This window comes from Hordeum vulgare, chromosome 5H (genome assembly GCF_904849725.1).
Source record: "Hordeum vulgare subsp. vulgare chromosome 5H, MorexV3_pseudomolecules_assembly, whole genome shotgun sequence".
Classification (NCBI taxonomy): Eukaryota; Viridiplantae; Streptophyta; class Magnoliopsida; order Poales; family Poaceae; genus Hordeum; species Hordeum vulgare.
The window spans coordinates 324712855-324784943 of record NC_058522.1 but is presented as its reverse complement, the minus strand read 5'-3'; the positions used below and the strand labels follow the sequence as shown (position 1 = coordinate 324784943).

At 44.6% G+C, this 72089-nt stretch overlaps 2 protein-coding genes and 1 non-coding gene across 3 annotated transcripts; all 3 read left to right on the top strand.

Moving 5' to 3' along the window:
- Positions 1 to 30586: 30586 nt before the first annotated feature.
- On the top strand, positions 30587 to 32899 carry LOC123395462 (peroxidase 4-like). Its single transcript, XM_045090466.1, has 3 exons — positions 30587 to 31102; positions 31184 to 31349; positions 32309 to 32899. The coding sequence occupies exons 1-3, from the start codon at positions 30698 to 30700 to the stop codon at positions 32698 to 32700; spliced, it is 963 nt and encodes a 320-aa protein (XP_044946401.1). The 5' UTR covers positions 30587 to 30697; the 3' UTR covers positions 32701 to 32899.
- Positions 32900 to 36265: 3366 nt separating this feature from the next.
- On the top strand, positions 36266 to 36347 carry TRNAS-UGA. The gene has a single exon. It is a non-coding gene; the product is annotated as a tRNA-Ser (tRNA).
- Positions 36348 to 40611: 4264 nt separating this feature from the next.
- On the top strand, positions 40612 to 43594 carry LOC123396456 (prosaposin-like). The gene is made up of 6 exons (XM_045091389.1): positions 40612 to 40795; positions 41114 to 41231; positions 42383 to 42603; positions 42713 to 42910; positions 42996 to 43055; positions 43220 to 43594. Exons 2-6 carry the CDS (start codon positions 41129 to 41131, stop codon positions 43376 to 43378), a joined length of 741 nt encoding a protein of 246 aa, XP_044947324.1. The 5' UTR covers positions 40612 to 40795; positions 41114 to 41128; the 3' UTR covers positions 43379 to 43594.
- Positions 43595 to 72089: the final 28495 nt, after the last annotated feature.

Sequence of the window (72089 nt, the reverse complement as noted above, 5' to 3'; positions counted from 1 at the left end):
AGCAGGTTTATCAGTCGACTCGGCGAGAAAGCATTTCCTCTGTACCGACTCATGAAGAAATCAGATACTTTCGAGTGGATAGATGAAGCCCAAGTTGCATTCGACGACCTCAAAGTCCTACTTTCCACCCAGCCGGTTCTTACTGCTCCGCTCAGTAAAGAGCCCCTTCTTCTGTACATCACGGCTACAAATCAAGTCGTCAGCACTGTTCTCACAGTCGAACGAGAAGAAGAAGGCAAAGCATACAAAGTTCAGCGGCCAGTGTATTACGTCTCCGAAGTCCTGACTCCTTCCAAGCAGAGGTATCCCCACTATCAAAAACTTATCTACGGGGTTTACATGACTGCGAAGAAGGTGGCTCACTATTTCCAAGACCACTCGGTGTCCATCGTTTCTGATGCTCCGTTGTCGGAAATCCTCCACAATCGGGACGCATCAGGCCGAGTGGCGAAGTGGGCAATGGAGATGTTGTACTGCGACATCAAGTTCGAGGCCCAGAAAGCTATAAAGTCTCAAGCTATGACTTACTTCATAGCAGAATGGGTAGAACAACAGCAACCGACCCACATCTACTCGGCTCATTTGACAATGTTCTTCGATGGGTCCAAGATGTTGAACGGCTCCGGCGCTGGCGTTGTGATCATATCACCAAAGGGCGACAAACTCAAGTATGTGCTGCAGATACACTTTGATTCCTCCAACAATGAGGCAAAGTATGAAGCTCTCCTTTATGGATTGCGCATGGCCATCGCACTCGGCGTCCGTCGCCTGATGGTCTATGGCGATTCGGATTTGGTGGTTAATCAAGTGATGAAAGAGTGGGACGTCAGGAACCCCACCATGACCACATACTGCAATGCAGTGAGGAAGCTCAAGAAGAAGTTTGAAGGTCTAGAACTCCACCATGTTCCGCGACTGAAGAACCAAGCGGCTGATGAGTTGGCAAAACTCGGGTCCACTCGGAGACCAGTCCCGAGTGACGTCTGCCTCGAGCACCTCCACCTCCCCTCAGTTAAAGAAGATCCTTTCACAGAGGAACCAGTACAACCAAAGAGCTTGACAGATCCGACTGAAGTCGACGTACCTGTTGTGGTTGATTTGATCATGGAGATTCTTGTTGTCATCCCCGATAGGACTGTGCCGATCATTGCATACATCCTGAGGCAGGAATTACCACAAGACGAAGTCCAAGCCAGGTAGATCGTCCGCAGGTCAAAGTCGTTCACTGTCATTGATGGCCAGTTGTACAGGGAAAGCGTTTCAGGCGTTCTTCAACGATGCATCTCCCCTGAGGAAGGACAGTTAATCCTAGAAGAAATTCACTCGGCAACCTGCGGTCATCACGCCTCTTCAAGAGCAATCGTCGTCAAAGCATTCAGAGTTGGCTTCTTATGGCTGCAGGCGAACGAAATGGCTAAATATATGGTCGACCGATGTGAAGGCTGTCAGTTCTATTCCAACAAGTCCCACAAGACAACATCTGCGTTGAAGACAATCCCTCTTGTTTGGCCGTTTGTAGTATGGGGATTAGATACAGTCGGTCTATTCAGGACAGGCCAAGGGGGATACACACATCTGTTGGTGGCAGTCGACAAGTTCACAAAATGGATTGAAGCCAAGCCCATCAAGAAGCTCGACGCCCTAACGGCCATCAAGTTTGTCAGGGACATCATCTCCAGATTCGGAGTACCTCACAGCATAATCACGGACAACGGGACAAACTTTGACTTGGACAGATTCAAAAGTTTCTGTGCAAGCCAAGGTATCCGAGTGGATTTTGCATCTGTGGCGCATCCTCAAACAAACGGACAAGCAGAGCGGGCGAATGGACTTATTCTGCAAGGTTTGAAGCCCCGGCTCCTGCGAGAGGTGGGACATGCCGCTGGCGCATGGGTCACCGAGCTACCTTCAGTGCTTTGGGGTCTCCGCACAACCCCGAATAGATCTACGGGGCGATCCCCGTTCTTCCTCGTTTACGGAGCAGAAGCGGTCCTTCCGAGTGACTTGCTTCACAATGCTCCACGAGTCGAACTCTTCTCCGAAGCTGAAGCAGAAAAAGCAAGGCAAGACGGAGTGGACCTTCTAGAGGAGGAGCGCGAGATGGCACTGACTCGCTCAACCATTTATCAGCAAGATTTGCGGCGCTTTCACGCGCGACACATCAAGAGTCGTGCATTCCAAGCAGGCGACCTGGTGCTCCGAGTGGATCAGCAAAGACCTCACAAGTTGGCTCCCGCCTGGGAAGGACCCTTCATCATCTCCAAGGTGTTGAACAACGGAGCATACAGACTCTACAACATCGACAGGGAACAGACGAGCCGCGAGCATGGAACATAGATCTCCTGAAGCGCTTCTACACGTGACCGTCGACTGAAGCAATGTAAAGAACAAGTATTGGTGAAATAATACAAAGCAGATCGAGTTTTTGCAGATTCAAAATTCTTCCGCGGTCGCAGACTCCGGTCTCAAAAAAAAAACTTAGCTGCGATCAAGAATCGCCTAAGTACTACCTTTCTCCGAGTGTGCACTAAATGTCGCACTCGGGGACTTAGCTGCGATCAAGAATCGCCTAAGTATTGACTTTCTCCGAGTGTGCACTAAACGTCGCACTCGGGGACTTAGCTGCGATCAAGAATCGCCTAAGTATTGACTTTCTCCGAGTGTGCACTAAACGTCGCACTCGCGGACTTAGCTGCGATCAAGAATCGCCTAAGTACTAAATATCTCCGAGTGTGCACTTCACGTCGCACTCAGGGACTTAGCTGCGATCAAGAATTGCCTAAGTATTAATTTTCTCCGAGTGTGCACTAAACGTCGCACTCGGGGACTTAGCTGCGATCAAGAATCGCCTAAGTACTAAATATCTCCGAGTGTGCACTTCACGTCGCACTCAGGGACTTAGCCGCGATCAAGAATCGCCTAAGTATTAACTTTCTCCAAGTGTGCACTTCACGTCGCACTCGGAGACTTAGCTGCGATCAAGAATCGCCTAAGTATTAACTTCCTCCGAGTGTGCACTTCACGTAGCACTCGGGGACTTAGTTGTGATCAAGAATCGCCTAAGTATTAACTTTCCCCGAGTGTGCACTTCACGTCGCACTCGGGGAGTTAGCTGCGATCAAGAATCGCCTAAGTATTAACTTTCTCCAAGTGTGCACTAAACGTCGCACTCGGGGACTTAGCTGCGATCAAGAATCGCCTAAGTACTAAATATCTCCGAGTGTGCACTTCACGTCGCACTCAGGGACTTAGCTGCGATCAAGAATCGCCTAAGTATTAACTTTCTCCGAGTGTGCACTTCACGTCCCACTCGGGGACTTAGCTGCGATCAAGAATCGCCTAAGTATTAACTTCCTCCGAGTGTGCACTTCACATCGCACTCGGGGACTTAGCTGCGATCAAGAATCGGCTAAGTATTAACTTCCTCCGAGTGTGCACTTCACGTCGCACTCGGGGACTTAGCTGCGATCAAGAATCGCCTAAGTATTAACTTTCTCTGAGTATGCACTTCACGTCGCACTCGGGGACTTAGCTGCGATCAAGAATCGCCTAAGTATTAACTTTCTCCGAGCGTGCACTTCACGTCGCACTCGGAGACTTAGCTGCGATCAAGAATCGCCTAAGTACAAATTTTCTCCACGCATGCACTAACCATCGCACTCGAAGACTTAACTGCGATTAAGAATCGCTTAAAAAGAAAGCTTCCTTCGAGTGTATCTCACAGATCCACTCGGAGGCTTAGCACACCCTCATTGAGGCTCATGTGGATGTCAAGACCACTGACAATTACATGAGTAGCAGACCCTCATTGAGGCTCATGTAGATGTCAAGACCACTGACAATTACATGAGTAGCAGACCCATAGTGAGGCTCATGCAGATGTCAAGACAACTGACAATTACATGAGTAGCAGAACCTCATTGAGGCTCATGTAGATGTCAAGACCTCTGACAATTACATGAGTAACAACTCGCTCCGAGTACGACCTCACAGTCGCACTCGAAGACTTAGCCGCGATCCCGAATCGCCTAAGTACTCTATTACCTTCGAGTGTATCCTACAGATCCACTCGGACACTCAGCAGACCCTCAGTGAGGCTCATGCAGATGTCAAGACAACTAAAAATTACATGCTCCGCATGTTTGCCATTGGCTTCACCAAGAAACGCCAAACAAACACCACGAGCCAAAATCGTATCAACAACTCTTTGGCAAAAGAAGAGAAAAAGATTCGATTCAAATTCAATGTTCACCTAAGGATAGTTGGCTCGGTGTAGATCAAGCTTATCCACACCGAACCAAGAATGTGGCGGCCAACAGCAGTGGCCAAAGTTTCTTACAACCAACACTCGGCATACCGAGGTAAAAGTTTTCTCAAACGTCGTCAGGACTGGCGCTGGGACTGGCAGGCTCTACGAACGTGTCGAGGTCGATCCCGTCGGCGATGCGGGTGGCGCTCTCAAGGAAGGTCTCCATGAAGTCTTAGAATCGAAGCTTTTTCATGTTGGCGACCTGCAACGCCTTCAGCTTCTCTTCGCGCGCCTCCTTGCAATGCACTCGGACCAAAGACAGAGCGACGTCCGCACCACAGCGAGCCGCAGACTTTTTCCACGCCTGCACTCGGTTTGGGACCTCCTCCAGCCGAGTCATCAAGCCTTCCATCTCGTGCCGAGACTCGTGTTCGGGCCAAAGCTCCTTGTCAATTCGGCCGACGACTTCTCTCGGTCGACCGATGAAAGGTCCAACTTTGCCCAGGCGAATGTGCGCTCGGAGCAGATCTCGATTGGCGTCCTCGCCGAGTGGAATGTTCTCAAGCATCGACCGCTCAACGCCAGCCGCTTCAACCTCCGCGTCCATGCAAAAATTTGCAAAGACAGGATGAGCAAACAGTCAGCGCAGAATGAAATGCACAGTCCACAAGCACTCGGAAAAACAGAACTTACCACCGAGAAGCGCTATCATCTTCCGGGCCCAGTCACTGATGTAATTTTCTTGTGCTATGCACCGCCTGTTCAACATTTTCATCTGCCCCATCAGTTCCGTCCTTTGTTTCCCCATTTTCTCCACTTCAGCAGTCAATGCCATGTTTGCCTCACGGGCCTGCTCCAAGGACTTTTCTCATTCCACCAGAACATCCTTCATACCAGCCATTGCAACCATTGCTGCATCCAGTTCACCAGCAAACTGAACCTTTTCAGCCCTCAGAGTCTCGTACGATGTCCCCATCTCGCAAGTTTTCTGCAAGTCAGCGCCAAGAGACGGTCGGACAAATTCAACAAGGACAACAATAAAAATTCTAAGTTCTTCAGACCCCTGCCGACGCAAGCAGTCGACAGTGGTCTCGGGGACTACACCCAGTGGGTCCACTAAGAGTGACCCCACTGGCATGAAACTCAAACAGGTCCGCCCTATTGAGCTACATGACAACAAATAAGCCTATGAGGCTACTACTACCCGACCTGCGTAAAATTACTCTCGGGGACTCATCCAGTAGGTGCATTCCGACTGCCCTAACTGTTAACATTTGAACAGATTAATTTTTGATCTGATCAAGTTAAAGAACATGCATAAAGACAACTGCCGGTGCAAGCACTCGACAGAAGTCTCGGGGACTACACCCACTGGGTTCACTACGAGTGAACCCATTGCAAAAAATCATACGCTATCCGAGCACACCCAGTGGGTTACAAGCGGAAAGTAAATACTTACTAGCCCACTTACTCGGATATCGTCCCGCAGTTCCAAGCTTCGCTTGTACAAGGACGCGATGGAGTCGTACGCCTTCTTGGCCTCTCCAGCCATCAGCTCCGCCTGCACCACGGCCCCCTTGGCAGCTCCCACCTGATCTTCTGGGAGGCGCTAGACGTTGTACCCGACAGTCGACGGGCTCGGCATCGTAGGAGGCTCCTTGGGCATCCCAAGGCCTGCTCTAGTCAGTTCAGCAGCAACCAGCGTCGTTTCAGTCACCGGCATCGCCTCAGCCGGCGGTGCGTCCATGGCGAGAGCAGCAACCGGCAGAACAGCCTCAAGGATAGGCACCGCAACTTGCTCAGACCTCCCCTGGTCACCCTCCTCCACATAAATCACCCCTGAGGGAAACCCGACCGAACGGCGTGAGATCACAGGAAAAAAGGCAATAATGTAAACTCTCGGAATCGCTACGACGCACCTGGCTGGGATGTGACAACGTTGTCCATGTCCATGGGATCGTCCCCCTGGCGTGCCGGAGAGGTGGCAGAGGTGGCAACTCTGTCGAGTGAAATTCATTCGACCAATAAGAAGGAGTTCAATCAAATACCGGAAGAAGATAGAAGAACCATGCACTTACGTTGAGGTGACGGGAACTGTGACCCTCATCCGCGGCAGAGCCTTCCGAGGCTTAGATCCACTCGGTTTAGCCACCTTAGAGGGCTGACCCGCAGGTTCAGCAGCAGAGTCCCTGGTCCTCTTTGTGCTCCGAACGTTCGGAGCCACGGGAACGGCTGGCGAAGCACTCGGTACCACAGGAGCAGCTGGTGGAGCTGGCGGCGCACTCGAGGATGCTAGAGGAGCTGGAGGAACCACAGGTTCATGACGGCGCTTAGTCCGAGGCTCTAGCGGTGGAGGTGGCGAGTTCTGCTCCTCATCTGCCTCTTCTTCTTCTGCGGACTCCTCTTTCGTCTCCCCACTGTCGGAGACGTACTCGCCGCTCTCCACGCTGCCCTCCTGGCTGCCTTCCTCCTCCTCGGCCGGATTCCCGTTCGAGATGAGAGAAAACCAGTTAGTCCACTCCTGCACAAGATACAGTCGACGACATCAGACGTCAGACAGTGATTCAAGGAAGCAATAAATCTAAGACAGTTGTGTACGCTCGACAAGTTGTACTCACTGCGTTTGGAGGAGGGTTGTCCGCCCGGAAGGCCTTCACTTGCCGAGCTCCTCTAGGGTTTTCGCAGGCGCCGGTGATGTTGAGGACCCACGACGCCACCATCTCTCCGTTCACGCACTCGACGTTAGTCCGAGTGGAGTCCTCAGGCCCTGTGTAATGCCACATGGCGTGGTCTCGAGCTTGCAGAGGCTGGATACGCCGACCCAGGAAAACCTCCAGCAAATCTATGCCAGTGACTCCCCTTCGGACGACCTCTACAAGCGCATCGACCAGAGGCTGGATCTGGGTTTTCTCCGCCTTCGTGAGCGCGAGCTGCCTAGGAGGAGCCGGTCGGTCTAAGCTAAAAGGAGGGAGTCCGATGGTAGCATTCGGGCAAGCAACGTCCTGGCAGTAGAACCATGTCGACTGCCAGTTCCTAACAGATTCACTCAACTGCAGAGCAGGATAGCTACTTTTACTTTTCTTTTGGAAGCCTAAGCCCCCGCAGAGCTGGAGAAGGTGGGTTTTGTCATCCGACTGGCTAAGCCGTTTGATGGTCTGGGATCTAGCAGAGAAGATATGTTTGAAAAGCCCCCAATGGGGAGGACAGCCGATTAAACACTCGCACAGCACAACGAAGGCACAGAGATGAGCTATGGCATTGGGAGGAAAATGGTGGAGCTGCGCCCCGAAGTGGTTCATGATACCTTTGAAGAAGGGGTGAGGAGGCAGAGAGAAACCTCTATACCCATGGCTCAGCAGCAAGACGCGCTCCCCCTCCCGGGGCGCCGGCTCGGTCTCGCCTTCCGCCGGCAACCTCCACGACTTGTGCGCAATCATCCCATGCTCCACCAACTCCAGCAGGTTCTCCTCCGTCACCGTGGAGGGGAGGAAATCCCCCTGGATCCACCCCGCCGGTAGTGTGCGCTCCCGCCGCTGGGCAGGAGCCGCCGTCTTCCCCTTCTTCTTCTTCGCCCCTAGCTTGCTAGTCTGCCCCTTTGTCATGGCGAAGGCTGCAAATCCGCGAGGGAGAAGAAGAAGGAAGGAGCTTGGAATGCGCAGGAGGTGGCGAGAGAAGCGGGGCAGGCAAAGGCAAGTTATCCGGCGAGTGTAACGAAAAAACCCTCGCCGTTGAGGTTTAAATAAGGTTCCGACTGGGTCACTGGCAAGTGGCCCCGAAATCTTATCCCCCGACCGGTTGCGGCGATATCAGTGGAGAAGATGAAGGCGCGGGAATCGAGGCATCAGGTACTACTCGAGCGCGATGTTGTCATCCCCGCTGAGCGCGCGGCAACCTGAATTTGAGGATCCCAGAAAATCCGCCGTTGTCAGTTGACTGGTCACGTCAGAAGATACCACGGAAGCACTCGGTTCCCGACGGTTCGCTTCACAAATACTTCCACTCGGATCGTTGGACAAATAAGACAAAATGGATCAAGGCAAGCAACGCCAAAGTCGCATCCGTACCAGTCGGATCCATACTTCAAACATCGCTTCGTCGTTCCAACCCCAATCCATTCGGGGACTAATGATGGGGTTATAGTCCTAGGGTAGGGTCATAGGCCTGCCCTATAAGTCCTACCCAAGGACTACCCTTCATAAGGGATAAGACCCTTAGTCAGTTCCGACTGTCTTATGGACTTCCCATCATCCAGTCGGTAACAAATCCTCCACCATCCAGTCGGAGATGAGCATTCGGAGTGTAACAAACTAACAGACTGGATTCCACTCTGTGCATCGTAACCCCCCTCGAGGGAAACGGTCGTACGTTTCCATGTGCCTTTATTAGCATTTAAGACATACGTTACCTGTAACGTAGGCATTTATTCTCCACTACTCCACCCCTGTGCACCGAACCGTTGTGGAGGGTAGCGTACTCTATATAAGCCGCCCTCCCCCACTGGTGCAGGGGTTAGCAATTCACTGTAATCCATATTCCACTCGACAACAAGCTCCCAGAGCACTGAGACGTACGGCTATTACATCCACCGTAGAGGGGCCTGAACTCATACAACCTCGCCGTAGCTAAGGCTCTGCCCGTCCTTTTGTACCCTACACATCTACTGTCAGACTTATACCCACGACATATAGAGAACTCTAGTTCGAGCTTCTCTTCAAGAGATTTCATCATAGCATCTACGATATGCAGGATAAAGGATTTACTTTGGCTATAAGCATGTGGAGAGTTTGCAATGGATTGCATCAAAGAAATGCATTCAAACAAGGAGCAATTATCATAATTGAATTCCTTGAAATCCAAAGTGGGAGTTTCATTACTACCCAAAATTTTGACTTCTTCTACTCCACTCTCCACACCTTTATCATCAAGATAGGTGGACTTCGAATCATTCGGGCGTTTTTCAACCAAAGTGGATTCATATCCAGCCCCTCCATAAGTAGGTTTGACATGCGAAATCAAAGATTCAAGAGGAGACACACAAAGCACTTTAAGATCTTCGTGATTTGCATCACTAGAACGCACCCTTTTAAACCATTCATGTCTAGCGCGAATTTCTGCGGTTCTTTCTTTGCTCTCATTCATGGAGATACGCATAGCTTTCAAAGTTTCATCCAAGTTGACCTTGGGAGGAGCGCATCTAACTTTCAAAGCATCAGTATCACAAGACATCCTATCAACGCTTTTAGCCAAATCGTCTATTTTGAGTAGTTTTTCCTCTATGGACGCATTGAAAATCTTTTGAGAGTTGATGAACTCTTTGATATTACTCTCTAGATTAGAGGGTAATTTCATGGTGATTTCCACAAGTGTTGCCATAGGAATTTCCATAATTGTTAGAGGAGTTACTAGGAAAAGGCCTAGGAACATAGTTTCCTCAAAAAGCATTGTTGTTGCCAAAATTGTTCCTACCAACAAAATTCATGTCCAAACTAGCGTTGCTACTCTCAATCAAAGAAGATAGTGGCATGTCATTAGGATCTACGGTAGCGTTTCTACTAGCAACCAAATTCATCAACTCGTCCATCTTACCACTAAGCGAGTTAATTTCTTCTATAGCATGCACTTTTTTGCTAGCAGGCGACCTTTCAGTGTGCCACTGAGAGTAGTTGGTCATGATATTGTCTAGGAGTTTTGTAGCGTCTCCTAACGTGATTTCCATGAACGTTCCACCTGAGGCGGAGTCCAAGATATTGCGAGAAGCGAAATCCAAGCCGGCGTAAAAGATTTGTATAATCATCCACAAACTCAAGCCATGAGCGGGACAATTTCTAATCATAAGCTTCATCCTCTCCCAAGAATGTGCAACGTGTTCATGATCAAGTTGCTTGAAATTCATGATATTGTTACGTAAGGAGATGATCTTAGCCGGCGGAAAATACTTGGATATGTAAGCATCTTTGCACTTATCCCAAGAATCGATACTATTTTTAGGCAAAGAAGAAAACCAAGTTTTTGCGCGATCTCGCAACGAGAAAGGAAAAAGTTTCAACTTAATCACGTCATTATCCACATCTCTTTTCTTTTGCATATCACAAAGCTCAATGAAGGTATTGAGATGGGATGCGGCATCTTCACTAGGAAGGCCAGAGAATTTCTCTTTCATAACAAGATTCAGCAAAGCTGCGTTGATTTCATACGATTCCGCACTAGTGGCGGGAGCAATCGGAGTACTAATAAAATCATTATTATTAGTGCTCGAGAAGTCGCAAAGTTGGGTGTTTTCAGCCATCATGACTTCAACAAACAAACAAGCACACAAGCAAGCAAGAGAACCGGCAAAGGGAAACGGCAAAGGCAAAAGGAAACGGCGAAGGAGAAAAGCAAATGAAAATGGCAAATGTGAAGTGGGGGAGAGGAAAACGAGAGGCAACTGGCAACAAAAGTAAATGCAAGAGAAGAGTTTGTGAGACCTACTTGGATAGATCTTGATTTCTCCTCCCCGACAACGGCGCCAGAAATGCTTTTGATGTTAGCTATGCTACTGCACAAAAGACCTTCCAATGGCGCCAGAAACAGATGTGTCGAGGGCACCAGGAATCCTTCAGTTGCGGCTACGCCTTAAGGGACTTCCTAGGCAAGTATGCAAAGGATTTCCCCCATGGCCTTGGAGCCTTGCGTTGGTGTTACCTTGAAGCGGAAAGGGTGATGTAGCACAGCGACGGTAAGTATTTCCCTTAGTTTGAAAACCAAGGTATCAATCCGGTGGAGGAGTATCTCAAGATCCTGCACAAACACAAAAGCTTGCTCCCAACACTATGAAGGGGTTGTCAGTCCCTTATAGATTGTTTGCCAAGTGAGAACTGAAAGCAACAAAGTAACAAAGCAAAGTAAAAGCGGAGGTGTAAACGATGGATGTGAATAGACCCCGGGTCGTAGTGTTTACTAGTGGCTTCTCTCATGAAAACAAGTAGACGGTGGGTGAACTAATTACTGTCGAGCAATTTATAGAACCGCGCAAAGTCATGACGATATCTATGCAATGATTATATCTATAGGCATCACGTCCAAAACAAGTAGACCGATACTTTCTGCATATACTACTATTACTCCACACGTCGACCGCAATCCAGCATGCATCTTGTCTATTAAGTCCATAAGAACAGAGTAACGCCTTAAGCACGATGACATGATGTAGAGGGATAATCTCAAACAAATGATAAAAACCCCATCTTTTTACCCCTGATGGAAACTACTTGATGTGTGCCTTGCTGCCCCTACTATCACTGGGAAAGGTCACCACATGGTAGAACCCAAAACCAAGCACTTCTCCCATTGCAAGAATCATAGATCTAGTTGGCCAAACAAAACCCAAGACTCGGAGAGACTTACAAGGATATCAAATCATGCATATAAGAAATCAGCAAAGACTCAAATATATATCCTAGATAATCTGATCACAAATCCACAATTCATCGGATCTCGACAAACACACCGCCAAAGAAGATTACATCGGATAGATCTCCATGAAGATCATGGAGCACTTTGTATTGAAGATGCAAGAGAGAGAAGAAGCCATCTAGTTACTAACTACGGACCCCTAGGTCTGAAGTGAACTACTCACGAGTCATTGGAGGGGCGATGATGATGATGAAGAAGCCCTCCAACTCCAAAGTCCCCTCCGGCAGGGCGTCGGGAAGGGTCTCCAGATGAGATCTCGCGGAAACAGAAGTGTGCGGCGGTGGAAAAGTATTTTCGAGGCTCCCCTGATTTTTTGCGGAATATTTGGGAATATATAGGCCAAGGATCTACGTCTCGGGACAGCCAGGGAGGCCACAAGCCCTCACACCGCCGCCTCCCCCCAGGTGGCGGGGTGGGAGCTTGTGGGCTCCCTGGGGCCCACCTGGCTTGGCGCAGAGGCCCCCTGATCTTCTTCCGTTCGGGAAAAAATCATTTCGGGGTTTTTATTCCGTTTGGACTCCGTTCCAAAATCAGATCTGAAAAGAGTCAAAAACACAGAAAAAACAGGAACTGGCACTTGGCACTGAATTAATAAGTTAGTCCCAAAAAAGATATAAAAGGTACATAAAACATCCAAAAAAGACAAGATAACAACGTGAAACCATCAAAAATTATAGATACGTTTGAGACGTATCACCGCCTCACCAGTCTCTAGTGCAACCGTCGTCTTCGCTGCCTCACCAGTCTCCAGCACAACCGTCTCCACCGCCGCATCAGCCGTCTCCACCGCCCCGTCAACCATCTCCGTCCACTGAGGATTAGAGCAAAAAGCGGAAACGTACCACCGCTAATAGTGGCGGCAGAAAGGGGTTCCGGTCACCGAAACGTAAGTTGTCGCCCCTCCCAAAAGTACCTCATAAGGATATGGAGAAGAGACCTTGGGACTATATTGGAGAGGAGAATATTAAGAGAGAATACGCCCGGCATCAACAGTGGAAGATTGACACGGCTAACAAGAAGAAGCCGAAAGATCCAGAGTTCCCGGTCACCCGAGAAGATCACGCCGTGTGCGTGAAAATGCTGAAAACCCTTGCAGATCCCCCGTCACCGTTGCCAGCAGACTATGAACGCTCTATTCTCAAGTCGGCTCAGGCAAAAAAGCAGCGGCTGGAGAGTAGTACGTCCAGTGGGAAATCAGTTGCCCAGCTCAGATAACAGAAAAACCAATCGTGCCCCCCGCTCAAAGTGTATTCCGATACAAAGGTGTGCTCGAGTGGAGCTGCGGTCGAGCAAAGGAATGATGAAATAGCTGGTATCGATTCGGAGTTTGTTGCAATATACGGAGAAGTAGCCAAGGCTCACGGAATGTCTATTGATGAGTACTTAAACCATATGCAGGAATTCGCTGACATAACATACGTGTACCGGTACGGGGCTCCTCTCATCAAACCTGAGTTAGTCAACGAGCTACCAACAAAAATACGAAGTTTGCATGACTGGTACATGCGAGCATGTGCTGAACAGCAAAACTGGATCTACTGTGCATACAGAAACAAGCATTTTGGGCATGGAGATAGCGTGCTAGTGACTGAATTCGACGAAGTATTTCAGTTATACAAACAAGACGCCCTCAACAAATCTATCATGAGTGCCTATTGTTTGTAAGTATTATTAATTTATGTCATTAAATCTTACTCAGCTCGTTCTTGCATGTATAATCTTACACATCACTATATTAATTTTGCAGAATGAAGATTTTCGAAATCCAAAAGAGGACAAATCTATGACATTGGGTTCATTTAACCATTTTTTATTCATCACCAAAGTCTCGCAACAAATCCCCGTGAGACAGAGAATAACTTGGTACAAGGGTTCAGGTTTTCCAGTACCAAAAGGGAAACACTATTGCCTTACAACTTCAAGTGAGTGTTACTACACACATTATATTTTCGCTTACTCGATGTTATTATAAGTGTATAATTGACTCGTTATGCGTAAGCAGGTTCCACTTTATTTTTGTTAATCATTGTACCTGACAGGGGCGAGGAGAAAGTCATGGACCCGGAATGCACACCTCTCGCTGAATGGGCAAACATGCAGAAATGCCTCCAGAGGTAATTTCAATCATTATGGCACTAGTGCTGGGGAACGTTGCATGGGAAACAAAAAAATTCCTACGTACACGAAGACCTATCATGGTGATGTCCATCTACAAGAGGAGATTAGATCTACGTACCCTTGTAGATTGCTCAGCGGGAAGCGTTAAGAAACGCAGTTGATGTAGTGGTACAGCTTCATGATTCAAATCACCGTCGTCCCACGATCCGTCCCACGAACGGTTCCAATCTAGCGCTGAACGGACGGCACCTCCGCGTTCAGCACACGTACAGCTCGATGACGATCTCGGCCTTCTTGATCCAGCAAGCAAGACGAAGAAGTAGATGAGTTCTCCGGCAGCGTGACGGCGCTCCGGTGGTGGTGATGATCTACTCCTGCAAGGCTCCGCCCGAGCTCCGCAGAAATTCGATCTAGAGGTAAAACTATGTGGAATAGGCTAGAGTTGCACGTGGCAAAGTTATGTCTCAAAATGCCCTAAACCACCAATATATATAGGAGGAGGGGAGGGCTAACCTTGGAGCATAAGAGCCCTAAGGGTGCGCCGGCCGCCAGGGAGGAGGAGGACTCCTCCTCCAATTCGGTTTGGGAAGGAGGAGTCCTCCTCTTCCTTCCCACCTCCCTCTTTCCTTTTTTTTCTTCTTTTCCTTTGGTATTTTTACATGTGGCGCCATAGCCCTCTTGGGATGACTCCACCAGCCCACTAAGGATTTGGTGCGCCACCCTAGGGCCTTGGGATCACTCCCGGGTGGGGTTGGCCCTTCCCGGTAAACACCTGAAACCCATTCGTCACTCCCGGTACACTGCCAGAATTGCCCGAAACTTTCCGATGACCAAATGAAATCATCCTATATATCAATCTTCGTTTCCAGACCATTCCGGAAACCCTCGTGACTCTGAACAATATTCGGTAACCACACATATAACTCAACTATACTAAAACAATATCGAACCATAAGTGTGCAGACCCTGTGGGTTCGAGAACTATGTAGACATGACCCGAGACACTCCTCGGTCAATATCCAATAGCGAGACCTGGATGCCCATATTGGATCCTACATATTCTCCGAAGATCTTATCGGTTGAACCTCAGTGCCAAGGATTCATATAATCCCGTATGTCATTCCCTTTGTCCTTCGGTATGTTACTTGCCCGAGATTCGATCGTCGGTATCCGCATACCTATTTCAATCTTGTTACCGGGAATTCTTTTTACTATTTAATACAAGATCTCGTGACTTACACTTAGTCACATTGCTTGCAAGGCTTGTGTGTGATGTTGTATTACCGAGTGGGCCCCGAGATACCTCTCCGTCACACGGAGTGACAAATCCCAGTCTTGATCCATACTAACTCAACGGACACCTTCGGATATACCTGTAGAGCACCTTTATAGTCACCCAGTTACGTTGCGACGTTTGATACACACAAGGTATTCCTTCGGTGTGCGTGAGTTATATGATCTCATGGTCATAGGAATAAATACTTGACACGCAGAAAACAATAGCAAGAAAATGACACGATCAATATGCTACGTTCATAGTTTGGGTCTAGTCCATCACATGATTATCCTAATGATGTGATCCAGTTATCAAGTGACAACACTTGCAAATAGCCAGAAAACCTTGACTATCCTTGATCAACTAGCTAGCCAACTAGAGGCTTGCTAGGGACATTGTTTTGTCTATGTATCCACACATGTATCTATGTTTTCAATCAATACAATTATAGCATGGATAATAAACGATTATCTTGTAGCAGGAAATATAATAATAACTATTTATCATTTCCTCTAGGGCATATTTCCAACAACTATATCGGCAACTTTTCGTTCATTTCCTGATAGCAAGGAATTAATATAGAACTCCTTTATTCATTTCCTTTTCTTGGCAGGGCTTGGAAACGGTTCACCGCCAAGGCTCGTGATGTTTGGAAGCCAGAGTTTACATTTAGACAATTGGATGTAAGTAACTACTAGCTAGATCCGCGCATCTCTTTATTCTAGTTTCAATATCATTATCATTCTTGATTATGTTTTTGATTGAATTATGTTCTCGTAGAGTGCTTGAGGCAGGAACATGGGAACAATTTACGTGGATACTATGTTTGCGAGTTCATTCGCCAAACGACCCACGAGACGGGCAAAAACCGAGACATAAAAAAATTGAAGTACGATAAACAATACTCACAACTTTGTTTTATTACTGTCAATTGTGTTCGGTTTCATTGATATATATTGGCCACTTCTTTACATTAGATCGAACGGTTGCGGGACAGTCTTCTACCATAGGAACGTGTACGAGCAATTCAAGAGGAAATTGCCGGATTCTTAGATGCAGAGGTCCTAGATGTGAAGGGAGAATATTATTGCCCGTCGATGCAGTTTAGATGAAATGTTAAAGTGTAAAAGAGATGCATATGTGCATGTGTAACTCATGTCTACATTTTTTAATATGTTCGGTAAAGCACAACGGATAAGATGCTGTAATATATTCGTGACGATGCTTGTCACACCCAAGATGCGACCCTATCCTCAATTTGGCACGAGGGCCTCGTCGGGGATAGAAGCGCATCTCGTCGTGTCGCAAGAATGCAGATTGTTACAAGTACATGTACTGAAAAGAAGATATATATATATATATACATACATATATATATATATATAATTGGCTTACACTTGCCACAAGCTACATCAGAGTCACAGCAGTACAATACATATTCATCATGAAGAAGAGCAGGGTCCGACTACGGACGAAAACAAACGAGAAAAGAAGAACGACGTCCATCCTTGCTATCCCAGGCTGCCGGCCTGGAACCCATCCTAGATCGATGAAGAACAAGAATAAGAAGAGGCAACTCCAAATGAACAGTCAACGCGCTTGCGTCAAGTAACCTTTACCTGTACCTGCAATTGGTGTTGTAGTAATCTGTGAGCCACAGGGGACTCATCAATCTCATTTCCAAAGGTATCACGACTAGCAAAGCTTAATGAGTGAGATATGGTTTAAGTGGTGAGGTTGCAGGAGCGGCTAAGCATATAGTTGGTGGCTAAACTTACGAGTACAAGAAATAAGAGGGGGGAAGATCTACGCATAGCGGACGTGACTACTGATGATCAAATGAATGATCCTGAACACCTACCAACGTCAGACATAACCCCGTCGTGTCCTCAATCGGAGAAGGAACTCACAAAGAGACAGTCACGGTTACGCACACGTTTGGCATATTTTAATTAAGTTACTTCAAGTTATCTAGAACCAGTGTTAAACAAAGTTTCCACGTTGCCACATAACCGCGGGCACGGCTTTCCGAAAAGATTTAACCCTGCAAGGGTGCTCCAACTAGTCCATCACAAATTACCACAAGCCGCATAGAAATCCTCGATCACGAAGCTCGCGATCTCGTCGGACTCCTTAGTGGAAAACCTCAACTCTGAGATTACCCAAAGCATCACCGGAATCCCGATGCACAAGATATCTCGTCAAAGGTAAAACTAATCCAGCAAGGCCACTCGACGTGTCGACGATCCCGATAGGAGCCGCGTATCTCGTTCTCAGGACACGACGGATAAGCACAGCATACCGTGGCCTCATAGAAATCTCCCAAGTTGCCCTGGGTTGGCCCCGCAAACAGCTCTGGTTTTGAACCAGCACCATCAGCACTGCCCCCTGTATTATGTGGAATTACTCCTAGGATAGCGCTAACTCCCTATGCATTTCAGTTTGACAGAATTATTATGTTGGGCAAATGTAGTACCAATGTGGGGCCTTGAGAGACCAGCTTTAATCTAAAACGAATTATCACGGGGGTCCCCATAACAACCCCGATCGTGTTAGGAGCGCTCAATTATGGAACATAACACCGGTAGCCGAAACTAAGGGGGCAAAGGTGGAACAAAACACCACGCTAGAAAGGCCGAGCCTTCCACCTTTTACCAAGTATATAGGTGCATTAAATTAAATAACATTAATATGGTGATATAACAAGGAACCCATGTTATCACATGGAAGCAACTGCACCTGCAACTAGCAACGCTAACAACATGGTTAAGCAAGTGGTAACATAGCCAATCAGAGGTTTGTTAGGTTGTGAACAGGTTGAAGGTTTACATGGCATTGTAGAGAGGCTGATATTTAACATGTGGTAGGCAACGAGACATAATCGTTAGCATCGAAATAACTAGCATGGCAATGATAGTAATGGTATCCGGGGAAATTGTCATCTTACCTGAGATCCCGCTTGGAAGAAGAATGACTCCGTGAAGCAGACGAACCGACGTAGTCGAACGGGTCCTCACAATCCAACACGCTTGCAGAACTCTATCGAGACGAAGAAAACCGGAAACAAGAATCAACACACGATATTCACCACACGATGCACAACACATATGATGCATGAGCAGCTGAACACATGCAAGACATGGCATGGCAATTCACAACACTCAAACACTACCCATTAAGTGAAGTTCAATATGCAACGAGACATATTGACGAAACTCCACGTTTATTTATTTAGTTCTATCCCGATTAGGTACTCGGCAATATTAAATGTTATTAAACATGGCAAGAGGTGAAGTGCAATTTATCTACCTATCTAGGCATTTTAAATGTGGTCGGAAATGACATATAGCATCTCCGAAACAACCTCACATGTTAATTTACAATTCTGTCTAGATCTGAACTAACACATTTAGTTAGTTTTTAAACAGCAAAACAAATAGGTTCACGTGATTCTACGCGTTGTTACAAGCAATTTACGCATAGAGAACATCTCCAACGGAGCTACGGATCAAAAGATACGGACACCACAAGATATGATGGCATGAATGCAATATGTGTGCAACGACAGTCACGAGCACTTCAAAACATACAACCAGAAAGATGTTATGAAACTACACGAGATTCTAAGCAAGTTTCATATAGGTCACGATCAAAATGGAGCTACGGAACAACAACTACGAGCAAATCAAGATATCACTACAATCTGCGAAAAACAGCCACATAGCATTTACTACACCCCCACAACTACGAGCTACATAAATCCAATATGCTCAACTAAGGCATGACATGATAGAGGGCAAGAAGCGCTACAACATACAACCAACAACACCTAGCATGGCATCAAGGATCACTAGGAAAAGAAGTCACAAAATGGCTTCTCACACACAGTTTCAGACTTAGTGAAATTAACAGTTTATGAAACTGCAGTTTTCAATCTGAAGGCATATTGACAGCAGGAAAACCATAATCTACAGGACTCCAAATGGCATGAAAATTCACAGCATGCTAGAGAATCCCAAAGTCTACAACTAACTCCATTGCACCAACCTCAAAATAGCTGCAGAACACAAGATAGAAGCAAGACAAGACAGCAATAAAATATAACAGATTTCAGACTTAGAAATATTTCAGCATCTCTAAAACATCACTATTTCCTAGCAAGTAAAGAACAAGCAAACCACACCTAAACATGGATTTCTATTGCAAACAAAAATACCAGGGGGTAGACTAAACATCCAAGGGCAAAACTCTAATTGACAACACCTTCAAACGAAGCACGGAATAAATCCTACGAAATAGACAAGACGGCAACATCGCAAAATATCGCGCGAACTAACTTGCTCAAAAGCTAAAACTAAATACCCCGAAAATATATAAAACATGTGGGGTTGCAACACAAAAATATTGTCACACGTAAATGCAAGATATTATCCTAAACACGGAAAATAAACTAGCGGCAATCCCTACACGCAAAAATACCAATGACTACTCTAAAATACATGGCAAAGGGGTTCCTAAAACATGAACATTTTATCTACGGCATTCGAGCAAACCGGACATGCACGAGAAAATAAATACGGGACGAATCCTATTGGGACAGCACGTAAAACTATGCATTTGGCACGTCAAACAAATATGCAAGTTATAAATTTGTAATCTACGCGCAAAACTACACAAAAACCATATACAACTTGTCTCGAACCGACTTACGGTTAAAAAGATACGGGCATATTAATATCGTCTATTTTTCTGGAATTTATATAATTCCGAAAAAAAAAAACTAACTAATCTATCGGGCCAACAGGGGGCGCAAAATACCTAAGGCGCGCTGGGGGAGAGGATTAGCTCACCTCACGGGAAGCCACTTGGGCCGGTTGGAGGTTGCTGGTGGAGGCAATGGGCCGAAGGGTGTTGGAGGAGGCCAGTTGGGCCACTGCGGGGGCGCCCTGGACTGGGCCGGCGGCGGGGCGCTCTAGGCCGCAGCGACTGGTGGTGCTGGCGCCACGCGCAGCCAGGCGGTGGTCAACGCGGCGCTGGCGAGCGGGAGGCTAGCGAGCGCTGCGTCATGTTGTGCGTCGACGTGAGGTTCCAGGGACCAGGCGCGGCGACGAACAGAGGTCTCCTTCGCGGGAACTGGCCAGGAGTCCATTGGGGGTGAGAGAGTGGGGGATTAGGGTTAGGGGGTAGGTGCGTAGATCCCGAGGCAGAGGGGGTTGGCTGTCCAAAAATACACACGGGACTATTTATAGACAAATGGGGGGCTAGGTTTAGCGAAATTTCGCCCCAGTTTCAACCGCATGGTCGGATACGAATAACTCCGAACGCGGGATGGACTAAATGGCAGTGTAGTGTAGATATCCGGAGACGACAGGGAAAACGGACGGCGCGGCAATGATTTTTAAAACACCAAAGACGTCCGACGGTAGACCGAATACGGTGCCTCTACGGTCGACTGTTCGGGTACCTAACGGACTCCGATCGCGACGAAACTTGACAGGCGGCCTAGCTATAATATATGAAGACTGCATGCCAAGTTCCAACCCAATCAGAGAAAGTTTTCAACACACTTTTAAAAACAAGATTCGAACGATGCCGCGGGCGCGTGCGTGTGTGATCGGGCTCAGAATAGACAACGACGAGAACCGGCAACTACTAACGGATGCAAGTTTGAAAACTGGCGGCAACGGAGATGCCGATGCAATGCAGATGATGCGCAAGATGCGATGATGATGCAACGAATAAAAATAACCACACGACAAAAATGGAATAAAGGGGGGAATCTTCTGGAACGTCGGTCTCGGGCTGTCACAACTCTCCTACACTACAAGAGGATCTTACCCCGAGATCCAAGAATAAAAGGGGAAGAGGGTGAGAAAAGCAAAAGGTAAAACTTAATCGCTTCTTTGACAAACGAGTGAAACCAATGACCCTTGAAGGTTGCAAAGCGATGAGGAATGAAATGAGAAAGAAGCAAGAATTCACGGAAAATTTCAGCAGCACTTCGGTAGGAAAAGGGGACAAATTTTTTTTGATAAGATGGGAGAATTCGACAAGATTCATATCAAACAACTAAATAGAATAAGGGAACGCCATGATCTTGATAGAACAACATGATAGACCCAAAAGAGAAACATCACAATGCCTCCGGACAAGAAGAATTGACGTAGTTGTTGGAAAAACAACAACAAAAGAACAAGCTTGTAGTGAACTTGAAAATCATCTCAATATATATGAAGTGACAAGCAACCACTAAAAGAAACAAGGATAGTTGAAAGCAAAGATATCAAAACTTCTTACACTAAAAGGGCGCATCGAGAACTTGGGTTAAAGACAAGCACCATAATTGCGACAATCCTTAGGAAAGGCTTTAGGTGAAAACTAAACCAAGATACTCAACCCAGAAATCATGAGTTGAAACATATCTCATGATCATAGAATTGGTGGATTTAATTATCTCATTCTTGAAAGGAAAACTCTTCGAGGCTCCTACACTAACAAGAATGCTATAATACCACCTCAAAGGATAAAAGAAGAACAAATGCACTTGGAAATGCAAGAGAAGAAAACTTGAGGTTCTCCAATAAGAATCTTGAAGAACACTTTGAGAATGAATTGGCATCATGAGTCGCTCTGGAAGAAGAATTCAGATTACTATGAACAAGAATAATAATTATGTTATGCCTATCCTTCATCAAGTTTAATTGATGACAAGCCACGGGTTTAGCATACCACTTAATCTTCTTGAAATGATTGAGGAGAGATATGAGCACAAACTAGAAGAAATCTTGAAAGATACACCGGTGAGAATTGAAATGAATGAGGCAACCATGAATGACTGGAGATACATGAGAAAGAAGAGATCATGAGCCACCTGAGAGAAAATTAGAACAAGGCACCGGATAATTGAGAGACGAATGAAGAGACAACAATTGAGAAGAATTGAGGATGAAAGCCGAAAGCTGAGAACGAAGAATCTTCTGAAATGATAGCCTTCGGAGGATCGGGAAATGAACACAACACCGAAATGCACCGGATCGCAAGAAAGGGATTACTCATGATTGGAACAATTAAGATGATGGCACCAAGCTGAAATGATGAATCTCCAAGAGAATGAACCAAGATTGAGAGAAACACTCCTTCGGTCTTCCAAACTGAAAATGATGAGGAGAACACCACCATGAGTAACTGAGACACTCCGGAATAAGGACAAGGAAAAGTTGATCCAATGACGAAAATAAATTTGCAACGATCTCGAAGAAGGAATATGACTGATGAAAATCATACTTACGTCATAGTTGAAACGAATTAGAGATCTCCGGGAAAAGGTTACAAGAACCAAAAAAGATCCTGGGAAAAACCTGTGGGTTATGGGCCCACTCAAAGAACCATCGTTGAAACAATTGCTAACAAAGAAAGATATTGCACCGGTACCATGAAAACTTGATGAGGTTGAGCACCTCGAAATAATTGAAAGGATTGAAAACAAGAAATTCTGAGATATCTATAACACTCCGGATAGGAAGAGAGAGGAATTAATAAACAAGATAGGCTGATAAGAATTTCCAACATCGGAAAGAATTTAACGGACGAAAAAGGATATGATGACACGGATAACTGAATTGAATTCACCGCAAAAAACCATAAGAATGAATAAAGATGAACATGAAGCTCCTGAGAATCTTCACAACGAATCACCGGATAGGACACGGAATAAAAGATAGTGGAAGCAACAATGAAAAGGAAGTCACTAAGATAACAAACTAATCACTCAAGAAAAGGGTGGGAGGGCGGGGAAAAACAAAGACAACTTGGGACAGATGATATGAACTTCGGAATAAATGAGAGAACGAACTTGCAAAATTCGTAAAGGATATGATTGACTGAAGAGAAGCACACTGGTTGAAAAAGAATTGATATGAAAATTGATTGAGCAAAAGAATTAGCGCTCACATAAAAATATGAGAACACGGATTAGGAAAGATCTGAAATCACCACTTGACATCGAAGCAACTTGAATTACCATATTCCAACAAAAACAAAAGGTGCGGCTTATGAAACACGCCAGAACAAACTCATGAGAGAGATTTCCGTTCGATATTTTCGTGGACAGGATCGCACGAGCTCGAACCTTACAGTAGCCATCAAGTGCAAGGCAGTGCACCAGACATACGAAGCGTCCCCGAGTCGTAGCAAGCTACAAGGACTCTTTAAGACACAACGAGAACCGCTGTAAGTCGACCGTCAACAAAAGAATCCACTAGATGTCGAACCCCAACCTAACACCATGCGTTTGTTGGAAGATTGTCCTATAAGTAACTACTTGAATTCCCACCTAAGAATTCCCAAAATATCTGGTCATGCAATCTGTAAAAATGGATACAAGGAGTAATATATCACACAACTCCTATACTAACCCGTCCAGTGTATCACATCTGTCAACACATAATCAGAATCTCGGACCTTCATCTACTACAGACCCTCGTGATCACAACGATACAAAGTATGGCAGTACACCCGAACAATCTGCACCAGTACTGGGGACATCGGGGTTATCTCGCCACTACTAGTATTGAAGCAACTAGGAACATCCTTCGTCCTGAGATACTAAGAAATCTGAATGATAACGATGTGCTCTTGGAGCTCAACTCCCTGAAAGAAATCAAGTCCGACAGGAGGCACCAAGACAGAACTCCGTCACATCAGCATCATATAGATTCCAAAAATATCCGCGTGATCCTAAAACAAAAAAAATTGAGTGTGAAGAGGAGTAGAATAAATTATTACGTCAAGATTCCTCACCAGAGCATAGAAGAGGAGAAAAAAGAATCCTACTCTCCGATATATAACTAGATTCAAAGCAGTTTTTCACTAGACTCGACTCGGCCAAGTTCGATCAATCAAGGGGGCTCCTAGGTCGGTATTGCTCTGATACCAACTTGTCACACCCAAGATGCGACCCTATCCTCAATTTGGCACGAGGGCCTCGTCAGGGATAGAAGCGCATCTCATCGTGTCGCAAGAATGGATATTGTTACAAGTACATGTACTAAAAAGAAGATATATATATATATATAGAATTGGCTTACACTCGCCACAAGCTACATCAGAGTCACAGCAGTACAATACACATTCATCATGAAGAAGAGCAGGGTCCAACTACGGACGAAAACAAACGAGAAAAGAAGAACGACGTCCATACTTGCTATCCCAGGCTGCCGGCCTGGAACCCATCCTAGATCCATGAAGAAGAAGAAGAAGAGGCAACTCCAAATGAACAATCAACGCGCTCGCGTCAAGTAACCTTTACCTGTGCATGAACCTCGTGTTGTAGTAATCTGTGAGCCACACGGTACTCAGCAATCTCATTTCCAAAGGTATCACGACTAGCAAAGCTTAATGGGTGAGATATGGTTTAAGTGGTGAGGTTGCAGCAGCGACTAAGCATATAGTCGGTGGCTAAACTTACGAGTACAAGAAATAAGAGGGGGAAGATCTACGCATAGAGGACGTGACTACTGATGATCAAATGAATGATACTAAACACCTACCTACGTCAGACATAACCCCACCGTGTCCTCGATCGGAGAAGGAACTCACAAAGAGACAGTGACGGTTACGCACACGGTTGGCATATTTTAATTAAGTTACTTCAAGTTATCTAGAACCAGTGTTAAAACAAAGTTTCCACAGTGCCACATAACTGCGGGCATGGCTTTCCGAAAATATTTAACCCTACAGGGGTGCTCTAACTAGTCCATCACAAATTACCACAAGCCGCATAGAAATCCTCGATCACGAAGCTCGCGATCTCGTCAGACTCCTTAGTGGAAAACCTCAACTCTGAGATTACCCAAAGCATCACCGGAATCCCGATGCACAAGATATCTCGTCAAAGGTAAAACTAATCCAGCAAGGCCACCCAACATGTCGACGATCCCGTTAGGAGCCACGTATCTCGTTCTCAGGACACGACGGATAAGCACATCGTACGGTGGCCTGATAGAAATCTCCCAAGTTGCCCTGGGTTGGCCCCGCAAACGGCTCTAGTTTTGGACCAGCACCATCAGCACTGGCCCCCCTGTATTATGTAGAATTACTCCTCGGGTAGCGCTAACTCCCTACGCATTTCAGTTTAACAGAATTATTATGTTGGGCAAATGTAGTACCAATGTTGGGCCTTGCTAGACCAGCTTTAATCTAAAACGAATTATCAAGGGGGTCCCCATAACAACCCTGATCGTGTTAGGAGCGCTCAATTATGGAACATAACACCGGTAGCCGAAACTAAGGGGGCAAAGGTGGAACAAAACACCAGGCTAGAAAGGCCGAGCCTTCCACCTTTTACCAAGTATATAGGTGCATTAAATTAAATAGCATTAATATGGTGATATAACAAGGAACCCATGTTATCACATGGAAGCAACTGCACCTGCAACTAGCAACGCAAACAACATGGTTAAGCAAGCGGTAACATAGCCAATCAATGGTTTGCTAGGTTGTGAACAGGTCGAAGGTTTACATGGCATTGTTGAGGGGCTGATATTTAACATGTGGTAGGCAACGAGACATAATCGTTAGCATCGAAATAACTAGCATGGCAATGATAGTAATGGTATCTAGGGAAATGGTCATCTTGCCTGAGATCGCGCTTGGAAGAAGAATGACTCCGTGAAGCAGACGAACCGACGTAGTCGAATGGGTCCTCACAATCCGACACGCTTGCGGAACTCTATCGAGACGAAGCAAACCGGAAACAAGAATCAACACACGATATTCACCACACGATGCACAACACATATGATGCATGAGCAGCTGAACACATGCAAGACATGGCATGGCAATTCACAACACTCAAACACTACACATTAAGTGAAGTTCAATATGCAACGAGACATATTGACGAAACTTCACGTTTATTTATTTAGTTCTATCCCGATTAGGTACTCGGCAATATTAAAAGTTATTAAACATGGCAAGAGGTGAAGCGCAATTTATCTACCTATCTAGGCATTTTAAATGACGTCGGAAATGACATATAGCATCACCGAAACGACCTCACATGTTAATTTACAATTCTATCCAGATCTAAACTAACACATTTAATTAGTTGTTAAACAGCAAAACAAATAGGTTCACGTGATTCTACGCGTCGTTACAAGCAATTTACACATAGAGAACATCTCCAACGGAGCTACAGATCAAAAGATACGGACACCGCAAGATATGATGGCATGAATGCAATATGTGTGCAACGACAGTCACAAGCACTTCAAAACATACAACCAGAAAGATATTATGAAACTACACGAGATTCTAAGTAAGTTTCATATAGGACACGATCAAAACGGAGCTACGGAACAACAACTACGAGCAAATCAAGATATCACTATAATCTGCGAAAAACAACCACATAACATTTACTACACCCCACAACTACGAGCTACATAAATCCAATATGTTCAACCGAGGCATGACACGATAGAGGGCAAGAAGCACTACAACATACAACCAACAACACCTAGCATGGTATCAAGGATCACTAGGAAAAGAAGTCACAAAATGGCTTCTCACACACAGTTTCAGACTTAGTGAAAATAACAGTTTATGAAACTGCAGTTTTCGATCTGAAGGCATATTGACAGCAGCAAAACCATAATCTATAGGACTCCAAATGGCATGAAAATTCACAGCATGCTAGATAATCCCAAAGTCTACAACTAACTCCATTGCACCAACCTCAAAAGAGCTGCAGAACACAAGATAGATGCAAGACAAGACAACAATAAAATATAACAGATTTCAGACTTGGAAATATTTCAGCATCTCTAAAACATCACTATTTCCTAGCAAGTAAAGAACAAGCAAACCACACCTAAACATGAATTTCTATTGCAAACAAAAATACCAGGGGCTAGACTAAACATCCAAGGGCAAAACTCTAATTGACAACACCTTCAAACGAAGCACGGAATAAATCCTACGAAATAGACAAGACGGCAACATGGCAAAATATCACGCGAACTAACTTGCTCAAAAGCTAAAATTAAATACACAGAAAATTCCTGTGCATTTTTCTACCCCGAAAACATATAAAACATGTGGGGTTGCAACACAAAAATATTGTCACACGTAAATGCGAGATATTATCCTAAACACGGAAAATAAACTAGCGGCAAATCCCTACACGCAAAAATACCAATGACTACTCTAAAATACATGGCAAAGGGGTTCCTAAAACATGAACATTTTATCTACCGCATTCGAGCAAACCGGACATGCACGAGAAAATAAATACGGGACGAATCCTATTGGAGCAGCACGTAAAACTATGCATTTGGCACGTCAAACTACATCAAACAAATATGCAAGTTATAAATTCATAATCTACGCGCAAAACTATACAAAAACCATATACAACTCGTCTCGAACCGACTTACGGTTAAAAAGATACGGGCATATTAATATCGTCTATTTTTCTGAAATTTATATAATTCCATAAAAAAGAAGAAAAAAACTAACTAACCTATGGGGCCAACAGGGGGCGCAAATACCTAAGACGCGCTGGGGGCGAGGATTAGCTCACCTCGGGGGAAGCCACTTGGGCCGGTTGGAGGTTGCTGGTGGAGGCGATGGGCCGAAGGGCGCTGGAGGAGGCCAGCTAGGCCACTGCGGGGGCGCCCTGGACTGGGCCGGCAGCGGGGCGCTCTGGGCCGCAGCGGCTGGTGGCGCTGGCGCCACGTGCAGCCAGGCGCTGGTCAACGCGGCGCTGGCGAGCGGGAGGCCAGCGAGCGCTGCCTCGTGCTGTGCGTCGACCTGAGGTTCCAGGGACCAGGCGCGGCGACGAACAGAGGTCTCCTCCGCAGGAACTGGCCAGGAGTCGCTTGGGAGGGAGAGAGAGTGGCGGATTAGGGTTGGGGGGTATGTGCGCGGATCCCGAGGCAGAGGGGGTTGGCTGTCCAAAAATACACAGGGAGGACTATTTATAGACAAATGGGGGGCTAGGTTTAGCGAAATGTCGTCCCGGTTTCAACCGCACGGTCGGATTCGAATAATTCCGAACGCGGGATGGACTAAATGGCCGTGTAGTGTATATATCTGGAGACGAGAGGGAAAACGGGCGACGCAGCAACGATTTTTAAAACACCGAAAGACGTCCGACGGTAGTCCGAATATGGTGCCGCTACGGTCGACCGTTCGGGTACCAGACGGACTCCGATCGCGACGAAACTTGACAGGCGGCCTAGCTATAATATAGTAAGACCGCATGTCAAGTTCCAACCCAATCAGAGAAAGTTTTCAACACACTTTTAGAAACAAGATTCGAACGATGTCGCGGACGCGTGCGTGTGTGATCGGGCTCAGAACGGACAACGACGAGAACCGGCAACTACTAACGGATGCAAGTTTGAAAACTGGCGGCAACGGAGATGCCGATGCAATGCAGATGACGCGCATGATGCGATGATGATGTGACGAATAAAAATAACCACACGACGAAAACGGAATGAAGGGGGGAATCTTCTGGAACGTCGGTCTCGGGATGTCAGAATGTTGTGCAATATAGTTGTTCCTTTATTGTTGTATATGTATCATCCAATTTAGTGCAAAACAAGAATTAAAAAGTGTCCAAAACAAACAAATGGGAAAATAGGGGGCAACAAAATAGCCCCATCCTATTTAATACAAAATCCTAAACCCTAAAAAATGCTAAAAAAAAGCAGCGAAGAAATAGCTCTGATTCGTAATACGAAGTGGGACTAATACCCCTTCCCCCTCGCTCCAAGCCCCGCGAGGTAGAGGACTATTAGCCCCGGTTCGGAGCCGAACCGGGCTACTATAGGTCCTTTTTCTACTAGTGATACTAAGGAATGACCATTTTTGGCTAGCCAAAAAGGTTAACTTTAGCAAGCAATTAAGCGTGCATGGCTGTTGTATATTTTAATTAGACCGCTGATCGCTTTAGAGGTTAGGAACCTTCTCCATCTCTGCCTTCAATGATTTCCTAATTGAAGGCAAAATTCACGTGTATACAGAATAATGCTCACATGATTTGATTTACTTAGGTTCCTACTAGTGGGTGGGTGACTATATGCCCTAACAATACTACTACTAGCTTTGACCTAACAATATCTACTACTCCCTCCCTTCTAAATTATAAAATGTTGTAACTTTTTGTTCTCAGAATTTAATGTATATAGACGTGTTTTAATGTATTTATTCACTCATTTCGGTCCTTATGCAGTCTAATTGACGTATCCAAAATGTCTACTCCGCTTACTAGTGGGTGGAGTACAATTCAAAACATATATATTTGGGTTAACCCATTTTTTGCCAGAAAATAGTCTCCAATTTAAGCATACAAGTACATGTCTCCTGAAATAGTTTTATAATTCTAATACAAACCATAATAATAATAATAATAATAATAATAATAATAATAATAATAATAATAATAATAATAATAATAATAATAATAATAATAATGTAGGAAGATTTTTAAAATAAGCTATGAAGAGTCAAAGACACATCATAAGCTGGTTTTAGAGGGCTGGACAGAAACTTCTGGCTATCTGGTGCAAGCATATCATATAAGCACAAATAATTTAATAGTTGTAAAAAAGGCAAAACAAAATCTGGATCTCTTTTGGAAACAAAGGTGATTAAGTATTTTACTATTATAAAAAGTTTCACCACGGAGTGAACTTCATGGTATTCTGGGCAAAAAACAAAAAAAAAATCAAACGCAATATACAAGGTAATGTTCATGCTATTCGTCCTCGAAAAATTGTTTTTTTTGTCCTGAAGTCAACGCGAGTTATTCCTTGGAGAATTTTTTTGTACAAGTACAATACACGTCGTAAGATTTGGGATTTTTGACTTTTTTGCGATTACCAAATTATTTTTTGCATATAGGGTGTGCTGGAACTTGGGTGCAGCAGGCTATTTCTCACTGGTAACCTCCATAGCATCATGGACGATGGATCTATTGATCTTGTAACACTCTACTATGGAGTAGGTAATTCACCTACTCTTCCGTCAAAAGTACCATTAATCTCAGGCAGGTGTTATGGCATCTTGACGGAAAAGTACTTTCCTGCTAAGAGCACCTTGTGATGAGAATATCCTCCTATTTTTCTACTAAGATCACCATGCATCCGAGAAGATGTGCAATCGGCATCACATGGTACTGGTAGCTAAGCTTTATCGTCCGCCGGCCGAGAAAAGGCGACGACGCCCCCCATGCTTGCGGTGCACTGGCCAGCTTTTACTTCGTGGTGTGGCCCTTTTTTTGCTTTCACAGCTTCAAGTCCAAGGGTTCTCACTCACCAAAACCCGAAACCAGTGTACGTACCCTACACAACAGTACTTCAAATTCAACTGAAAGTCCAACAGAGTTGGTGGGAAAGATGATTCAATCTTTTCATGCTTTTTTTCAAGCACCGCACTGTGCCACTACCAATTCATCTGTGCTATAAATGCCCATGCCCCGGCAACCTAGCTCAAGGCAACACACACGCACGCTCTAGCTAGTCAGCGTAGCAACAGGATATCCACAGTTGCACACGGCACGCACACACTCGGGCGCGAGCGAGTCGGGCATGGCTGCTGCAAGAGCAAGTGCTCTGTGCGTCGTCCTGCTAGCCGTCATGGCGGCCGGCGGGGCGTCGGCGCAGCTGTCCACGGGGTTCTACTCGAGCTCGTGCCCGGGCGCGCTGGGCGCAGTCGCGTCGGTGGTGCAGTCGGCCGTGGCGAACGAGCCGCGCATGGGCGCATCCATCCTCCGCCTCTTCTTCCACGACTGCTTCGTCCAGGGCTGCGACGGGTCGCTGCTCCTGGACGACACTGCGAGCTTTCAGGGAGAGAAGATGGCGACGCCCAACAACGGGTCGGTGCGTGGGTTCGAGGTCATCGACGCCATCAAGGTGGCCGTCGAGAAGATCTGCCCAGGCGTCGTCTCCTGCGCCGACGTCCTCGCCATCGCCGCCAGGGACAGCGTCGTCGCCGTACGTACTTCAATCCCCATGCATACGTTAACGTACTTATTATGGCATGCATGCTGAATCTGTGGGTATGTGTGCGTGTAGCTGGGCGGGCCGAACTGGGCAGTGAAGGTTGGGCGGAGGGACTCCACGACGGCGAGCTTCAGCGGCGCCAACAACAACATCCCGCCGCCGACGTCGGGGCTCGCCAACCTCACGTCACTCTTCGCGGCGCAGGGACTCTCCCAGAAGGACATGGTCGCGCTCTCCGGTGCGTACCTCCACCCATCGCTCAAAGCAATAAATAACTAATTATTCCCATTGCATTAACCAACTAATCCCCAAGTATAGTACTCCTACTTTTGGGCGATCACTGGTGCTTAAGAATGTAGACCTAATTCTTCGCAAGAAAGAGAGAGAACGTGTAGTACTGATGTTGTACAGTAAGTAATTAGCAACAAGGAAAGCGACAAGAATCGATTCCCATGTGGAAGAAAAGAAGGAACCATTTCACACTCTGCTTCTACTAGCTTCATCACCTGTAGCCGGCATGCATGCATGCATGATCGCCAACGGAACCGATAGCTAAGTTTTGACTTGAAAGCCTAACGTTGTTACTTTACTGGTGACGAGTTCAATCATCGATGACTAGTGACTAGTAAATACTCGTGCTACCAATTAGGAGTAGCTTCCATTACTTTTTAGTCGGACGAAAAAAACTGGCATTGGCCTGTGATTGTCGGCATGGGTTTCTAGAAGAACCTCATAGTTGTATTGCATTTTGCATGTCACACATCTGAGGCCAGCATTCTAGCAGCCAGGCCACTTAAACTTTTTCAGTGAAACGGCTGGCTCTTGCTTTAGTTGAAAGATGCCTCCCATCACATATTCACATGTCTTTGGACTAAATATTAAAAGCAAGAATAAAGTCGGCATCCCCCAGATATACAACTTGATTACAAATTAATGACAACCACAAAAGCATATGACTCATTTTGCTCTATTCCATGACCGGCTCAAATCCCCTTTTCTTTCTTCCATTATTTTTAGAGAATATACGCACTTGGCTGCAAAGTAAGTACTAATTAAATAAAAGTGCTAAAACGTTCCTTTGGAGGAAAAAGCGCCCAAACGTTCCCTTATAAGTATTCTCAAAAAAGGAAGAAAAAAAAGTGTCCCTCGTCTCAAATTCCGCTTTCTCTGAGGACATACATGCATGTACGTACGCAGGATCTCACACCATAGGCCAAGCTCGCTGCACCAACTTCCGAGCACACGTCTACAACGAGACCAACATCGACAGCGGCTTCGCCGGGACCCGCCGTTCCGGCTGCCCTCCCAACTCCGGCTCCGGCGACAACAACCTCGCACCGCTGGACCTCCAGACCCCGACCGCCTTCGAGAACAACTACTACAAGAACCTGGTTGCCAAGAAGGGGCTCATGCACTCCGACCAGGAGCTCTTCAACGGCGGGGCCACCGACCCGCTGGTCCAGTACTATGTCAGCAGCCAGAGCGCCTTCTTCGCGGACTTCGTGGAAGGCATGATCAAGATGGGAGATATCTCGCCGCTCACAGGGAACAACGGAGAGGTCAGGAAGAACTGCAGGAAGATTAACTAAGAGAACCATTGCGGTCAAGGGTGACACAGCGTGTGGAGTGAGAGATCCATGCTTTGTTGCAAGTTTGTGGTTCCATCTCGTTTTTTTTTTTCATTTTTTCGTGCGTCCACAATTGTGAAATCAATATTGTACTGCAGCGATATGTCCGTTCATTGAATAATTCGACAATATATATATGAACCGTTTGCGTGTTGCGTAATTTCTACGTTTCACATGTACTAGTACTCATTAGAGAACATATGTTTTTGTAAACAAAAACTTTCGATCCATTTGTCAAACATCATGGCAACGTGTTGTTAGATCTCGGATGGAGAAACCGCTCCCGTCGCTCCCTCCAACCGACCGGGGGCGAAAGCTTAGTCACCCAACCGCAATCGCTCCCCCTGCTACCGCCCCACGTCGGCCCCCGAGGCCGCAGTCGAGCAAAAGCCGAACGTCGTCGGTGAAGGGGCGGCGGGGATCTGCTGCCTCGCGGCCCCTTGCGCAGTGCCAGGACGATGGCCACTGTTCTTGGCGTCGATTGATCTTGCCGCTTGATCGGATATGGCACACGACGATCGCAGGGCGGGTGGAGTGAGACGGTGGCGTTATCCCGCCCGTGGCGGCACCGTACTTCTCTGGCGATGGCGGATCGTGATATGGGGGGATGGATCTAGACACGTGGTGCGGCAGGTTCTCGAGGTAAGCACGAGACGGCATTGAGACTACTCACAATAATAACATATAGAATAGTAACATACATATATTACTAGTCTCCCTCTGCTACCGCCCCACGTCGGCCCCCGAGGCCGCAGTCGAGCAAAACCAAACATCATGGCAACGTGTTGTTAGGTCTCGGATGGAAAACCTGGCAACCGACCTAGCGGGGACAGGCTGGATCCGGGCGGCGTGGGGCCTACTGCCGTGATGATTTAGGTAGCAGTCATCATGCTCTTCGTGCATCACGGCAACGGTCTGCATGATCGGTTCTCCTTGATCTAGCCATCTATGTGTTCCGGACCGGCCGTCGGAAATCTTACCAAGGATATCTGGATCGGTTAGATTCATGGACCTTGATCTAGCCATCTCTTGTTCATGGACCTTCCTGTTTTTATTTTATTTTTATTTTTTTCTTTAGCTGTGTGTGCATCCTAGATGTCTTTGTGACATCTTATAGGTGCAAATATTAGATGTAATTGATATTTTTGCCATATTAATACACTTCCTTTTAAAAAAATCAAACATCATGAAAATACAAAAAATATATGAAGTAACAAACATTACATGCAAGTCTATAAACCACTTATCAATGACTAACAAGTACTTAAGCTAGCCGAAGGCGTGCCATCATCTTCGCCCCTTCCTCATCGAACCAAGGCAAATCTTGTTGTTGTAAACAGTTGAAAATTGTTATGGTAAGGCCTCATAGGAACAACACACTGAATCAATGACCATCGCTGATGAAAAGAAATGTATATCGTAAGGATCCAATACGTGGGCGACGAAAAATCGGCCCAGTTGCGCCCCAACTCCTCGTTTAGCATCAGTTTGGGCCAAATAATAGTCGGTGAACCCGAGCCGAATCCAGCCACCCGGGGGCGCCTGGGAGCGTCGGTCGAAGCGAAAAGGCAAGTGGGCCCGCTCTGTCAGCGGTAGCCGGGACTATTCCCGCTGTTTTCTCCCCCTTCCTCCTCCCTTTCCCTCCACACCCCCCCCCCCCCGCGCGCGCGCCACGCCTTTCCCGCCATTCTTCTCCCGCTCTCGCCATCCGGCCGCCATACCACCGAAGAAATACACCTTCCCTTGCCCCGTCACCGCTACCGATTCCAACCAGTCGAAGCCGAGGAAGCCGATGGCTAGGTCGATGGGCGTTTCGGACGCCGAGTGGAGGGCGGATGTCCATCGTCGGGAGGCGGTCACAACAGACCAGCGGAGGATGCTCAACGCCAAGAAGATTAGGGACGCGGAGGATCAGGAAGAGGCGTCCCGCGCGGGGATGATGAATCAGGTTGGCCACAACTCCCAGGCCGCATGGAGGGGATACGAGGGCGTTGCGTTGCCGGCCAACCTCTCGCCACCGATGCCGCCCTGGGAGTATGTGCCCTCGCCTGGCCACTCCGACGACGACGCACATGGCGGCTTCAATCCCAACACCAGATGCCAGCGAAGGTGTGGTACTTCATGGAGTGCTATCTAATCCAGATGCCGGCGGCGACTGCACCGGCGACCGCGACGACGATGACCCCAGTAGAAACCACGCCAACGACGAGCCCGACTACGCCGTAGACGAGCCCGACTACCCCGACCAGTCCCGCGACAGAGGAGCCGCACTATGCCGAGCCGGCCGTTTGATTCGTTTCATGTGTACTATCTTTTTCTTTTGATCGCTGAACTATTGGATGTGTTGATCACCGAACTATGACATGTTGACCGTCGACTCGTGACATGATTATCGTCGAATTTATGACGTCTTTTTGTTAGCGGAAAAGATAAATTAAAAAAATTAACGTTTGACGGTTGAAACCTGAAGACGGCTGGAAACTCGTTTGGCTCAAAATGAAAAAGCACTCGCGCAACGCGAAAAAGGTTTTCGCGGGGCACGCTGGGGCCAAATTGCTGGAGATCTCTAATGCCACGGGAGGTGAGGCAGATTCGTGTCAGCGCCGGCAGGAGGCGGCTGAAAACCTCGTCCGTCGGCTACGAGCACACGCATAGGAGGAAAACCAGAGAACACATGCTTAGAAGACTAGGCATATTAACCCAAGACGGAACAAATTAGCTAACGTACGTACAGCAAAAAGCGGAATAGAACGGTCCATAACCCTAGCTACAGTGTAGCAGTGGGAGCGCATGCGTCCCATCCGTGTGTCATCAGGGCAGATGTCCTACTTTTTTTTGCTTTTGATTTTGAGGGATGCAGCACGTCCAACATCCTAGCTAGAGTCTAGCGGTGGGAGCACTATTTCTCTTCTCCGACACGGGTTTATATCTACGGTCATTAGTTATCTACTCAATGCCGGTTAGTTACGCTACAAACAACGTCCATGTCGATGATGTGCAGTGCAGGTGCTTTTCTCAGTTTTTTACACACCACACGATGATTTGATTGTGACGAACTAACAATATTTGTCGGTCAGAGCCAAGAAATGTATGCATGTTTATACATATCTCTCTGTTTTCGGATGTCGGCTGCCTATGCGCCAAGTGGTACTATATATATATAGTTTTATATGTATATTTCTAACGGCCGGGGTTGCTTTTTCCACGATGATCGCTGTCGGCCTGGCTACCTACGTACCAGAAAGATTACATAGCAGATTAAGCTTTGGAACAAATCGTGCCTGACATGAACGTGCAGAACAGCGAAGGGGTTAGACTGCATGAGTAACATCAAAGGCAACATCAACATCAACGTAATTGTAACTGTAGCATTTTCTATTTAAACCACGTGAAGTCGCGTAAGGAACTGGCAATGTTTCTCGTCGGCTATCACACGCGGTTCTTTTTCTTTTTCGGTGAAGACCGGAGTCCACGTTTTTGATAATTTAATGCTACATGTGGTATAATTGCTTCAATAACAACAATTGTCGATATGTCCGAGTGGTTAAGGAGACAGACTTGAAATCTGTTGGGCTACGCCCGCGCAGGTTCGATCCCTGCTGTCGACGTTTTGTTTTTCCCTTTCCAGATTTTTTTCTAGTCAAGTAGTATATCGGCAAAAGGAGGTCGTCCATTGCCCGTTATTATATGGAAAAGATTATCTTCCACCGGCCCCAATCTTTTTTTAGTATTTAAACAACATTCAGCCTTGGATTTTCTTCAATAAACAAGGTGGTACTAAAGATTTCGGTTCTATAGTTAACTCGCTCTAATGACCTTCACTCGCTTACTTCTTTGGTTTCTGATATTGCTTTTTTGCCTTTCGATTCCTATTCATCGGAGGGGAGTGATCTGCGTCGGCCGCACGATCCACCAACCCCCGCGCGTCCGCACCGTTGAATCTTCATGCAACATTTTTTCCCTGATGCAGAAAAATTTGGATGCGATGCAACAATTTTTTCAACTTTTGCAACAAAAAATAAAATTTGTAGCAACAAGAATATCAACGTGATCGTAGCAAAAAAGCGAAGCTGATGGTACGTGGTAGCAAAAGTAAAACGCCGGTTGTAACAAATATTTACGTGACGTGTATGCAACTTTTTTAGTGAACGGTTGCAGCAAAAAATGGTGCCGGTTGTAGCGAAAATTAACACGGTTGTAGCAAAAGTAAAAAAACATCGATTGTAACGAAAAATTCGAAGAACTAGAGTTGCAACCAAACGTATATGCAACTTTTTTACTGGATAAATATAGAAAAAAAAATAACGCTTGGTTGCAACAATTTAAACGAAAAAATATTGCATGCCCAGTCCGCTGACGCGCGCGGTCACCTGGGGCCGGCCGAACTGTTCAACCGGCGCACCGGTCAGAAACGATTCCCTTCATCGGATGTGTGGACGTTTGAGAAGAAGAATTAGCACTACACTTTACTTTCTTTAACATTAAAGACTATAACAAATAAACTATTTACTGCTCTCGACGTTTTATGTTTTCTTTCTAGTTTGTTTTTAATAGTACTAGCAAAAGGGCCCATGCGTTGCAACGGGAGAAAGAAATATCACACGACACACGCTCTTAATTTATAAAAAATGTCTATAATTTAAGAATTTATAGTTACGATACAAATAAAGATGGTCTTATCCTACAAAAATGCAGTTCAAAATTTCACAGGTCTTGTATTTTAACACGGCTTGCATGTAGATTTAATACACACAAAGAATCAATCAAGTGACCTTCAGTTTCATCTCTAATCCTGATTTTGTTGACGTGTTCCTCCCCAACCCGGATGAGTACCGGTATGAAAGAAAGACGAATAATGACTTATTTATTAAGATTGCACCCTAGATAGTATTTTTATTAAACGTTTAACAGATAAAATAATATCATATTTAAATTCTACACATTTTTCTAATCAAATTCCATGTATAATATGTTAAATTTGGAGTTATGGTTTAAAAGATATGAGTATTTTTAAAAATATTTAATATATACTACGAGTTTAATGTCATAAACAGTAAGGGTTTTTTTGTACAATCATCTCGATGGGTTTTCCGACGGAAGCAATAGCCTCTTTATTATTAGGTAAAGATATCAACCAAAGAGGTCGTGCTTTGCCCGTTGTTATATTCTCCTTTTAAATAAATGTCTTTAGTATTTAAACAACATTCAGCCTTGGATTTTCTTCAACAACCGAGGTGGTACTAAAGATATCGGTTCTATAGTTAAGTCGCTCTCTTGACCTTGACTCGCCTACTTCTCGAGTCTTTGATATTGCTTTCGTGACTTTTATTTCTATTCATTTGATGTGTGGACGCTGGAGAAGAAGCATTGCCAGTAACACTTTATTTTCTTACGCATAAGGCTTTAATAGGCAAACTATTTACAACCCTTTATGTTGTAAAACAAGAGGAAGAAAAATGCACAATAAGTCTTGTCAAACAACTTATTATCTTTTTTTTGGGATAAAAACAACTTATTATCTGATGTAACTGAAGTATTTGTGCCTCCACAACAGATACAATCGGTGAAAGCACTCCAATATTAGCAAGTTAAATGGGTGAAGAAAGATATTTCCAATAAAGTGAATCACGAAAGAAACAATGTTGTAACTTGCTTCATCCGACATTATAAGTAATTAATGAGATTTTCTTCCTCTAGCCCTGACCTTCCATCATAGTTGTGTTGTCGATGGCATATATTCGTTTTTCATTTGTATATATAATACAACTGATATTAAATATCTTCAGCTTTTAAACAATGTCCAACCTTCGATATTCCTGAGCAAGGAAGGTGGTACTAAAGATATTGGTTTTGATGTTAAATCGCTCTCACAACCTTGACTCACCAACTTCTCCGATCTTTGATGTTGCTTTCCTTGCTTTTGATTCCTATTCGTCTCATGTGTTTGATGCTTGAGAAGAAGCTTTAGCACTGACACCCTATTTCTTTCGCACAGGGCTTTAACAGATAAACTTGGTTACAATACTTTATTGCATAAAACAAGACAAAGAGGAGCACACTATAAGTCTCGTCAAACAACTGATTATCCAATGTAACTGAAACATTTGTGCCTCCACATCAAAAGCAATCAGGTGATAGCACACCAATATTAGCAAGTTGAATGGCTAAAGAAAGAGATTTCCAATATACATGAATCACGGAAGAAAACAATGTCTTAACTTGCTTCATCCGACATTATAATAATCAATGAGATTTAAAAAAAAAAGTCTGAAACAAACCTTGAAGTCGTAGACGAAAGCTAAATCAAACCATGGACTTTGAATTCCGTAAATTGGCACTCTGAACTTGTAATCCCGGTCTATTTTAGACCCTAGACCTGTTTGGCATGCTCAGAATACTACAATCCCGACCGGGGTTACCTCCTATTTTCACGGGCGAGAATTTGGGCCGGCCCACTTTACCATCACAAAAATTTGTGAAGTTTAAAAATGTTAGTGCATTTCTAAATTTTTCCAGAAGTTAAAAAATATTTTTTATTTCTATTTTTGGCACAAATTCAATCCCTTTTTTTTTCTAAAAAAGTTTAGAATTATGAAATTCTATTCACATTTTTTTAAAATTGTTAATGATATAAAAAATCGCATTCGTCAATAAACTTCTGAATTCCAACAGTTTTTCACATCAAAGAGAAATGATACGGATTTACCAAAATTACGTCACATTTTTAAATAAGTCTTTTGCAATTTCGTAAATTATTTGTGTTTTTGAAAACACTGAAGCAGTGAACTTCGAATGTATCTTTTGGGCAAACTAATATTGAAGATGTAAACAATTTCGGAATGTCCGAAGATTTTATAAAGCGTGAGAACTTTTTAAAAATTCTGAATACTTTAAGAAAAACTATTTTTTGAAAACAATCAATTTCGAAAAAGCAAACACTTTCTGAAACATTTTTTAAACCAGTTTTTTTTAAAGTGCGAACAGTTTTTCTAAACTTTAAAAACGGGAACAAAGTTTAAAACCTGAACAAATGTGTAAAGAAATATTTGTGACATTTAAAACATATCACGAATTTTAAAAAAAGTACGTGTCATTTGAAAAAAACTTAACATTTGAAGACTGTTCACGAGTTTAAATAAATGTGCTTGTGACATTTTCAAAATGAAGTGTATACAATATAAATAGAATTGCATGATATAAAGAAATGTGTCATACCCATAAAAGAACATACGTAACATGTGTTTGAAAATTATATTTAAAATGTGCAACAATTTAAAAAATGTTTGTGTAGTTTTATAAAAAATATTGTCATTAAGAAATGTAAAACGTGTATTTGAAAAATATTACCGTGTATTCAATTTTTTTGAAAACCTGCATCTAGAAAATGTAAAAAGTGTGTATTAAAAATATATTTGCCCTACAAATTTACTATGGTATTAGGAATAATTAGACATGTGTAAAAAAGTAAACCGGTTACCAATAAAGAAACAAAACAAAAGCGAAAAAGAAAATAATATGAAGAAAAATATGAAAGAAACAAAAGAAATCAAAAGTATAACGAAGAAAGATAAACCAGATAAAATCGGCAAAAAGATAAAGTATAAAGATGGAAAAACCAGAGAAAGAAAATCATGAAAACCAGACTAGCGCGACCGACTGCGCTAATGGGCTGGTTTAATTCAGCAAATACCGGTTAAATCCTTTCAAGGTTTAAAATCGACCGGGATTAAAAAGTTTGATGTGTTAATTTAAAGGATCGAGAGTTTGAGGTTTAATTTATCTTTCGTGTTTGTTTTGAAATTTTTCCTTCTGGCTTTGGGTGCTGCTCCACCGACCAGTCGGAGCAGGCGCTGGATAGAAGACCTGCACGAACTCATACCGTCTACACAACCTGAAAGAAAGAGGAAACGTGGGCGCAACGGACAACCGACTTCGACTCGGAGACAGCAATCACGCTGTAATTTCAAGACGAACTCCTCATAAATCGAGCAGGAGCAATCGCTTAATCAACCCCGCTGCCTCCGTCCAACCACTGCCCGTTCCTCGATTTTGCAAGGTGAGCCTTTCGTTCCCCTTCCGCTTACTTCTTGATTCCCAATCTGGTGAAATCACGCTCACGGTCGGCGAGTTGGATAGTTCCCCTCCCTTGTCTCGATTTCTTCCCTGATCCGCCGCCTCCTCCCGTCGCTTTCGATTTCCTGCTCGACCGGTAACCTTGGCTGCTCGAATCATCGCCTTGGTTTCTAGCGATTTCTGGATTTGGGTGCTGCTCCGGAGGCCAAATTGTCGGCCCCTTTGCTTTTTTTCTGTTGTTTCCGGAGAGTAAAATTGATTGTGCTGCCAAGCCGTATATGATGATTCGCTTTCATGGCAGGTCGACGTGCGCACGATGGGTCTGGGATTGGGAGCGCCGTTCTTCTTCTTCCTCCTCATCTTGCTGGCCGCCGGCTCCGGAGCAGTGCCGCAGGACAAGAGGGTTCGCAGGAATTACGGTATGTCTCTCTCAATGGAAGATATACTTACCCGGTGCTTCATCCTCTTACAGTACTTCTTGCTATAGTCCGTACTGTACCTAAGAACACACGTATAAATTACCCCCTCCTTTTCATAATATAAGACCTTTTAGAGATTTTATTATAGACTACATACGGATGTATATAGACATATTTTAGAGTTTAGATTCACTCATTTTGCTACGTATGTAGTCCATATTGAAATCTCTATGCAATTTTTTTTTTTTTTTTTTTTTTTTGACAAGCTTGACACAAAGTTTCAAGACTGAATTCGATTCACAGCTCGACAAACAAAAAAAGACTAATCAGACTGTGAAATACCTCATATTTGAGGTGAATAATACATGTTTTGTGCAAGTCCCCTTGTTTTTCTTTATCTATTTATTGAGCTTCGGAATGAAATTTCAGGGCATTGTAGATGCATCTTATACCAATCTTATTGGAAAAAAAATACAGATCTTTTTGGGACCTCTAGATGTAGTTTTAAGAGGAGAAAGAACTGGACATATCCTCTCTCTTAACAGCCTTCCTGTGCTGCTAAATCTTATTCAAGTTAATCTTCATATAAAATTAGTACCTCCAATATGCAAATTGGAGAACAAATTCTAGTTTTTCTGCAATGAAAATATTCTCTTTTGATGCATATCTTGGTCCAGTTATAGTATTGGAATACATAAGTTTATTTGGTTTCAATTGGAACTGAAATTGAAGTTTACGATGTCATGTCCCTAGCTTCTTGTGCTAGTTATTTGGGCATTGAATATTTCGTCACACCGTCCATCTGTTGGCATCAAGCCAGTTAGATTGTGTCAATATAACCTGAATAGCATTTTATTTTTCTTTCTGAATAGCGCGTGGCTGTATAAGATGGATAACCATTTTTGCCATATTAGATTTAGGATAACCAACTTCATTGTTTTCACACCATTAACTTCTGGGATATGGGACATGTGTTTTACTGCTTTATATGCTTTGTACGACGTTAGTTCAAGTCCTAGCTGGGGAACATGACCAAAGATACAGCCATTGGTACTTGGTAGTTCGGGAAAATTTTAAGCTCGGGAAAATACTCTTACTTGTGGTTGCCATTGTTCTTAATTGGTGTTACTATCTGCATTATTTTGTCTCAGTTGTTCTCGATCTCAATACAATTGAGATCCACCCAAATGACAAGGAGGAAATTACCTCTAGCAAAATTCCTGTCTCTGTTGAAAGTGGCACTACAGTATGCTCAACTTGTGAGAACTTGACAAACAAATCTGTCAGTTATCTTAGTGAGAAACAAACACAAGATGAGATCATGGAAATTCTTCATGGTGCCTGTTCTCAGACATTCTCCTTAGAACAGAAGGTGCACCACTTTTATATTAATTCACCAAATGCTACATGCTCAAAATGTACTCTTTGAACAGCAGTAGTTTATGACTTTTTGTTTCCATGAACTCTTTCTATGTCTGCAGTGTCTTGAGATGGTGGACTCCTATGCAACTCTTCTCTTTGCAAAGATCACTGAAATCAAACCAGACGAGTTCTGCAAACAGTATGGCCTCTGCAGGGACGTATCTTTTCTGTCTCTTGCGAAAAGTGAAAGCACTTGCGCTTTTTGCCACCACCTCGTTGATGTAGTCCTCTCAAAAATGAAAGATCCTGACTCGCAGGTGACTGCTTTGCTTCATTGACATATAATGGGTGCCCTGACCTGATCCTTTCCGTCTCTTAACATTTGCCTTGTGATATCTGTAGTTTGAGATACTTCAACTTCTCATCAAGGAGTGCAACAAGGTTCACGGTCATGTGCAGGAGGTAAACTTTTCTTCACTTGTATATATGGTCTATGACTCCCTAGATTTTCTCTATGCTATCATGCAATTTGTCGGATTCTGTGCATCAAGGAGCCATTGTCTGCTCCTTGATCCAATGCACAACAGTGTGCAAGCATGACATGGTTTCTTGCTCCCTGTTGGCAGTGTAAGAGAATGGTTCTAGAATACGTCCCCCTCATCCTGGTCAATGGCGAGAAGCTCCTTGAGAAGAAGGATGTATGCACTCTTATGCAAGCCTGTGGCGCCAGCAAGAAGAGGGCGGTTGGATCGTTCTTCGATGGTGGACTGCGGAGTGATGCTTGATGACAGAAACACACATCACTTGTAGGAATGGTGGAAATAGGGTGATGAGGTGATTGTTGTACATATAAGCTTGTCTCTGTTCTTTGGAACGTCCCTATACTACTGTCAAGTTATTGCACAACACTGTCAAGTTATTGTGTCTGACCTCGTGCTACTACTTATTTATAAAAGCCAACGAAGGTCATGCCTTCTGTTGACTATATGAATTTTGATTTACATCCAGAGGCCTGAAAGAAGTTAGATATGGTAAAGCTACGGATGCTCTCAGACATATTTACCCTTGCAAAGATGGGCTGCTAGCGGTTGAATTTTTAGACAGAAAGATTTGCATAATTTTTCATCCGAACCGTCGACGACAGGATTGCCCGTACCCTTCACAATTTGGCGTGTGAAATAAAACTTTCCACTTGCTAGTGGGTACTTATTTGCACGATCTAGCATGTTGCGAGAAGGACAAGCGGGTTTTTATGTTCATCCCAATGAACCAAACGGATGACGGAAGGGATAGCCTATCAACGAAGCACACAAGTGACACATTTGAGGGTTAGTCCATCCCAAAAACGGGTATCCCTGCCTCAAAAATGGATAACCCATCAACCAAACATCCCAAAGTGACACATTTGAGGTGACATGTTTGGACTAGTAGGAAGAAGACCCTTCTAAGTTGAATGTATTCCATTTCTAAGAAAGAACTTGTATACATTCGAACTAGAGAGAAGCTCTAAAATGGAAATGAAAAAGAAACCCATTGTCCGTCCACGTATTCACCTCGCTGGAACTTGGAACTCGCAATCAAACATAGGGTTAGCAAACTGGGAAGACAACTCTCTACTTGGATAGGTAGAGAACCGTTTTGAAACTTGCATGATAGCAAGAAGAAGGGAATGTCCACTAATATAGAACAGAAATTTGGCAACACAGTAAAGAGCCTACATCAATTTTCTGTATGTGACTATTTCATTTTGAATTGTTTGGATTGCTTACCACATGTGTCACATGGTTGTACGGGACTGTTTCATAGTTGACTTATATATGGGGTGTGTTATGCGTCCTCCCTCCTTCCTCCTCCTCTCCCGCTGCCACCAGAGGGCCTGGCCGGGCAAAGCTCGCCCGAGGTGGAGGTGGCGGTGGCGGGGCCTTCTTGTTCCCCCGACTACAGAGGCACGGCGCGGGCCTTCCTCATCGGCTGAGGCGCGACATGGGCCTTCCTCGTCGGCTGAGGCGCGACGCGGGCCTTCCTCGTCGGCCAAGGCACGGCGCAGGCGCTAGGCGCCACGACGCGTCATCGCGCTTGTGTGCTAGAGGGCGCTGGCGTGCTGACGGGCTTCAGGCGGCGCGAGCAGTGGGGGTTCGCGCGGGGGCGAGCTGGGGAGGCACATATCTGGCGCACAACGAGCTCTCGCGGCGACGCGTGAAAGCACAATTGCTCCCTAATGTGGTTTTGATAATTGATCACAACATATGCATCATTGGACTAATATGTTTATTCAAGTATATTTCAGAAAAGTTCAAAAGATGCATTGACTAAAGGCTTATGTGGAGATGCCCCTTGATGCAAGAAAGGAATAAGATTGACCCAAGCTTCAAGCTAGAAGACTCTTCATTTTATATTTGTGAGAAATCACTTTTTGAGTCCATAGGAGAGCCAATGCTATTAAAAGGGGATGAAGTATTAAAATGAACTGGTTGCTCAAGTGCTCAGAGATAGCCACCAAAAATACTAAGTTTTTTCCCACATAATCATTCTACCAAAGCCACAACACAAAATCAGTGCCACCAATATTCTCAATTCGGCCCTACCGATTTTCATCCCAGACAGAACCCTAGCCAAAGCCACCAAATCGGCGCAACCGAAACTGTGTCGGTGCTATCGAGTTTAGGTGACCAACTTTCTGTTGCCTCAGTACACAAAATCGGAATTTCCGAGTTCGGGTATCGGTGTCACTGAGTTGTGTCATCCGACTGTTAGCCACCTTTTCGGTGTCACCGAGTTGTGTATATCGGTTCCAACGAGATTCAAAAGTTGATGCCTTTAGTGCAAGCCGGTACCACCGAGTTCATGACTTCGATGTCACCGAGTTGGTCACTTTAGGTGTAACGGTTGGATTTTGGGGACTGCCTATATATACCCCTCCACCCATCTCTCATTCGTGGGATAAGCACTCGGAACACACACTTCATTGCCAGATCCATTTTCTGAGAGTGGGCCACCTACTCATGTGTTGAGATCAAGATATTCCAATCCAATCATTTGAAACTTGATCTCTAGCCTCGCCAAGTTGCTTTCCACCAAATCAACCTCTCCTACCCATGCCTATTCTGTGAGAGAGTGATTGTGTGTTGAGGATACTATCTTTAGAAGCACAAGAGCAAGGAGTTCATCGTTCTACCACATATATTACCTTTTGGAGGGTGGTGCCTCCTAGATTGGTTAGGTGTCGCTTGGGATCCTCCTACTTCGCGTTGTGGAGTTGAACCAAGATGTTTGTAAGGGCAAGGAGATCGCTTACTTCGTGAAGATCTACCATGAGTGAAGCTAGTCCTGTGTGGACGGAAGCCGTGGTGGAATAGACAAGGACGCTTCTTCATGGACCCCTTGTGGGTGGAGCTCTCCATGGAATCTCGAAGCCGTTACCCTTCATGGGTTGAAGTCTCCACTAACATGGACGTACGATAGCGCCACCTATCGGAACCATGCCAAGAATCGTCGTGTCAACCTCATGCGTTTGATCTCCCTACCTTACTCCTTTACTTTACACTTGCATGTTTTACATTCCGTTGCTATACTCTTATAACTGCATGTGTAGGGTGTACTTGACTTGCCATAATTGCTAAAACTGGCCCACAACTAAAATTGGGAAAAGGCTAAGTTTGTATCTTGTCAAGTAGTCTAATCAGCCCCCCTCTAGACATACTTTTGATCCTACAAGTGGTATCAGAGCTTTGGTATCCATTGCATTGGTTTCACAACCTAGGAGAGTATGGCGTCTAGTGAGGGAAGTTATCACCGTAGAGGTCGATACTTCGATGGCACTAATTTTGCTAGTTGGAAGCATAAGATGAAAATGCATATTCTTGGTTTTAATCCTTCTGTAGGGGTTGTTCTTTGTGTGGGTGTGCAAGGTGATTTCTTCACAGAAGGGCATGAACCGGACCGTGATGCAACAACAGATGAACTAAAGATGTTGCAATTCAATGCGCAAGCCTGTGACATCATCTTCAATTGTCTATGCCCCGAAGAATTCAACAAAATCAGCCGCCTTGAGAATGCAAAAGAAATTTGGGATACTTTGATTGATATGCACGAAGGTACTGATTCTGTCAGAGAATCTAAGTTGGATGTGCTCCAAAGTCAGCTTGACAAGTTCAAGATGAAGGATGGTGAAGGAGTCGCTGAAATGTACTCTAGCTTAGCTCTCATCACAAATGAGATTGCCGGCTTATGAAGCGAAGAGATGATCGACAAATTCATCATCAAGAAGATACTTAGAGCTCTTGATGGGAAGTATGACACCGTGTGCACATTGATCCAAATGATGCCAAACTACAAAGATTTCAAGCCAACTGAAGTCATTGGTAGGATTGTTGCTCATGAGATGTCACTCAAAGACAAAGATGAGGTGCACAACAAGTCAAGCGGTCCTTACAAAGCCTCAAGCGATGCTCCCGCTACTTCAAAGGACAATCTTGTCACTTATGAAGAGATAAGCCTCATGGTCAGAAAAATCAACAAGTTCTACAAGAGTAGAGGCAAAGAGCGAAGCTCAAGCTCAAGACATGATAAGAAGCATTCGTCTAGTCGTGACCGAAACTGCTACAACTCTGGGAAGCCCGTACACTACTCAAATGAGTGCTCGGCTCCCTACAAATGAAGAGAAGAGTTGTCACATCCCTGACCCCTTAAGCAAGTTAGCTTTGTGCTCATGTTTTCTTTGCATTGCATCTAGGAAATTCTCAACAAGAACAAAGTAAGTGGTGAAGGAAAATTCAACAAACCCTAGCCACTTCTCAAATTAAAGGAAATTCAAACTAGTTAAAATCAATGAACCCAAAATGGCCTCAAGAAAAGTTCAATCTTTCTGATAAATCATGAAAGTAAATAAGCAATGAAGAAAACCTTTTTCTTGACACTTTAAGCATTTTAAATAAATGCAAAAAGCTACTGGTTTCAAGTTTTAAAATTGAAATCAGAAACTTTAAACTTTCAAAAATGTTGAGAACTTTGGAAATGGTTGGAAATATTCCAACAAATATTTTGGTGTGTTTAAAATAGCTTTGACAAACTATTTGGGAGCTGAAATAAATAGCAAGTTAATGAAATAGCAAAACAGAAACAAATCAGAAAGAAAATGAGAAAAACCTTACCTGACGCTCACCTGGCCCGGCCCATCTGCTCCTGTCGTCTTCCTCCTCTCCAGTAGGAGCGGGAGGTGGCCGCCGCGTCGCCGCGAGCCTCCACGCAGCTCCCTGGCTACCTGGCCGCCGCTTCGCGCTGGCAAGCACGGGGATAACCTCCCCGAGCTCGTAGCTATCCGTTCCCCAGCTCATTCTCCCCCTCTGCCTCGTTTCTTTCTGCCGCCATTGGAGCCCGAGCAGAGCTCGAGCTCGTCGTCTCTCTAGCCTACCCTTCTCCCTCCTGAGCCGCGCAATAGGTCCGCCGCAACTCCCTGAAGCTTTCTAGCCACGAGCCCGACGCCGAGACGCAGTGAAACGACGAGACGCAGTCGTCTTCTTCTCGGGTCACCGAAGCTCGTCGCCGGCGTTCTTCCTCTCCAGGCCGTCCCCGAGCAAGCTAGCGCCACCACTACACTCCTCGTGAGCTTGCGCATCTTTCCCCTAAGATCTCCCCGTCGATCCCCTTCTCTAGGCCTAGTTCCATCGAAGCCCGACGAGATCTGCCGCGGGAGCTCGTCGCCGGTAGCCCTCTGGTGATCAGCTCGTCCTTCTGAGGCCACCAGCAGCTTCAGGCCGTCGCGTAGATGCCGTAGGAGCTAAGTCCCGTGCGTAACTCCCTCTGTATCGAAGACCCCGATGACGCCCGAACCTTGGCCGCCGCCAAGCTCGTCGCCGGCATCATCTCCGGCCAGATCAGCCCCAGCCAAGTGCAAAAATGAACCCGCGGGAGAAGTGTCGTTCTCTGGTGCTCTCCGCGCCGAGTTTGGTCCCCTGTGCGCCGTTTCCGAGCCCCTCCGACGTACTGGTGCTCGCCGGAGGCTCCCCGCCGGCAAGGACGACCTCGCCGCCGGTGGATCTCAGCTGGCCTGAGCCACTGACATGTGGGGCCAGCCTCTCGGAGTTTAGGATTAAAGAAAATAAATTTAATTAATTTGATAAGTCACTAACATGTGGGTCCAGTGAGATTAATTAGCTAATTAAGTTTAATTTTAATCTAAAACTGACCAGAGACACTGACCAGTGGGTCCCACTGGTCAGGTTTGACTTTCAACGACCAGTTGGACTTGCTGATGTCATGCTGATACAGTAAAGGGATTTTCCAGTATAAGAATAATTCCAGAAATGTTTAAAACTTCAAAAATTCATAGAAATTAATCTGTAACTCCAATGAAAATAATTTATATATGAAAAAGTATCAGAAAAATCCAAGGAATCTGAATATGCCATTTTCAAACATGTTTGAAAATGTTACAGAACCCAAACATGTAGATTAATGAATAAGTCAATTCTTATAAATACTTTATAAATGGAATATGGAAAATATTTAAATTTCACTATGTTTGACATGATCAAATACTGTCCTAATTACCAACCAGCAACCTAACATGTCATTCCATGCATGTTAACATCAAGTTGATCTGAGCATCAGGTCGAATCAATTAAAATGGTATCCGAGAATACCTCGTTTGAAGTGATATTTGAATTTGATTCAAATCAACTTCAAACCTAATACATGTTAGTTATAATAGTATATCACCTTGCATTCTCATGCCATGCTCATGCATCATCTTGATTGCATATGCTTGATATTGATTGATGTCATTCCTATCGGTAGGCTCCGCTCCCCCGGATTCCACCGAATATTCGTCTGACGGATATTGTCACTCCTCTGAGAACAAGGCAAGCAACCAGTTTGATCATTCCGATAAATCTCATGTTCTTGCTCCTGCACTTACTTATTGCATTAGGATCAAATGGTTCAACTGCTTTTGCCACGTTAGTTGAACCCACTTCCTTTGCATGACCTATCCTTGTCATAGTAAATAGCCGAACCTTGCAACCTAGCATACCTAGTAGTTGCTTGAGCCATGATGTGCCTTATCCTGCTATGCATGCTATGCTTAGAGTTGTGTATGGTCTGTCATCTGGGAGATGAACAGAATTGTGAGAATGTGTTTGGTAAGCAAAGGTTGTGTGTTGAACCTGATTTGGTAAAGGTACCGGTGAAAGGCTGTGTAGGAGTACATGGCGGGTTGTTTCATTGGAACCGTCCTTAGGAACTGAGTTCCGTGTATGTAATCCAAGACTATATACTACCACATGCTGGGCCCTGAAATATGACCCCGCTCGACCTATTAATCGCTTAGTACTCGGTCCAGGAGTTGCAAGTAGTTTCTGGTGTTTATAGTCATGCTGGAGGCCGTGTATGGTGCTGACCTGAGAGGTGGGCTGTGATGCGGTAGGAAGTGGCACGGTGTACCAAGTGGCACCCGGATGGTGGGCTTGGGAACCCTGCGCACATCGTTTGGGGCCGTGACGGAAACCTCGGCCGGACTTCCGTGCGGGTTACCCTCAGATAGGCGATAAACCTGGACTAGGTACTAGTGTGGTTAACGGTCGTGGCTGACTCCCTCGCCAGGCTTCCGCTTGAAGGTTGCCGAGGTGCATGACGTGCACATGGCAATAAGTGGCGAGAGCGTGTGTGACGAAGTACACCCCTGCAGGGTTATGATCTATTCAAATAGCCGCGTCAGCGGATATGGACTACTTGGAGACATATGTTGTTCATAGATAACTTCAATGGCTACTCATAAAATTGTCAAGATAAGCGTGAGTGTCATGGACGGCAATTCCGTATGGAGACGGAATGATTCCACGATGGTGTATTAATTGTGGTGTTAGTGGACTCGTGTGCGAGAAATCAAGTTGTCAAAATTATTTTAAAAATGCAAGTTGTCTAGCCACGAGTCAAATGTTGGCTTTCCGCATGAAACCCCACCATACCTTGTTGATACATTGCATGAGTAGTTAGTTATCCTAAAGTCTTGCTGAGTACCTCTGTACTCATGTTTGTTTAATAAATGTTGCAGAGGTTGCTAATGACCCTAACGGAGGGTCCTTCATAGACATCGACGACGACGAGTAGCTGGTGTCCCAGCTACGATCTGGCCCTATGTTGGGTCTGTAGTATAGTCAGGCCATGTGCCTTTTAGTTGCACCTGTCTGTACTCAGACAGTGTTAAACTCTTCCGCTGGCTTGTAACTAAATGACTGCTATTATGGGTCGTGAGACCCTTACTGTGTAATATTATGTGTGTGGCTCTTCCGAGCCTCTTAAATAAAGCTTGTATGTTATGGTTATGTTGTGATGCCATCGATGTATATATACATATCGGTATGCCATGCGTACGTGTGTCGTACTTGACATGTATGGGGTTCGATTACCTAGTCGTGAATTTTAGTAGCACTCCTTACAGGGAAATGCCCCTTTGTAATCCAACGAGCCATGGTAGCTCGCTACTGCTCCGGACACATTGGTTGACCGGCATGTGTCCTTCTTAGCTGTTGTGTCTGTCCCCTTTGGGGAAATGTCACGCGATGTAATGGAGTCCTGGTAGCTTGCTACGACTCGTCTACACTCGCTGGTGACCGACACCTGCTTTGTTGGGTCATGTATGCCTGTCCTTGTGCGGTGCTGCCACTTTGGTTTATGACTAGACTTGTCGATCTGGGTTCTTTGACATTGGAATGCTAGCGACACTATTGCATACGTGAGTCAAAAGACGCAAACGGTCCCGGCTAAGGTAAGGCTGCAGCCGTGGAGTTAATCGTGCGTGAGACCGCAAAGGGATGCGATGTGTTACAGGCTGGATTCCTATGGCTTAGGATCAGGGTCCCGACATCGTTGGTATCAGAGCCTGACTGACTGTAGGATTACTAAGCCAAACTGGTCGAAGTTGAGTCTAGAATTGCTTTAGTTATATATAAGGGAATTGTTTGTGGAAGGGAACGTAATACTCTTGTTCTCTTCTCAAGATTATTCTATTCTGGTCATCCTCGTCTTTTTTGCGGGAATTAAGGACTAGGTTACTCATCTTCTTCTAGGCTCGTGTTTCTGATCCGTAGATCATAGGACTACGGGTCAAGAGATATTTGGGTTTCTTCCATTACTAGGAAAAAGGAAGTAAGTTTGATGATCAGAGAGTTGAACTTGATAGTTGAGTGGTTACGCTATTCCAGTTTTGGGTTGTCTCAAAATTTGTTTTTGAGCATTTACAGCTGTTATGCTGCCCAATTTTGCATTCAGAGCTCTAATGCTTTCGCATTACTCTCTATTTACAGATGCCTGGCCGTCCTTCTCGTCAGGTGGTACGTCTGACCAGGTGCATTGATGTACCGGGTCATACGGCCATGCTGGTCAGGGTGATGTCGCTGTGCGGTTACCGCTGGTACCCCGAGTACACAGTGGAGGAACAGTACCGAGACTTCAACCAGAGCCAGTATATCTGCACTGTTAGGGTATTTCCAGACTACCCTGGAGCTGAGGAGCCAATCCATTGGTCCTATGGGTTGGGAGTCACTGTTGACATGGCAGTACAAGATGCTGCCTATTCAATGCCGACCATTATGAGAGCGAGACACGCACTGCTGCAGAATTCAGAATTCTACTATGTTCCGGCCTCTCAGCCTGGTGAAGAGGGATACCTCAGCGGAGTCTATTTTGATTCTTCTATGGAGGATCCACTACTGCAGTCCACTGTTGAGATGCTAGAGAACAGAGACAGGGATGCTCGTGCTCTCCGCATGGAGCTTTATGCTACCCGTGCCCGTCTGTGGACGGCTTTGACGCAGCTGGCACCGGTAGTCCAGACAGGGTACGGAGATATGGAGATGCTGAACCCTGTTAGGACCCATCTTCCGGCCCACGTTGACTAGCCAGCTATAGGAGGAGTCACCCCTCTTCGGGGACCCCTCTTACCACCAGTCAGGGGACCAAGGCCACATCCGTGTCCTTATGGATCCCAGGGATCTTAGGCTAGAGTGTTTCCTGATCCGCAGGTTGAGCTTCCAGGTCATGGAGGTAATCTCTATGAGATGTTCTATGCGGATGCCTGAGCTGTGGGCGGAAGGATAGCATGGTAGTAACCGTACGTTCACAGTCCTGCGTGACTTGTGAAGTATGCCTGTGATGTGAAATGAATTCTGGAGGCCTAGATAAATAATGTATAGGAAGCTTGTAAGCCTCTGATGAGTAGTTTCATAATTTCAGTAGTTTGCTCTTTGGTTAAGGTTGTACTGAACTATGTAAGGGTGTGTATGAACCATGGTGTATATATAGCAGTTGCTTGTTACCATGTTGTTCGGATATTCATTTCCGCATTCCGTGTGTTCAGTACATCCTTAATCCATAGCTAGTATTGATATGATATTGGTCTAAGCTGTGAGTTTGTTTGTCAGGATGGTGTTCACCAGGTTGAACCGTGCCCCTGGTCATGAGCAAGGCGAGGGTAGTCAAGCGTCGCAGGAAGACCTGCCTCACCCGCCCTCTCTGGCAAAAGTTATGTTTGAGGCAGAGAGAAACAAAAGGGAGACCAACCGACTGTTAGAGCGTATTGAGCAGAATACGGCTCGTCAGCCTAGGAATGCCGCAGTGTCCCTCAACGACTTTGTGAAGCTGAATCCTCCAAAGTTTCATCATTCCGTCGATCCCCTCGACACTGATGACTGGCTGTGCAGCATCACACGCAAGATTCGCTCTGCGAATGTTTCTGAGGCCGACAAGGTGACCTTTGCGGCGTATTTCCTGGAAGGACCCACCAATCTATGGTGGGAGAACTTTGAAGCTATGCGTCCCGCTGAACCAGCAGCCACATGGGCAGACTTCAGTGCAGCTTTTCGTCTGCACCATATTCCAGAGGGCCTGATGGACAGAAAGAGAGAGGAGTTCTGTACCTTCACTCAGGGCAAGTTGACCGTGGATGCCTATAGCCGCGAGTTCGGTAACCTCGCCCGCTATGCAACATAGGAGGTGTCTACTGACGCCAAGAAGCAAGCAAGGTTCCGTAAGGGTCTGAGCCCTGAGCTTCGTCGTGATCTGCGCCTCCACGAGTGTGCAAGCTTTGAAGCCCTGGTCAACAAGGCGATCAGTGCCGAGACTGGTCATACCGACTTTGAAGCCACAAGGAAGCACTCCCGTGACTTTGGCTCGTCTTCTGGTTCCGCGTTTCCAAAACGCAGGCTGTGGGTTCCGAACAGTTCTCTGCCGCCAAGATACACTCCGAGGCCATCCTACGTGGCGCCTCAGACGAATTAGACCAACCCTCCAGCAAAAACTTATGGTGGTCCAGCTAGCAATGCTGCACCACGTGCCAACCAAGTGATATGCTACAAGTGTGGAGAACCAGGGCACTATTCCCGTGAGTGTCCTCAAAATGTGGGTGCCAAGCAACCCGGAAAGTCCGTCGGGCAAGGCAAGTCGGGCAAAGCTTACTATGTGAAGCCAACTCCTGCACGTGGCCGTGTGAACTATGTCTCAGCAGAAGAAGCTGCAGAGGATCCCGACGTCATACTGGGTACGCTTCTTGTTAATCATCACCCATCGTCTGTTCTCTTTGACACTGGGTCTTCTCATTCCTTCATTTCAGAAAGTTATGCACAGTTGCATAACATGTCTTTTTGTGATATGCCAATTCCATTGGTTGTCCAAACTCCTGATAGCAAATGGCAAACCTCTAGGATAACCTATGACAATGAAATTCTAGTAGACAAGCTAGTTTTTCTAGCCTCATTGATAGCATTGAAATCTTCGGATATTAATATCATCTTGGGCATGGACCGGATGCCAACTCACTATGCCAAAATTGATACTCATTCTAGAAATGTCCAGCTTACCCATCCCTCGGGTGAGATAGTAAATGTCCCTACTCGAGTTGCCAAATGCCAACTCTATTCCTTAAATGCCAACCCTCTTCCGGAACTTGAAGACATTCCGGTAGTCCGTGACTTTCCGGATGTTTTTCCAGAGGAACTGCCAGGAATTCCACGTGACAGAGATGTAGAGTTTCTGATAGATCTTGTTCCGGGAACTGTCCCAATAGCCAGAAGACCATATAAGATGGCACCCCTGGAGCTAGCCGAACTTAAGAAGCAACTAGATGAGGCCTTGAATAAAGGTTTCATTCGTCCTAGCTCTTCTCCTTGGGCTTGCCCCGTCCTCTTCGTCAAGAAGAAAGACGGAACGGATCGGATGGTTGTAGATTACCGACCAGTTAATCTGGTCACCATAAAGAACAAGTATCCGCTCCCCAGGATCAACGATCTGTACGATCAGCTTGCTGGGTCCTCAGTCTTCTCCAAAATGGATATGAGGTTGGGATACCATCAAATCAAGATCGAGAACGGGGACATTCCAAAAACGGCTTTTGTTACTTGTTATGGCCAATACGAGTACACCGTCATGTCCTTCGGTTTAACCAATGCCCCAGCCACCTTCTCTCGTCTGATGAATTCAATCTTCATGGAGTATTTGGATAAATTCGTCGTGGTATACCTCGATGATATTCTCATCCACTCGAAGAACGAACAAGAACATGCCGAGCATCTAAGGCTGGTATTGATGAAACTTCGAGAGCATCGCCTTTATGCCAAGTTTTCAAAATGTGAATTTTGGTTACCATAAGTGACCTATCTAGGTCACTAATCTCTGGTTAGGGTATTGCTGTCAATCCCGAGAGAGTTCAAGCTGTCCTTGATTGGACTCAACCTGAATCGGTTAAGCAAGTTAGGAGTTTTCTTGGTCTAGCGAGCTATTGTCGCCGCTTTGTCGAGAATTTCTCCAAGGTTGCAAAGCCTCTAACTGAACTCCTCAAGAAGGATAAAAAAGTTTGAGTGGACACCACAGTGTGAGCATAGTTTTCAGGAACTGAAAAGACGCCTGACTTCCGCACCTGTGTTGCTACCACCAAATTTTTCTAAGGACTTTGTTATCTATTGCGACGCCTCGCGACAAGGATTAGGTTGCATTCTCATGCAAGATCGTCATGTGATCGCATACGCATCTCGACAGTTGCATCCACATGAGGATAATTATCCCACACATGACCTTGAGCTTGCAGTTGTGGTCCATGCACTAAAAACCTGGCGACATTACCTTCTGGGTAATCGTTGCGAAATATTCACTGATCACCAAAGTCTGAAATATATCTTCACCCAGTCGGATTTGAATCTCAGGCAAACACGGTGGGTAGAGTTCATCTCGGATTACGACTTAGGGATAACTTACACCCCGGGAAAGGCCAATGTTATGGCCGATGCACTAAGTCGTAAATCTTATTGTAACAATTTGATGCTACAACAAGGTCAACCACATCTCTATGAGGACTTTCGGAAGTTGAATCTTCATATTGTTCCTCAAGGATTCCTTTCTACCCTGGTGGCGAAGCCTACCCTTAAGGATCAAATTATAGCTAGCCAAAAGCGTGACAAGGGTATATCACGGATCAAGGAGAATATTTTTAGCGGAAACGCTAAAGAATTTTCCATGAACGATCAAGGTGTTGTGTTCTTCCAGAATCGTCTAGTGGTTCCTAAGAACCCACATCTAAGGCAGTTAATCCTTAAGGAGGCTCATGATTCTCCTCTCACCATTCATCCCGGTAGTACTAAGATGTATCAGGACCTACGCCAGAGGTTCTGGTGGACTAGGATGAATAGAGAAATTGCTGAGTTCGTTGCTAACTGCGACGTTTGTCGTCGAGTTAAGGCAGAACATCAAATGCCTGCTGGCACCCTTCAACCTCTAGCTATTCCTGAATGGAAATGGGATAAAGTTAGTATGGATTTCATTACCGGATTTCCCAAGACCAAGAAAGGAAATAATGCTATCTTTGTGGTCATTGACCGTCTTTCCAAAGTGGCTCATTTTCTTCCCGTTCGTGAGAGTATAACAGCTAGCCAGCTAGCCGAGTTATATGTCACTCGAATAGTGTCTCTTCATGGTGTTCCCTTGGAGATTAACTTGGACCCTGGGAGTATCTTTACTTCTTGCTTCTGGGAAAGTTTTCAGAATGCCATGGGGACTCACTTATCTTTTAGCACTGCTTTCCATCCCCAATCAAGTGGTCAAGTAGAAAGAGTGAATCAAATCCTAGAAGATATGCTCCGAGCTTGTGTTATATCGTTCGGTATGAATTGGGAGAAGTGCCTTCCATTCGCCGAATTTGCTTATAACAATAGTTATCAATCAAGCTTGGGCAAAGCTCCTTTTGAAGTTCTCTATGGACAAAGATGTCGAACACCTCTTAATTGGTCAGAAACCGGAGAGAGGCAACTCTTTGGCCCGGACATGATCCAGGATGCAGAAGAGCAGGTTCGCATTATTCGTGAAAAGTTGAAAACAGCCCAGTCTCGTCAAAAGAGCCAATATGATCGTCATCATAAGGCTGTGACCTTTGGAGTTGACGAGAAGGCTTACCTTCGGGTTAGACCTTTGAAGGGTACCCATCGATTCGGTATCAAGGGCAAGTTGGCTCCTCGTTACATTAGTCCTTTTCGCATTCTTGCCAAACGAGGAGAAGTTGCCTACCAGTTGGAACTTCCTCCGCATCTTTCCAAGGTTCATGATGTCTTCCACGTCTCGCAACTCAGGCGTTGCTTTTCAGATCCTATCCGTGAAGTGGACCACGAAACGCTTGATCTCCAAGATAACCTTTCATACCGAGAATACCCCGTGCGTATTCTTGATCAAGCTGAGCGTACCACTCGACGTCGAAACCTCAAGTTTCTTAAAGTTCAATGGTCAAATCATTCTGAAAAGGAGGCAACTTGGGAAAGAGAGGATCGTCTCCGACTTGAGTATCCTGCGTTATTCCCGACGACTTCTAAATCTCGGGACGAGATTCTTTTGAGTGGGGGTGAGTTGTCACAAGAGTCACCTCAAAGATGAAGTTCAAGGGATGAGTCACCTCGCAGAGAGAGAGAGAGAGAGGAGTAGAGAAGATCATTATGAACGAAGACACTCACGGAGAGGCAAGGAATCAGAGAAGAAGGGCAAATACACCAAGAGAAGCTCTATAAGAAGACATAAAGCTCACGTTGGTGAATGGACTTTGAGTTTGACAACCGATCCGAGAGAAGCTACCACCCCGACTCCGACTATAGTCAAGATGAAGGTGTTGTCGGCATTGCACTCATTTCCTCTAATCCCTACGACATATTTCATTCACCAAATGAGGGGTTCGGAAACTGGTTGCTACGGCAACAAAAGACCTTCCCTGGCAACGGCGCCAGGAATCCTTCTGCTACAGGCTATGCCTATAGGGACTTCCTTGGCAAATATGCAAAGGATTCCCCCGCGGCCTTGGAGCCTTGCGTTGGTGTTCCCTTGAAGAGGAAAGGGTGATGTAGCACAGCGGCGGTAAGTATTTCCCTCAGTTTGAGAACCAAGGTATCAATCCAGTAGGAGGACCGCGTCAAGTCACAAGTACCCACACAAACACAAAGAGCTTGCACCCAAAGCTATGAAGGGGTTGTCAATCCCTTATAGATTGTTTGCAAAGTGAGAACTGAAAGCAAAAAGTAAACAAAGCAAAGTAAAAGTAAAAGTGGAGACGATAGTTGTGAATAGACCCGGGGGCGTAGTGTTCACTAGTGGCTTTTCTCATGAAAGCAAGTAAACGGTGGGTGAACGAATTACTGTCGACCAATTGATAGAACTGCGCAAAGTCATGACGTTATCTATGGCAATGATCATATCTATAGGCACCATGTCCAAAACAAGTAGACCGATACTTTCTGCATCTACTACTATTACTCCACACGTTGATCGCTATCCAACATGCATCTAGTGTATTGAGTTCATAAGAACAGAGTAACGCCTTAAGCAAGATGACATGATGTAGGTGGACAATCTCAAATCTATGATGAAAGCCCATCTTGTTACCCTTGATGACAACAACACGATGCGTGCCTTGCTGCCCCTTCTGTCACTGGGAAAGGTCAACTCACGGTATGAACCCAAAACCAAGCACTTCTCTCACTGCAAGAATCATAGATCTAGTTGGCCAAACAAAACCCAAGACTCGGAGAGACTTACAAGGATATCAAATCATGCATATAAGAAATCAGCAAAGACTCAAATATAATTCATAGATAATCTGATCACAAATCCACAATTCATCGGATCTCGACAAACACACCGCCAAAGAGGATTACATCGGATAGATCTCCATGAAGATCATGGAGAACTTTGTATTGAAGATCCAAGAGAGAGAAGAAGCCATCTAGCTACTAACTACGGACCCGTAGGTCTGAAGTAGACTACTCACGAGTCATTGGAGGGGCGACGATGTTAATGTAGAAGCCCTCTAGCTCCAAAGTCCCCTCCGACAGGGCACCGGGAAGGGTCTCCAGATGATATCTCACGGAAACGGAAGCTTGCGGCAGCGGAAAAGTGGTTTCGTGGACGCCTTGATTTTTTCTGGGATTTTAGGGAATATATAGGCGAAAGAGCTAGGGCAGGGGAGCGCCAGGGAGGCCACAAGCCTGGTCGCCGCGGGCCCCCCTGGCCGCGGCGTCAGGGCTTGTGGGCTCCCTGTGGGCCTCCTGCCTTGGCCCTCAAGTCCCCCGATCTTCTTTTGTTTTGGAAAAAATTATTTCGGGGATTTTATTCCGTTTGGACTCCGTTCCAAAATCAGATATGAAAAGAGTCAAAAACATAGAAAAAACAGGAACTGGCACTTGGCACTGAATTAATAAGTTAGTCCCAAAAAAGATATAAAAGGTATATAAAACATCCAAAGTTGACAAGATAACAACATGAAACCATAAAAAATTATAGATAAGTTTGAGACGTATCAAGCATCCCCAAGCTTAACTCGTGCTCGTCCTCGAGTAGGGAAGTGATAAAGAATGAATTTTTGATGCTTTCATGCTACCTAGCATAGATGTCCTTTGTAACTCCTCTTATGTGACGTGAATGTTCAGATCCATTAGATTCAAAACAATAGTTTGCTATTGACGCGGAGACAATAATACTTCAAGAAACTAGCAAGGTAATCATGAACTTTCAAAATAACAAGGCCAAAAGAAAGTTATCCCTACAAAATCATATAGTCTGGCTATGCTCTATCATCCTTGCACAACGAATTTAAATCATGCACAACCTCGGTATTGGCCAAGTAATTGTTTTCACACCTTTACTTCCTCAAACTTTTTCAACTCTCACACAATACATGAGCGTGAGCCATGGTTTTAGCACTATGAGTGGAATGGAGTGTGGTTGAGGTTGCAAGGCAAACAAGGAGAAGATGGTCACATTGACTAGGCATATCAATGAGCTATGGAGATGCTCATCAATTGATATCAATGTAAATGAGTAGGGATTGCCATACAAATGATGCACTAAAGCTAAGAGTATGTGAAAGCTCTTAAAGAAAACTAGTGGGTGTGCATCCAACTTGCTTGCTCACGAAGACCTAAGGCAATTTTGAGGAAGCCTATCATTGGAATATACAAGCCAAGTTATATAATGAAAATTTCCCACTAGCTATATTGTGGTGACAAAATGAGAGACTCTCAATCATGAAGATCATGGTGCTTAATATTAAGAACAAGTGTGGAAAGGAGATAGTAGCATTGTCCCTTCTCTCTTTTTCTCTCATTTTTTTGGTGGGCTCTTTGGCCTCTTTTTTATATATTTTTTATTTATTTTGGTGGGCATCTTTGGCCTCTTTTTGTAAATGGGCTTCGATGGCCTCTTTTATTTCCTCACATGGGACAATGCTCCATCAATGATGAACATCACACTTACAACTCAAAACTTAGAGCAATGATGACTCTATATGAAATGCCTTCGGTAGTGTACCGTGACAATGATCTAGCATGTCATAGACATCAATGGAAACATCATGCTAGCTATCTTATGATCATGCAATGGCAATGTAGAAGTGGTGGCACACGTCATGGTGGTAGTTGCATGGCAATATATCTCGGAATGGCTTTGAAAAAGCCATAGTAGGTAGGTATGGTGGCTGTTTTGAGGGAGGCTAATGGTGGGTTTTATGCACCGGCGAAAGTTGCACGACACTAAAGAAGATAGTGATGGTGGAAGGTGAAAGTGCATCTAAACCATGGGCTCAACATTAGTCATGAAGAACTCATATAATTGTTGCAAAAGTTTTAGTAGTAATCGAAACAAAGCATTCAACGCATACTCCTAGGGGAAGGGTTAGTAGGTATAAACCATCGCGTGATCCCGTCCGCCACAGAAAGGATGACAATCAATAGACTAATCATGCTCAAACTTCATCACATAGCGGTTCACCATACGTGCATGCTACGGGAATCACTAACTTCAACACAAGTATTTCTAGATCCACAACACTTTACTAGTATAACTTCAATATTACCACAACCACAACTCAAAACTAATTGAGATGAATCAAACTTCTCTAACTATTCAATGCACATGAAGGTGGAAGTTTTCATATACCTTTGGATAACTACCCCTTTTGAGACTACTTTCATAGCATAGATCAACTACCACGCCACGCGCTTCCGTGCTCTAAAAGATAGAAGTGAAACACATAGAGAAAAATCAACTAGCTCAAAAGATATAAGTGAAACACATATGAGCTTAATTGTCTAACCAAAGGATATAAGTGAAGCTCGACAAAATCACGGTGAGTGCATGTCTCTCTCTATGTGTGCAGCAAGGAAGATTGTGACACGACAAAAAATAAAAGACTCCTACGATACAAGACGCTCTAAGCAAAACACATAACATGTGGTGAATAAAAATATAGCCCCAAGTAACGTTACCGATGGATTGAAGACAAAAGAGGGGATGCCTTCCCGGGGCATCCTCAAGCTTAGGCTTTTACGACATCCTTGAATCAACTTGGGGTGCCTTGGGCATACCCAAGCTTGAGATCTTGCCACTCTTTATCTCTTTGTCCATAAGAACTTCACCCAAAACTTGAAAACTTCACAACACGAAACTTAAACAGAAACTCGTGATAACATTAGTATAAGAAAGCAAACCACCACTTCCTTAGGTACTGTAGCAAACTTAAATTCTACTTATGTTGATGTTGGGTTACTGTATTTTCAATCTTCCATGGCTAATACCCCCCAATACTATCCATATTTCCATCAAAATAAGCAACCAACTCAACAAAAAACAGAATCTGTTAACAGCAAACCAGTCTGTAGAAATCTGTATACTTCGTATACTTCTGGTACTTCAAAGATTCTGGAAAATTAGGAAAGTCTGAAGAATTTGCGTAGCAATCAGCAGAAAAAAGGATTAACTCAAAAGCTCTTACATAAAAAAAACTGAAAATTCTTTTCGTGAGCAGAAAGTTTCTTTCTTTTCCAGCACGACCAAACGATCATCCCCAAGACTAATCATAACGGTTTTACTTGGCACAAACGCAAAAGAAACACAAAAAAACACAATCATAACAGAATTATGAAAGTGTGGAAAACACAAAACAGAAAGAAAAAGGATAGATTCGTTGGGTTGCCTCCCAACAAGCGCTATTGTTTAACGCCCTTAGCTAGGCATAAGGTGATGGAATCACGTATAGTCATCTTTGGTGCTCAAACCATAAGTAGCCCTCATCATAGATTCATAAGGAAATCTTATTTTCTTTCTAGGAAAATGCTCCATGCCCTTCTGTAGAGGAAATTGAAATATAATATTCCCTTCCTTCATATCGATGATAGCACCAATAGTCCTTAGGAAAGGTCTACCAAGAATAATGGGATATGAAGGATTGCAATCTATGTCAAGTACAATGAAATCCACGGGTACATAGTTCTTATTTGCAACAATAAGAACATCATCGATCCTTCCCATGGGTTTCTTGACAGTAGAATACGCAAGATGCAAATTAAGAGAACACTCTTCAATCTCATGAAAACCAAGAATATCACATAAAGACTTTGGAATCGCAGAAACACTAGCACCCAAATCACACAAAGCATTGCATTCATAGTTTTTGATTTTGATTTTGATAGTAGGTTCCCACTCATCATGAAGTTTCCTAGGTATAGAGACTTCTAATTCGAGTTTCTCTTCAAGAGATTTCATCATAGCATCTACGATATGAGCGGTAAAGGCTTTGCTTTGGCTATAAGCATGTGGAGAGTTTGCAATGGATTGCATCAAGGAAATGCATTCAAACAAGGAGCAACTATCATAATTGAATTCCTTGAAATCCAAAGTGGGAGTTTCATTACTACCCAATATTTTGATTTCTTCTACTCCACTCTCCACACCTTTATCATCAAGATAGGTGGACTCCGAATCATTGGGGCGTTTTTCAACCAAAGTGGATTCATATCCAGCCCCTTCATCAATAGGTTTGACACGCGAAAAAAAAGATTCAAGAGGAGTCACACCAAGCACTTTAAGATCTTCGTGATTTGCATCACTAGAACGCACCCTTTTAAACCATTCATGCTTAACGCGAATTTGGGTGGTTCTTTTTTTGCTCTCATTCATGGAGACACGCATAGCTTTTAAAGTTTCATCCAAGTTAACCTTGGGAGGAGCACATCTAACTTTCAAAGCATCAATATCACAAGACATCCTATCAACGCTCTTAGCCAAATCGTCTATTTTGAGTAGTTTTTCCTCTATGGACGCATTGAAAATATTTTGAGAGTTGATGAACTCTTTGATATTACTCTCTAAATCAGAGGGTAATTTGTTGTGATTTCCATAAGTGTTGTTGTAGGAATTGCCATAGTTGTTAGAGGAGTTACTAGGAAAAGGCCTAGGAACATAGTTTCCTCTAAAAGCATTGTTGTTGCCAAAATTGTTCCTACCAACAAAATTAATGTCCAAACTAGCATTGCTACTCTCAATCAAGGAAGATACTGGCATGTCATTAGGATCTAAAGGAGCATTTCTACTAGCAACCAAATTCATCAACTCGTCCATCTTATCACTAAGCGAGTTAATTTCTTCTATAGCGTGTACCTTTTTGCTAGCAGGTGACCTTTCAGTGTGCCACTGAGAGTAGTTGGTCATGATATTGTCTAGGAGTTTTGTAGCTTCTCCTAACGTGATTTCCATGAACGTTCCACCTGAGGCGGAGTCCAAGATATTGCGAGAAGCAAAATTCAAACCAGCGTAAAAGATTTGTATAATCATCCACAAACTCAAGCCATGAGCGGGACAATTTCTAATCATTAACTTCATCCTCTCCCAAGATTGTGCAACGTGTTCATGATAAAGTTGCTTGAAATTCATGATATCGTTACGGAGAGAGATAATCTTAGCCGGCGGAAAATACTTGGATATGTAAGCATCTTTGCACTTATTCCAAGAATCGATACTATTTTTAGGCAAAGAAGAAAACCAAGTTTTCGCACGATCTCGCAAAGAGAACGGAAAAAGCTTCAATTTAACAACATCATTATCCACATCTTTCTTCTTTTGCATATCGCAAAGTTCAATGAAGGTATTGAGATGGGATGCGACATCTTCACTAGGAAGGCCAGAAAATTTCTCTTTCATAACAAGATTCAGCAAAGCAGCGTTGATTTCATATGATTCCGCACTAGTGGCGGGAGCAATCGGAGTACTAATAAAATCATTATTATTAGTATTCGAGAAGTCGCAAAGTTTGGTGTTTTCAGCCATGATGACTTCAACAAACAAACAACAACACAAGCAAGCAAGAAAACTGGCAAAGGAAAATGGCAAAAGGCAAATGAAAACGGCAAAGGAGAAAGGCAAATGCAAATGGAAAATGTGAAGTGGGGGAGAGGAAAACGAGAGGCAACTGGCAAAAAAGGTAAATGCAAGAGATGAGTTTGTGACACCTACTTGGATAGATCTTGAATTGATCTCTCCCCGGCAACGGCGCCAGAAATACTTCTGTTACGGCAACGAAAGACCTTCCCTCGCAACGGCGCCAGGAATCCTTCTGCTACGGGCTACGCCTATAGGGACTTTCTTGGCAAATATGCAAAGGATTCCCCCGCGGCCTTGGAGCCTTGCGTTGGTGTTCCCTTGAAGAGGAAAGGTGATGTAGCACAGCGGCGGTAAGTATTTCCCTCAGTTTGAGAACCAATGTATCAATCCAGTAGGAGGATCGCGTCAAGTCACAAGTACCTGCACAAACACAAAGAGCTTGCACCCAACGCTATGAAGGGGTTGTCAATCCCTTATAGATTGTTTGCAAAGTGAGAACTAAAAGCAAAAAGTAAACAAAGCAAAGTAAAAGTAAAAGTGGAGACGATAGTCGTGAACAGACCCGGGGGCCGTAGTGTTCACTAGTGGCTTCTCTCATGAAAGCAAGTAAACGTGGGTGAACGAATTATTGTCGAGCAATTGATAGAACCGCGCAAAGTCATGACGTTATCTATGGCAATGATCATATCTATAGGCATCACGTCCAAAACAAGTAGACCGACACTTTCTGCATCTACTACTATTACTCCACACGTCGACCGCTATCCAGCATGCATCTAGTGTATTGAGTTCATAAGAACAGAGTAACGCCTTAAGCAAGATGACATGATGTAGATGGACAATCTCAAATCTATGATGAAATCCCATCTTGTTACCCTTGATGACAACAACACGATGCGTGCCTTGCTGCCCCTTTTGTCACTGGGAAAGGTCACCGCACGGTACTAACCCAAAACCAGGCACTTCTCCCATTGCAAGAATCATAGATCTAGTTGGCCAAACAAAACCCAAGACTCAGAGAGACTTACAAGGATATCAAATCATGCATATAAGAAATCAGCAAAGACTCAAATATAATTCATAGATAATCTGATCACAAATCCACAATTCATCGGATCTCGACAAACACACTGCCAAAGAGGATTACATCGGATAGATCTCCATGAAGATCATGGAGAACTTTGTATTGAAGATCCAAGAGAGAGAAGAAGCCATCTAGCTACTAACTACGGACCCGTAGGCCTGAAGTAGACTACTCACGAGTCATTGGAGGGGTGATGATGTTGATGTAGAAGCCCTCCAGCTCCAAAGTCCCCTCCGGCAGGGCACCGGGAAGGGTCTTCAGATGAGATCTCGCAGAAACAAAAGCTTATGGCGGCGGAAAAGTGGTTTCGTGGACGCCCTGATTTTTTCTGGGATTTTAGGGAATATTTAGGTGAAAGAGCTAGGGCAGGGGAGCGCCAGGGAGGCCACAAGCCTGGTCGCCGCGGGCCCCCCTAGCCGCGGCGTCAGGGCTTGTGGGCTCCCTTTGGGCCTCCTGCCTTGGCCCTCAAGTCCCCCGATCTTCTTTTGTTCTGGAAAAATATATTTCGGGGATTTTGTTCCGTTTGGACTCCGTTCCAAAATCAGATCTGAAAAGAGTCAAAAAAACAGAAAAAACAGGAACTGGCACTTGGCACTGAATTAATAAGTTAGTCCCAAAAAAGATATAAAAGGTATATAAAACATCCAAAGTTGACAAGATAACAACATGAAACCATCAAAAAATATAGATATGTTTGAGACGTATCACTGCTTCATGGCTAAAGTCCACAAGGTATCACATCGTGAATATCTTGATTTTGATAGTGATGAGGATGGATTGTTAGGATAAGATGACTTGCTCTTTGATAAAACTAGTGATTGCACTAAAAATGAACTTGCTAATTATCATGCTAGTCAAGAGAAGTCGAATGATGATGATAAGAAAGAAATTGAACAACTAACTAAAGAATTAAATAATCTTAAGTTAGCTCATGAAACTATTCTAAAAGATCATAGAGAGCTTGAAATAACTCATGAGAAGCTACGCTTCGAGAAGCTCAACTTGGAGCAAGAGCATGAGTTTCTAAAATCAATCAATGACGATTTTCGAAAGAAGAGTTCTTCTTATCTATCCAAACGACTAGTCTTGTTTACGTTTGTTCCACAAGTTAAACCTAAAAACACTAGTGACAAACACAAGAAAGTTTCTCCATCTAGTAAAAGCAACACTAAAGCTAAATCTAATGATTTTGTTGCTAGTAGCTCTCTTGATTCCATTAATGATTCTCTTAGCCAAGTTACACTTGAGCAAGAAAATGATTTATTGAAAGGGATTATAGAGACAGGTGTCTTCAAGAGTCTTGCCGGAAGTAAGAAATTTGAGGAAATTGTGCGCAAGCAAGGAGGACATCGGAAGAATGAAGGTGTTGGCTACTCCTACGTCAACGGAGATGTTTGGGAAGAAGGTCCATGTCCCACTCCCAAGTTTGTTCCTCAAGAGGAGAAGTATGATCCTACTCCTTCCAAGGGAACAAGCTCACAAGATGGCCTTATACCACAAGACCACAAGGGCAAATGGAAGTTTCAAGAGGAGCTTGACTTATTTGAAGAGGAACCCTAAGTCAAGGACAAGTGGATTCCCAAGGATACTACTAGCACTACCTCATCTGGTGATACCACAACTCCAAGGATTCCCATCAAGTTGATGTCGATCCCCAAGAGGATGAACTTGAAAGTTCTTGAGGGGTGACTCCGCTAATGAAATTCACTCTTATTCATTTTGGCAAGGACTATATGCAATCAACCTCAACCACATGCATTAGTTCAAGGAGTCACACATTCCCTCAAAGGTAAGCAAGGGACAAGGTAATTAATGTATCTTTTGACATCATCCCATATGTATTTCACTCCATGTCCATAGATATTCTTGCATATGTTCCTTGTGCTTTGGAACTAACCCATGTAGGTGAGAAGAGTAAGAAACAACAAGGATTGCTACCAACTCAAGATGATCTTCATCAACGTTGAGCATCCACTACTACTTCACCTACTTGAAGTCTTTTACGACAAAACGCAAGGTTAGTTTATCCCTCTTAGGGGGGATGTCATATCAAGGGGGAGCTTTGCTCTAAATCTTGAGTATAAGTATCTCCTAAGGATATACTTGGCTCCTCAGTCTTGTGCTTAAACGACGAGTATGACCTATGATCAAGTATTCTTACTTGGCTCCTCAGTCAATATACTCATATATAGATGACTTTGTCATTGCCAAAGTGCTTGACAGATGCTAGAATGTTTGTGCATGTTCACCATGTTTTATATATCGTCTTATTGTGTGAGCATGTTGGTCTGCATATTTTTGCTCATTCGAGGACATCCAATTGTTGTTATTTGGCTCTTGATTTATCTTTTGCCAATTGGATGGACAAGAATGCCTAGGACCCACCTCTAGCTATCTATGCTTTCTCATCTCAAGTTCTATTCATGCTTCATCACAAGACTTGAACAAGCACTTCTCGATCCCTCTTTGTGAAGGAGCACTCAGAGTTCTGTATCGTCAAAGGCTGCCTTCTAAAACCCCTTTGTGAATCTTGGTGAAACCAACCCACAAAATCGGTTCCACCGAATTACAAAGTTGATCATATTTTCCATCTCGGTACCACCGAAATCACTAACTCGGTTACACCAAGTTTCCGTGTCAGCTGACATCATAGGAACTCGGTGACACCGATTTTGTCATCTCGGTGACACCGACTGTGACGGGTATATAACCTGGGAGACATGGTTTTTGAAACCATTCCCTCAAAACTCTTTGTCCCCAAACCCTAATCTGCCTCCAAGGACCCGTGGTTGTCGCCTTTGCATGCCCGAGCTCCTCCGCCGCTGGGATTCACTGCGGTCGACGGAATCTGCAACGCCGTCGCCGTCGTAGTCGGACCGCCGCCAAGTTAGGGTACGACTCCGCTCCTCTATTGCACTCCCAAATCCAATCCATGCGCAATAGTTTCTTTTATCTAAAATCCTCCATGTGCAAAGTTCTTATATCCACTAGAAAGTTCCCGTAGAGTAGAGATTAACAAAATTATGGATCTGATTTCCCGTAGCATGCATCTCGGTGACACCGAGTTTGTGAAATCGGTTCCACCGATTTCGTGTTTAGGGTTTTTGAGAACCATCTCGATGAGACCGAGTATCTCTTTTGGGTGACACCGAAAAGGCTTCCAAGTTTCTGTTACTCGAGTGGACAATCTCGGTGACTCCGAAACAAAAAACCTGGTTCCATCGAATTGCATTCTGCAGTAAATCACACCCATAGTTTCTAAAATGAAACTTTACAAAATCAGCTATGTTTTGTGATGCTCAACCCTTCTGCTCTTCTATATCTATTTCAGAGGGGTGTTGTTTGCTGGTTTGCTAGTGTGTTGCTGCTGGTGTGCCAACATGTTTGATTTAGAGGACAACCAAAACAACTTTAGGGAAAATAGCCCTGAGATGGACTCAAGCACAAGTCGTGAGAGGATAGACTCTAACCCTGGTTCTTACAGCTCCCATGGCTTGCCCAAGGCTGCCACCAGGCAGAGAAAGAAGCTTAATTCAGATGAAGAGGATTCGGATTTTGTGCCAGAGGAAACTTCAGCACGTGAGAAAATGAAAGAGAAAGCTCTTGTCAAGAAGACTATCAGGAAAGCGTATGCTAAGCCTATTGAGGAACCTGCTAAGAAGCCAAGTGTGAAGAAGGCCACGAAGAGGGTGATCCATGTTACTCGAAGACCTACTTCCATGTATGAGGACCCGGAAGATGGTGCAGGTGAAGAAGAAGATATCCCAGCTGATGCCCCTCCTCCTCCTCAGAAGAAGAAGCTCATGGCTGATGCCATGCCCAGGAAAATTGCTCCAAAGCCTGCTTCTAAGGCTAAAACGATTGTAGAACCCAAGATAACTACAAAGGATATTCCTACAACTACCAAGGATAAAGGCCCTGCTTCTAGTGTCTTTGTTGCATAGGAAGAAGAAGAGGATGCACCCATCCTCAGAAAGCTCAGACCTCAACTGCCACTTCACAATGCTACTCATCCAGTAGCTGAAGATATAAAGAAGAGGAAAGATGCAGGATTGAGGAAATGGAGAGTTGAAGATCCATGTGATATATGGAGAAGAACTGTTGTTGATCCTAGATTCCACACTAAGGAATATCAAGATTTTTATGAGACAATTTTATTTGACAAAAGTCCAGCTGTAAGTGGCATGAGATATGTTGACTGGGCTTATATCAAAGAAAATGAACTCTACTTTCCCCCATTGAAAGGACATGGATGTCGCCTAGAGGGGGGTGAATAGGCGCTTTAAAATAATTACGGTTTAGGCTTGAACAAATGCGGATTAAAACTAACGTTTAATTTGTCAAGCACAAAACCTAAAACAACTAGGCTCACCTATGTGCACCAACAACTTATGCTAAGCAAGATAAACAACTAAGTGATAGCAAGATATATGACAAGAAACAATATGTCTATCACAAAGTAAAGTGCATAAGTAAAGGGTTCGGGTAATAGATAACCGAGGCATGCGGTGACGATGATGTATCCCGAAGTTCACACCCTTGGGGATGCTAATCTCCGTTTGGAGCGGTGTGGAGGCACAATGCTCCCCAAGATGCCACTAAGGCCACCATAATATCCTCACGCCCTCGCACAATGACGGATGCCGTGATTCCACTAAGGGGGCCTTGAGGATGGTCACCAAACCCGTACAAAAAAAGGTTGGGGCAATCTCCACAACTTAATTGGAGGCTCCCAACAACACCATGAAGCTTCACCACAATGGCATATGGCTTCGAGGTGACCACAAATGCTCTGGGCAATCTCCACAACTTAATTGGAGACCCTCATGCTTCCCCGGAGCTTTACACCACAATGATTAAGCTTGGAGGTACCGCCAAGCTTCTAGGATGCCAAAGCATCCATGAAGAACAATCTCTAGGGGTACCAAGTACCCAAGGGTAATAAGCTTCTCAACTCCTCACTTCCACGTATCACCGTGGAGACCTCAAACCGATGCAACTAATGCAATGACAAGAAAACACGAAGTGGTCAAGTCCCTCACACTCAAATCCCTCCACAACAACAAAAGCTATGGAGAAATAACAAGGAGCTCAAAAAACTCCAAGATCAAGATCCAGTGGGTTCCTCTCACATAGAGGAGAAAGTGATTGGTGGAGATGTGGATCTAGATCTCCTCTCTCTTTTCCCTCAAGAACTAGCAAGAATCATTGGAGGGATTGAGAGTTAGCAAGCTCTAAGAAGGTCAACAATGGGGGAAGAACACGAGCTCAACAGATGGATTCACTCTAATGGGGAAGAAGACCCCCTTTATATAGTGGGGGAAAGAATCCAACCGTTACCCCCACTCACATCCAGAGCAGAGCGGTACTACCGCTGCTAGGAGCGGTACTACTGCATGGTAGGTTCACCAACCACAGTAGTAAAAAACTACTGCCGTACCTATCACCGCTGAGGAAAAAGGATGCGCAAAAAGTACGACGGAGCTATAGTAAAAAACTACTACCGCCCAGCGAGTGGTACTACCGCTGGCACGTGCGGTACAACCGCTGGCCACTGAAACTGCCATAACTTTCGCATACGAACTCCGAATCGAGCAAACTCGAGCTTGTTGAATTCAGGACGACAAGAGATATCAAAATAGCGACCTCTATGAATGAAAATGCCAATGATATAGAGATGTGAGACCTCTATAATGAAGAACCGGAAAAAACTTCCAACACCGAAAACATCATAGAAGATGCATATGGACTTTGTTTTCGATGAACTCGAGCTTGTCATGAAGATGACCATAAGATCTACAACTCACAAAGAGAAACACCAAACAAGAACCAAGAAATATGATGCAAGGATGCATATGGTTTGAGATCTCTACGAATGATATGATCAAGCTACTCACTTGAGAGCCCCCCTTGAAAGTACGACAAACTATCCTACAATAGAAAAACCTATCAAAGCCAAACCTATACCTTGCACCTAGTCCTCTTGAGCTAGATGATGATGATCTTGGCTTCCTCAAGATGGAACATCTTTCTTGATTGCTCCCCCATACTCACTATGGGTGAGCCACTCTTCAGCACATCTTCACAAGTCAGCATGATATCTTAGTGATGCTCCACTTGAACTTGCACACTGCAATCTTGATGACGATCACCACTTGATGTAATCCTTCATAGGTTGAATGAGATCTTCCTCTTGACGCAAACCCATGGAAACACACCTAACCCCACATAGAACTCTCATGAATACCATGGGTTAGTACACAAAAGTGTTATGGACAATGCTTACCATACCATGGGATCACTTGATCCCTCTCGGTACATCTTGTACACTTTGTGTGTTGATCATCTTGATTTACTCTCTGCTTATTCTTGATCAACCTTGTGTCTTTATGACCAATCTTTGGATAATACTTTGAATACCGCCTTGGTCATCATATAAGCTCCTTGAAACCAACAGATGAACTTCAAGAAGTGCTTATGGATAAATCCTTCGAATGTAACTTAAGGCAACCATTAGTCCATAGGGAATGTCATCAATTACCAAAACCACATATGGAGAAATATGCTCTAACACCCATGTGCAAGATAATTTCAAGTCTGTGGACAATGAAGACTTTGTTGGGAGAGAGATGGCATCATGGAATGATGAGCTTATCATGCAATTTTATTCCACTGCTCACTTCTATGCTGATGGTTCTATAGTCTGGATGACCAATGGACACAAGTATGAATCCACTGTTGAT

Bases quoted from the DNA above. Each gene is read 5' to 3' on its own strand.
- LOC123395462 (XM_045090466.1), top strand. From the start codon at position 30,698: ATGGCTGCTGCAAGAGCAAGTGCTCTGTGCGTCGTCCTGCTAGCCGTC. The intron at 31,103-31,183 runs GTACGTACTTCA...GTGTGCGTGTAG, and splicing joins CCAGGGACAGCGTCGTCGCC to CTGGGCGGGCCGAACTGGGC. The intron at 31,350-32,308 runs GTGCGTACCTCC...GTACGTACGCAG, and splicing joins GGACATGGTCGCGCTCTCCG to GATCTCACACCATAGGCCAA.
- LOC123396456 (XM_045091389.1), top strand. From the start codon at position 41,129: ATGGGTCTGGGATTGGGAGCGCCGTTCTTCTTCTTCCTCCTCATCTTG. The intron at 42,604-42,712 runs GTGCACCACTTT...CTATGTCTGCAG, and splicing joins CATTCTCCTTAGAACAGAAG to TGTCTTGAGATGGTGGACTC. The intron at 43,056-43,219 runs GTAAACTTTTCT...CCCTGTTGGCAG, and splicing joins TTCACGGTCATGTGCAGGAG to TGTAAGAGAATGGTTCTAGA.